The sequence below is a fragment of the Quercus suber genome, unplaced genomic scaffold (genome assembly GCF_002906115.3).
Source record: "Quercus suber isolate HL8 unplaced genomic scaffold, Cork oak 2.0 scaffold_53, whole genome shotgun sequence".
NCBI lineage: Eukaryota > Viridiplantae > Streptophyta > Magnoliopsida > Fagales > Fagaceae > Quercus > Quercus suber.
In genome coordinates, this window is record NW_027069518.1 from 1,797,588 (window position 1) to 1,852,071 (window position 54,484).

Here is a 54,484-nt window from a genome sequence, read left to right on the forward strand (position 1 = left end):
TAATATATAATAAGCATGATATAGAGGATTCTATATTAATTTGAAGAAGGCAATAAGACTTATAGCAAAACAATGACTTTTCTATCACTAAGACCATTTCCCATCTTTATTGCAGCAGCTACTGCTACATCAGATGAAATCCCTACCAGAAACAAACATGCTCTCGCATTCACCATAGAATTTGAAAACCAAAAAGTCCAGCAAGTAGCAACTAAGAACTTTAGAAATTATGTGTTTAACCAATGTTTTTTTTTTTTTTTTTTTTTTGACAATGATTCAACAAACATAGATCTGCACAAAAGCATAAATCAATTCAAACTTTAGGGGCTGACCAAAAAAAGCACAAACCTAACAAAAATCTGTCAAACAAAAAAAAAAAAAAATTTAATCAACATAACAATCAAACAAAACAGAACTCAAAAAATTGAAAAAATAAATGGGAGATTAGGGGAAAAGGTAAACAAACCTTAAACCATGCGGCAAAAACAGTATTTAACAAAATCTTTGTTATCTTTCTATTTTTTTCTATTAAAAAAATGCAATAAATAATTCCATTGAAACCATAATTTCACTTTGAGAGAAATCATCAATAAATCTACACTCAATAGTAATCAACAAAACATAAAGGCAAACAAAAAAAGTGAAACCTAACAAAAATCTGCCGAACAAAAATAAAATCTAACCAATACAACAATCGAAGAAAACTTCACTCAATAAATTGAAAAAAAAATAAAAGGTAAATTAAGGTAACAGGTAGCCAAAAATAAAAAGAAGAACCCTATTAAGGGACATAAGTTATCCTACAATTGTATTATGACTATTTGATAATTTGGTAAGAGCTAAAACAATAATATAGAAAAATTAAATAACCACAATTTTCATCAATCAAATATTGTCAAAAGCATAAATGGATAACAAATGAAATCTAGGTCCACCACTTCATAAAATGGGAAATAATACGCACCAGCTTTTCCAACTTCAACACAAAATTATCAAAAGCATAGATTATTTTGTATGAGCAATACACACATAAGTAGTAGTTATTATTCTATAATGTAAATGCTACAAACTAACTAAATAAATTATGGAATATGTAAAAGCAGACCAAAATTTTTTGTTTAGTAGGTTGCTTTATCTCTTGAGATAAAGAATATACTTATATATATATATAACAATTAGAGTTAACTTGCACAATTGCTGATTTTTTCTTTCTTTTTTGAGGGAGAACAATGGCTGAACTTATGCTTCAGATATTACTCACACTTCATAAATTAAGATTTGAAAAACTACCAACAATATCCAAAAAATGTAATAATAATAGTTCTTCATATATTAAATCTTTCTTATAATACCTTTATAACCCTTGCACTATCAATGCTCTTCATAAGGATGAGCCCTCAAAAAAAAATAAAAAGAAAAAGAAAGCTTACCTCGAAGAACACTACCAAAATCATTACATTGGAAAGCAAAGGTCAGCAACTAGACCACTCAATTTCAAAAACAATTCAGCGAAAATCACAGATCTGAAGTGAATCAAGAAAAATGCGAAGCGCGTGACTAAATGTCATTGATAAAAGGCACAGATCTGAACAAAAAACAAACAAATGCACAAGAAAGGAGAATCATATTGACAAACAAACGCAGATCTAATGAAAAAGCAAAGCAACAAAATCGTAACAGCAAAAACAGGCTGAAAATTTTCAGATCTCATATAAAATCAATAAAAATGCTACTTCATACCACAGTGAAGTTCGAAAATCACAGATCTGAGAAATCAAATACACACATACTTGTACAAATTCATAGCAAATAAACAGCGAGCAAGAGTAAGAAGAAGAGAAGAATACCTGAATGCCATGCTCAAGGCAGTAAAGCTCCCAGCAAGCATTTCCGACCTGAATACCGGCCTGACCAATATGGATCAAAATGCACTCTCTCATTTTCGATTTGAAAAGAAAGAGAAGGAAATTCTACAACAAAGAAATTGAAGAAAAAGTTGACAGAAGCTTACGCTCTCACTGTAAAACAAAGGCATGGGGAGCTGTATTTCTAATTTGTGTACAGAAATACCCAAAGGCATGCATCATTGATACCGAGATATTCTTTTGAAATTCCATAGCATTCATTGAAGAAGAGGGGAGCTGTATATCGAAGGAGAGAAAGGATTTTGTGTTTTGAGAAAGGGAGGTGAATCTGAAAATATGTGTGCATGAAGAGCAGAATGTTTTATCCACCCAAAAAAAAAAAAAAAAAAGAGCACAACATTAATAGAATAAAATTGGTGTACACATGGCACACAATTAGAGTTTTAATTGGTGTGTACACGTGGCACATAATTAGAGTTCTAATTTGAATTTTAATTTCACACCTTCTCTGCTTCACCTATTATTATGTGAGAATAAATTGGGTCAGGAGCTGGCGTAAAAGGTGTGTTTTACGCCAACCAATCCTAACCCGCCACATTATTTATTTTTATTTTTATTTTTTTTAAGAAAAATGATTAAGCCTCTCTTTCTTTTCTCCAAACCCACATATTTCAGCAGTTGAAATACCTCAAAACCATCCCATCAACTGAAGCCACATCCGAGATTCACAAACAATCAACTCTCCAGCTGGAGCTTGAAGTCCAGCAATGGTTCTAATCCTTTAGCAACCTGGTCAAGGCCCAAAGGGATTACATCCAGTCCCTTGCAGGCGGGCTCCGACTTAGCCTCTTTCAAATCAGCAAAAATCCACTATCCAGAACTTCTCTGGAATCCAAAATTTACTCACTTTGTGAAGAATGGCACATTGTCGGAGCTTCAAAGCTCAACACAAGTCACCAACCCTCGGCTTCTCTCTCTTTCTCTATTTCTCTTTATCTTTTTATTTTTTTACTGTTGTTCACACGTTTCTCTTTTTATTGCCTGCTTGTTTGTGGGTTTGGGGATTTGGTTTCTTTTTGGGGGTTTAATGATTTGGAAAAAGGAGGGATTTTGATTTGGGTTTGGGGGTGTTAGAAAGAAAGGATATTTGTTTTGAGTTTTGGGTGTTCAAAAGGTTAGATTTTTGGCTTGGGTGTGGCTATGTTTTTGCAGTGAGATTTTGCGGCTGTAGACGACTAAATTTCTTGATTCGAAATAAATTAAACAAGTAAAATAGTTGCACAAATGCGAATTTGTATTGATGATTGTGGTATAATTCTCTGTAATTACAAAAGAGTTATCCTCTGATTCGATCTCCTTGCAAGACTTATTGATTTGGATTTGTGGTAATGTGATTGTGACTTGAACACAAAATATCCTTCAATTTGGTTGAGGGATGGATCGAAGATCTTCGAAACGGAATTACAATGAATCTCTGGCTATGAGCTTGTTAGAAATCCTTTGTTCTTCACGTTCTTCGTGTTCTTCATGTTCTTGGATTTGTGGTGGAAGTTCTTCTGGGTTTTAGAGGCTTGAATCCATAGAGCTTCACTGATTTGTGATTTGTTGATGTTTTCGGACACTTTAGGCTTGATTCCCGCAAACTTTTGGATCTAGTCGGATGATTTGGATGATTTCTCTTCGAATGTTCTTCGTGTTCGAAGTTGAAGTTCTTGAAGTTCTTGGAGGCTTTAGAGCTTGGTTCCAACAGAGTTTCTGGACTTCTGAGTGCTTCAAATGGTTTTGGTGTCCTCCTAAATGGCTTAGGAAGGCTTCTATTTATAGGAGTTTTGGGATAGGTAAGCGACACGTGGCGGAGTCTGATTAGTGACATGTGGCAGAGCTTGATTAGTCCGCTTACGTCATCGCTTGCACGTGCTGGACTGATTGTGTCATCGCTTACACGTGCGAGACTGCTTATGTCATCGCTTACACGTGCGCTGATGTGTGATTGGTTTTTGCATGACACTTGGCAAATTTCTATTGGTTTCTGAGTAGTGATAGCAAAACCTAGCAGCAATATGTGGCGCTTTATAATTGGCTGTATTTTGTGGACTTGGTAGTGTGACGTGTCAGCTTGTGATAGGTCGGGAATTTTCCTTCTCTACAGCGGCTTCGGGTTTTCTATGGCTGGATGTGTGCGTGTTGTGTTGGCAGTGGTGTTGGTGGCTTGTGTTGAGCTTTGAAGCTCCGGCCATGGGGGTCATGGGTTAGATTCAGAGATGGAGAGATCGGGTGAGGAGAGAAGAGAAAGAGAGGGGGAGATGCTTAAGGCTTAATCATTTTTGCTCAAAAAAAAAAAAAAAAAAAAAAAAAAAAAAAAAGTGAAATTAATCTAATTAAGCCCCACCACTTATATTAAAATTACAATGTTTGTTGTGTAGCCTTGTTAAATTAAAAATTTCTCACCAATAAATTGTTTCATAACTTGGTAGGTACTTAGATAAGAAAAGTTTAGCTACAAAATTAATTGTAATCTTAGGTTACAATCTTACTCAATAAAATAAAATTACTATATATTTTGAAAATTAATTATTGAATTATATATTCTTTACGATATTAATATCACATTCAAATTTTGTGTCAGGTGGATTTTATTTACTATATGATCTATAAGTTTATATTTTATGCATAATTTTAAAACTATAAAAACTTGTAATTTAAATAATTTATTGATGGCATAGTTATTATTAACTTTAATCTTTTAGAAATTTTCAAGTATGAAGGATATAAGAAAAAAATTTAATCCAATGATAAATTTGTCAAAATCACCTCTAATAAAAATATTGAATAAGATTGTAATAAAACTATAACAAGTTTTATAACTAAATTTTGTGCCTTGCTAACCATCTTAGAAGACACATTGGTTTTTGCTAGACAATTTCGTTTTGATAGTTCTTTTATTTTTGCACTTTTATTTTTGCACAACCCAAAATTTAGTCTCATGTGGATATGGTCTATCGGATTGGTCCTTTTAATTGTCCAGCAGTTCATTAGCTTTTGTGAAGTGAGTGACTTTTAATATTTCTTTGAACTTTGGTAATACCTATTGGTTTATTCTGCGGTTTCCAAAGTTGTAATGGGCTTGACTTTTTTCCTTATTAGTTCAATTTGTATAAATAAGGGCCATTTAGTCAGAGTTCTTGTTTCTTTAAAAAAGAGACTTAAGAGTCCATGTTCGNTGCACTTTTATTTTTGCACAACCCAAAATTTAGTCTCATGTGGATATGGTCTATCGGATTGGTCCTTATTAATTGTCCAGCAGTTCATTTAGCTTTTGTGAAGTGAGTGACTTTTAATATTTCTTTGAACTTTGGTAATACCTATTGGTTTATTTCGGTTTCCAAAGTTGTAATGGGCTTGACTTTTTTCCTTATTAGTTCAATTTGTATAAATAAGGGCCATTTAGTCAGAGTTCTTGTTTCTTTAAAAAGAGAGACTTAAGAGTCCATGTTCTTGGATCATAAAGTCCAACTTGATTTTACAAATCATAAATCTAGCTTGCTTGTGGGTCTTTCAGCCCATTTAATTTTGCAGGATCTTTAGCTCGGCTTAAGCCTTTTATGATTAATTCGGTTTTAAAACCCAATAACATAATGTGGACATGTGGCCCATTTGTAAATGGGTTAATTTCACATTTTACCTTTTTGGTTTTTTCCCCGTCATTTTGAAAGCCATTTACTTGAAAATGTTGTAAAAATATTATACACATAACATTTCCCTTTATATATTTAACTTACCCATTTTAGCCTTGCTCCGAGAGGCAATAGATTCATTGTAGGTTTTTTAGGAGCTAGTAAGCTACCATGCCCATCCAACTAAAATCAATAAGTAAAAATAGTTTGTTACTATTGGTAGTTAAAAAAGTGATATCAATTGTGGGGGATTTTAATAGAATTTTTATTTTCTTTTACATAGTTTTATTAAGAATCCGTAAGACTTTTGCTAATTTAACTATGGTGAAAAATGTTATGAAAATTAGCCCATTATATACTATTTTTTTATGCAAATGGTAATTAATCTCTAATCATTTTTTTTTTTTAGAATCAAATTAATCTCTAATCTAAATATAGAAAGGGTTTGTAATTTTGTATGTTAAAGTTACCCTTCCTCTTTTCTTTTTTGATGAGAGTAAAGTTACTCTTTCACTATTAATATTTCAAATGCAAATGCTGTAGTAACGTTTTTAGCATATTTGCTCTTTTGGCATTTTCAGCATATTTGAATTTGTTAGAGGCATGGTTTTAAATCTCACAAGATTTCACTATCTTAAAATATTGGTAAAAAAAATACTCCGTCGAGATATTGAGATATATCAGCCTAGTTATATATATAAAAAATTAATATAAAATATATTTAAAAATTCTGAAATATACCTCCTGCCTTGGGAGTTCTCTCTCTCGTCTGCACGAGGATTTTCCCTCCCTTAGGTTCCCAAGGGTCTGCATTTTCCTTTTATTCCTCTTTGTAGCAAATTTCTACTTGTTTGCGACAAATGGCCGAAGATGTGATCAATAGCCTGGGAAAAATAAAGCTTACTACGGAGGAAGAAGAAGATATAACTATCTCGGATAAAGGTCAGAAGGAAGAAATGGAGAGCTGCGCTCAAAGTTTGATAGGAAAGTTCCTCACTTGCAAGTCTTTCAATAAGAGGGCGGCTCAAAATACGTTGAGGAAAGCGTGGGGAGTGGATGAAGGAATGCAGATAGCTGAAGTGCCCACCCGCCCAACCCGCCCGTACCCGACCGGCGTTCACCCGATCCAACAGCTCCGGCGGTCGGCCGCGGGTCCCGATCTCCAAAACCCGACGACCGGCGGGTCGGTTTCGAGTCCCATCGTTCAAAACCCGTGAAACCCAACCCGCCCGAAGACACCAAATTCTGGCGATTTTTCCGGCGATTCCGACGAGTTTTCAGCTTGATTTGGCAGATTTCGGTGACCAAAACAGGTAGATCCGGCATAGATACTGCAGATCCAGAGATTTCCGGCACGATTTGGGAGAAAAATAGTCGGATTTGATGAAATCTTCATCGGAACTTGGCCGAATCGGGCGAGATCTCGCCGATTTTGGCTGTTTTTTGTGTTTTCCGTCGGGTTTCGGCCTCACTCGAAACCGATGGCACCCACCGGCGAACCGACCCGCGAAAACCGACCCTCTTAACGGGTCGGTTACGGGTTGAGAATCTGCAACCCGATCGTCTACGGGTCGGTTTGCGAGTTGGGCACAAACCCGACCCGCCCGACCCGTGGACACCCCTAGTTTATATAGAAAAGGAAATTGCAGGGAATTTCACTATAGAGATGATAATGGATGAATTTTATTCCATGAAAAATCGTCGTCAAGCATGATTTGATCCGGTTGATGACCTGACCTGACCTGAATAATGATGCGTGGTTTTTAATGGGAGATTTACTGAGGCTTAGTCCATGGAGCGAAGGCTTGGGTAGACAACAAATTTTTGGCCCGTTTTAGTAGCCCATTGTGAATCCTGTGCGCAGGATATAAAAGCCTTTTTTTTGTGATTAAGGTTTTATCTTGTTGTTGTTTTTGAGAAAGAAAAACATTGTAGCAGCACATTGTAATTTTCTTTGATAATAGTGAAATTCCTGCAACTCTGTGGACGTAGGCAAATTGCCGAACCACGTAAATACTGTCTTGTGCATATGATTGTTTTTCTTTTGGCGTTTAGTATATTTATGTTACAACCCGGCCCCCCCCATGTATTTATTCCTGGCTACGCCCCTGAGCGGGGATGATAGCAAAAAATGTGACGTTCGATACAGTGGGTATATGGGTGCAAATATGGGGGGCTCCTCTTGATATGGTTTGCCCTCAAGTGGCAGGGGAAGTAGGAGGTAGACTAGAAAAGGTGGAGGAGGTTAAGCGGCGATGGAGGAACGATATGCAGAATTTGTTCATGAAGGTTAAAGTGGTCATTCCAATTTCTCAGCCTATTCGACGAGGGGGCTTTTTGTTGGGATCGGATGGACAGTGTACTTGGGCAATGTTCAAGTATGAAAGGTTGCCAATTTTCTGCCATTATTGTGGTTTGTTGGGTCACGGCCTCAAGCATTGCGCCAGTTATTTTACTGCTACAAAAATGGAGAGGAAGTGGTATGCCAATATGGGGATTGGCTGAAACCAAGTGGAGGTCGGCCTTGGTCACCGCCCAAACGAGAACCGGAATGTCATGGAAAGTCTCAGAGTGTGCAGGTAACAGTGGACGACAATGTCCAAACTGAAGAGCAGAGTGGTACGACGGCGGTGAATATGTAATGCAGTGCAAATTCAAACAAGTAAGACGGAAGGGAGGAAGGTAAGTCTGAGATTCTTGGAACATCCATAGGGCATGAAACATGGGATAAAGGCAATCCTGAGATGTTTGGGATGAACTCGGATAGTGGAGATAAAATTTCCAAGAAGCATGGGCCTACTGATATGGATATGGAGGTGTTGGATATAGGTTGGGAGGATGACAGCTATCCTAGTTTAATTTTAAAGGATCAGGATAACGTGGTTGATTCAAATTTGAAGAGGAATAATGAGGTGTCGAGTGTTTGAAAAACTCATGTTTGTATCGCATACAAAATATATGCAGTGAAAAATTAACGGATTTACTTCATTTGCAATTAATAACATGTACTACGTATATTTCAGAATATCAAGAAAGTGTACCTTGGTGCGGTGAAATTCAAAATCAAATATTAGAAGTACTTGGGAATATTCTTAATCTTCACTCCAATTCTACTTATGCCCAAAAAGTGTGGTCTCTCAATCAATTTATATGTGTATGATCAAGGGAGAATAAGAGAGTATCCAACACTCACATACAAACCATTTCATTCTTTTACAAAATTCTGTATGTTTCTCTCCTTATAGCTGATTATCTAATTGGGCTAACCTATTGGGTCATTTTAATTGGGTTTTAGTATGTGGCTTGGAGTGAGACTAAAATGGAACAAATAAGACACTAGCTCCAATGGGTCTTGGACTTTTCTGCCAACTCTTGACAAGTCTAAAATTACCGTTAATTATATTTAATACCACTATATAATTATAATTGTACTCTAGGCCTTATTAATAAATTATATCCCAAGACTTTATTATACATGCAACACTTTCATAAAATATTTGTAGTAATATAAAGTCATGAATATAGACTGCTACTTTGAAGATTCCTATATCTTAATCCTTGAGTACCCGGTTTAATCCTTTAAATTATTCATCATATATTTATGAAATCCAATTTCATAAATATATAATTTAGTAATTCCTTACTAAAGTGGTTAGGCCTAACATTCTGAATAACCAAACCTATTAAATTTATCTCAATGGAATATTTTATATCTCCGTTAAGAGATTATAAATTCCATCTTGAAAATATATGTTCCATCAACACTAAATGAATGCCCAATATACTGAAGTTTCGATCGTGACTTTAGATCTCACTCCTGATATATCAATATAACCTATACTTCATGATCAGGTCCATTATTTTCTCAGGATTAAGAGTTCATGTAAATAGAAGTCGTGAGATTTATTATTCATTTGACAGTCATTAGGAGAATAATAAATCTCACAGCGGTCCAGCTTAATATGTCTTAACTCTTAAAACATATCAACATATCAACTAGAAGTCTCCACTTCCATGATCAAGACAAATCATCTCAGTTGATATGTTATAATCTTCGCAGATGAAATGCTTAATTTCATTACCGACTACAAACTAAAATTCTGAGTTTACAAAGAACTTGTGATTTATATCTTTTGTGACTAAATTACATACAATGCATCTCATGAGCTATATGATAATGTCCAAATATTCATGTTACCATTATTTTAGATAATAATAAAACAATTTTATTAATTACAACATTAAGTCATACATAATATCATATAATAGGATTTAAGAGCATTAATCCTAACACTGAGTCCTAGTGCTGAGCATGTGGAGATTCAAACTAGGCATGGGCCGAGAGACTTAAAGAATAGGCCCACTTGAAAGAGGCTAGCCCGTATGTTATGTGGGTCGAGTGCTTCACAACAACATGAGGAATCTATCTTGGGAAAGAGATATGTGTAGGAAAAGAAAGAGGAGATAGGAATGGATTCAGAAAAATAATTAAGGAAGCATGAGAAGGTGGAGGAAAATTCACAAAAAATACAGCGGTAGGGGTGATGAATCACCCTTGCCAAGCAAAATAAGGCTTTTAATTTGGAATTGCCAAGGGCTTGGGAACCCTTAGACAATTTGTAGCCTTTGTAATATTGTGAGGGATCAAGCACCCACAGTGTTTTTTTTTTAATGGAAACATGATTGGATAAAGATGGATTTAATAATCATTGTAGGGAGTTACCATTTAGAAACAAACTCATTGTCAAGAAACCAAATTCAGGGTAAGGTTTAGCTTTGGTGTGAAAACCTGAAGTGCATCTTGAGGTGATTAATTATACTAAGAATCATATTCTAGCTAAAGTAGTGGAAGAGGATGGCATGGAATGGTTCCTGACTTGCTTCTATGGCTGGCCTGAGGCCAGTTAAGAGACTAAATCATAGGCACTTCTATCTTACCTCTCTACACTGGTGAATGGTCCTTAGTGTTGTATTGGTGACATCAATGCAATTTTATATGCAGCAGAAAAACAAAGCTCTTATCCATCACAGTATAAGTAGATGGAGGAGTTTGGGCAAGCATTGGACTCGTGTGGGTTAGCTGACTTAGGTTTTCAGGGCTATCCATTTACATGGAATAACAAAAGGCTAGGTATTACAAATACTAGGCAGCGGTTGGATTGAGCCGTAGCTAATGTGGATTGGAAGGGGACATTTCAAGATTGCACCATTACTCATCTGGTGTCACATTCTTCTGATCATCTACCACTTCTTATGCAAACCAGACCTAACAGAGGAAGCTAAGGTTATAGGGCACGTGGATTTAAAATTGAAGAATCATGGCTACTGTGGGATGATTGTGAGAGAACTGTTGAAAAAGCATGGAATTTAGGAAGGGCGACAGAATCGGCTATAGCTAATACACAAGAAAAAATAAGGGGTTGTGGTACAAATCTACATGCATGGGGCTCTTCGAAAACCCACCCAAATACTGAATGTCGCGCCTTAAACCCAAAGGGTCAAAAGCATGAGAAACCAAGCCTTCGTGAGACTATATGGGGAAAAAATTAATTCTTTTTCTTCCCATTTGATAAAGTAAATAAATATATTAATCTTTCCACAATACAAGTCAGAGCTCTATGATACATTTACAAGCAATACAAACTACAAATCATGTGTCTCCAAATGTATTTAACAATCCAACGCTCCAAATAAAATAAACACAAAATCACAATCCTCTCAAAGGTATACAACCTCAACAACAATCTAGGCCTACCACATTCAAGGCTAACAAACCTCAAGAACCCAATCTCTAGTAGCATTAGGTATGGCCTCGATAAATGTAGAAAGTTGAGTCACCAACCAATCATAGCATAAATCTCTCAATTAGCATAATGCTCCAATCACCACCAATAAAACAAGCTCCATGCCCGAGGTATAACAAATTTATCTGAAAAACTGTTGGAGAATGGGATGAGCTAAAGCCCAGTAAGTAGCATAATTAATGGGGGTGGGGGGAATGCAAGTTTCATGATGGTAACCAATTTGTAAAGTATGTTATAATCTGGGAAAATTCTAATTGAATACTGGAAGATCATTTCCATAATAGTATGACAAGAATGATTAAATAATTAAACACAGTTTCTCAAAGTAAATATCTTGAAACTATATACCATAATTTGTGAGCACTAATAATATAATTCCAATGTCATAAAATCTAACATATGGTAATTTATCTCAAAGATACCACACTACCACATAGACTAGGGGATCCACCCATCCACAACCAGCATTATTTTGTCCTTTCTGGTATGTAGACTCTTGGCCCCATGGACAGCAGCCTCACCAATACCCTCAAGGTTTTTCTCTCCTCCCATGGGTAGCAGAGAGAGCGCGTCAAATAGGACCTCTCTTGCATGTGGTCTCTTGGCCCCATCGGTAGTAGCCTCACCCACACACAATCAAGGAATTTCTTCCCCCCATGGGCAACAGGGAAGAACGCGTCATCCAAAGTGAAAGGGCACTGACCTAGATTTGATTCCATTGTCACAAAGACTACAGAAACCAAATTAGGTGATCACCGGGAAATCACACATGGCATGGTGTTAAAACCACATAAACTCACAAGTTACATTACTTTGAAACACATAGTTCATATCCAGGTAGTTTCAGAAAACCTTAAATAATCTAACTTCTACAAAGTTTGTAAGGTTTTCAACTTCATTCTTGTCAAAAATGTTACATTACTTTGAAACACATAGTTCATATCCAGGTAGTTTCAGAAAACCTTAAATAATCTAACTTCTACAAAGTTTGTAAGGTTTTCAACTTCATTCTTGTCAAAAAGATTTTCTATCAATTTCCCAAGTACTAAGACAAGATAAGCATCTTAAATTTTCCAATACACCATAAAATCCAAGATTTTCTTATCAAGATTAAATAAAGGATGCTCATTTTTCCATATCAACAATTTATGCATTTCCCCAAATGCAATACCAAATATAATGCATTTTCATATATATATATATATATTAAGGTTACGACACAATAGCTTTTAGGAAAGTATAATTTCCATAGGTAGTATCCAAAAGCATGTCTAACCCAAAAACATTTATATAAGATGGTTATTTTTCAAAATCCCATTAAAAAACTACTTACCTCAGAAAGCCGACTGATTTTACCTGAACCAGGCATCACAAAATCAACCAATCCCGTCACTGGGTCCATCACCAAGAATCTCAAAATCTAGAAACATAAGGATCAAGTCTATTAATAACAAGGCCTATTGCAAAGTTTATCATTACATTTGTCTCCAAAATTGAAAAGGATCCCCTAAATCAAATCAAATACACTAAAGCCTAGCTTGCCCAACCTAAGACAAGTACCCATTCTCAAACGAGAACCAAACAAGCATACAAACTCATAGTGTCACAGCACAAAACCAAAGCATTTTAATTCTCCCCTACAAGCAATGTGCACATAAAACACATCAATTCGAAATAGGGGTAGCATAACTCATGAGTTTCCCTTATGAGCACTAAACGATTAAACCAAACCATTACTAAAATTTACCAAGTAAAACTCATGTCGAAGAAAGCACATGAATTTACAAGCCAATCCATTCAACAAGGATTTGAAGTAAATTCCACAAAATCTCAGCGTTTTCATTGCACTTTCAGATTCAATACATAGCAGGCCAGCCATTTTGTAAAAATCGTTTGGTCAATGAAAAGTTATCCGATTAATACAAAAATTTAAGGGAACATTCGCCCATATGTATACAATGTACCACAGAAAATTCAGTACAAAAAGATTTTTCTATAATTTATTAAAAATCATGTATTGTGGCTGACTCAAATCTGTCAAAGACAGATTTACAGTCCCAAAAGGAAAATCATTATAATTATTATACTAGCCATAACGCTTTGAGACTTGAATCAAGTAAAAGGTATGTGTATTAGCTTTCATTACAGCCATCTCAGGCTTCCAGATTTAATCTATGGTAGTTATTATGAACTTTTAACTACAATGTGTGCAAAGTTTCTACAGAAAACAAATTAAGTATGGCAAAATGGTCTTTTTGAACACAAAACTTCATATCCCCTTTCAAGAAATATCATATGTTCATCCTCAACAAACCCTTTTATCATTGGTACTATACATAAACACCAGAATTTTAAGAAATTAACACAACAAGCGACCACAAAACAAAGTTTAGCAAAACTCATACAAAACCATAGATTGTTCAAAACTAAAAGAAACATCTCACACAACCCATATCAAAATATTATCCCCACCCAAGAGATTGACTCTACACAAGCTTAAGACTATAACCAAAACAACAAAGAAGTGGATCAAAGAAAATTTCACCTTTACACCACTATTTCAACAACTCCAGGAGAACACTTGCTGCCTCCATTAAAATGGAGCAGTGCTAGTGTGGTTTAGGTTGCTTTAAGTGGTGATAATGGGTGGTGGTGAGTAGAGGAAGCTTGCAATGGGTCAGCCATGGGGTGGAGAAAACAAGAAGAGAAGAAGAAGCTAGAGAAGAACACAAGAAGAGGGAGAGAACATGTGGATCCAAGGAGGGGGCCGTGCTGATTGTGGACCATTGACTACAAATATCTTGAGGAGACATTTACCACTCTACCCTTAGGTTTTAGCACTTCCTTAATTTTCACCAAGCTCATTACCACAAATCACAAAAATGCCATTATATGCTTTAGATATTCATAAGACCTTTGCAATTATAATTAACCACCTTAAAGAAAAATAAAATTCATTTGAAATATTATTCACATCTGAGATTTGCTTAAGAAAAATGCTTGGGGTGTTACATTGAAGAAATTAAGAAGATGCAAAAACAGGTTGAGAGATTAAATGCAGATGCACCAACTGAAGAAAGCAAAGCTGAATTTTTGGAAGTGAGCAGAAAGTTAGTTGACCTACTAGCAAAATAGGAGATATATTGGCACCAACGCTCCAAAGTTTCTTGGTTAAGGCATGGGGACAAAAACACTAGATTGTTTCACTCAAAGGCTTCCCAAAGAAAAAGAGGAAACTTTATCCAAGGCATAAGGGACTAGGAGCAAAAATGGGTTGAAGATAGAGGATATTGCTAGAGTGGCAACTGATTATTTTGAGGCCATTTTTACTTCAGGCGGATGTGATCAGATCGATGAATGTCTTGATACAATTCAACACAAGATGATGGAGGATATGCAAGAAGTATTGTCCAATGAATATTGTGTGGAAGAAATCAAAGTAGTGTTGTTCCAAACGAGACCAACAAAGGCTCCTGGACCTAATGGCATGAATGCTCTCTTTTATCAAAAATTTTGGCATATTGTAGGTGATGATGTGATTGCTGTTGTATTGGATTTTTGGAACTCTGGTAATATGCTACCTTAAATATAATTATACTTATATTGTACTTATTCCTAAAATTAAGTTTCTTGAGAGGATTTTTGATTATAAACCCATCAGTCTATGTAATATTATTTATAAAATTATATCTAAGGTTTTGGCAAATAGGCTAAAGCTCATTCTTCCTCGTCTAATCCCTTCCAATCAAAGCACTTTTGTACCTAGGAGACTGATTACTGATAATTTCCTAGTAGCATATGAAACTCTACATTCCATGCATTGTAGGAGAATGGGCTGAAAGGGATCATGGCTCTGAAACTGAATATCAGTAAAGTATATGATCGAGTGGAATGGCCTTTCTTGAAGGGTATTATGTCAAGGTTGGGTCTACCTGAAGGGTGGATTGATAGAGTAATGAGCTATGTGACAACTCTTAGCTTTTCCGTAAGTATTAATGAAAAAGCTTATGGTAATATCCTACCCTTTAAGGGGCTTTGGCAAGGAGATCATTTGTCACCTTATTTGTTTCTGTTATGTGCAGAATGATTTTCTTCACTGCTAGCCAGGGCAGAAGGTAAGGGGCGACTTCTTGGAGTATCTATATGCAGCAAGGCGTCTAGCATTTCCCATTTGTTATTTGCTAATGATTCATTGTTATTCTGTCGAGCTAATCAGGAGGAAGTGCAGGTTATTTTTGAAGTTCTACAGACATATGCAGCATCATTGGGCCAATGTATAAACTTTAAGAAATCCTCTATCTACTTTAGCAACAATACTGGGAGGGAACAAAGGAATAGGATTAAAATGACATTGGGCACAAGGGAGGTAGTGTAGTTCGAGTCTTATCTGGGGCTACCAACATTGGTGGGCGGATCTAAATATTAAATATTTTCTTTTTTAAAGGATAGAGTTTGAAAGAAAATCCAAGGATGGAAGGGGCAATTATTGTTTAGAGCTGGCAAAGAAATACTTATTAAGGCAATGGCCTAATCCATCCATACTTACACGATGGGGGTTTTCCAGCTACCAGTAAAGCTTTGTAATGAACTAAATGCCATGTGTGCTAGATTTTGGTAGGGTCAAGTTGGAAATGAAAGGAAGATCAATTGGAAGAGCTGGGATGTACTATCTCAACCGAAAAGAGAGGGTGGTATGGGGTTCTAGGATATAAGGGCTTTTAATCTAGCCATGTTGGCTAAGCAAGGTTGGAGATTGCCAAAGATCACGGGTCGTTGTTGTATGGGTGCTTCAAAAATAGGTACTTTCCTAGGAGTACATTCTTGGAAGCCTCTAATGTAACTAATAGCTCTTATGTTTGGAAAAGTTTAATTGCAACCTAACCAATTTTGAAAAAGGATGTTATTGGAGGTTAGGTGATGGAACATCTATTCATGTTACTCAAGATCGATGGATTCCACATTCCCAACAAATAAAGTCTTACAACCACCAATGGAGGAGGAATGGGAGTGGCGTGTCTCTAAATTCATTGATTGGACTGTACATGAATGGGATTGAGGTGTGCTTGTTGCTAAATTCCACAGGAATGATGTGGAAGCTATACTCTGAATTCCATTGAGTAGAAACATGTCCCTGATTGTAATACGGTTGCCTAACAAAAATGGGGTGTACTTGGTGAAATCTGGCTACCATTTGGCTAGAATGATATGAAGAGAAATGGGGGGATAGGAGGAGAGTTCGAGGGAGAGGCATAAGAACCGGATTTGACTGAAATTGTGAAACTTCCATTTACCAAACAAGATTAAGATATTTTCTTGGAGGGCATGTCAAAATATACTACCAATAAGAGAGAATCTGATGCGAAGGAAAATCAGTGAGGATGGCTTGTGCGAACTTTGTCGTCAAGAGAGTGAATTGGTGCTTCATGTCTTGTGGGGATGCGGTATGGCTCAAGATGTATGGCTGGATGTAGGGTTTGTCTAAAGAAATGTTCAAGAACTCAAGGGGACATTCTGCAGTTGTTTGAAGAATTATTGGATAGACTATCTACGGACGAGTTTGAGTTGTTCTTATTGTAGTGTAGGATGATATGGAATCAATGTAATTTTGTCAAGCATGGTGGTGTAATACAGGACCCATCCTGGCTGAATAAGAGGGCAGAGGACTTCATAGAATAATACAGAGAAGCTCAAGAGTAGCTAGTAGACCCAATTATTTCTTGTTCAGCGCAGCAGCAAGCTTCGTGGCTGCCACCTCCAGATTTTGCTTACAAGATCAATTTTGATGCAGTTGTCTTTGCAGGGATTAATGCTTCAGGTGTTGGTGTGATAATTCGAAATAATCTAGGAGAGGTTATGGCAGCTTTTTCGGTGAGAGAACCACCAATAAAGGATAGCGAGGAAGCTGAAGTTCATGCGTGCAGAAGGGTGATGGAGTTTGCAAGGGAAGCTGGATTTCAGGACCCTATTTTGGAAGGTGATAATGTGACAGTCATGCAGTCACTAAGGTCTTCACGAGCTATTTATTCTAGGTTGGGCTACATTTATAAGGATATCCAATGTATGTCAAGGGGATTTAGAACTCTATCTGTTAGCTGTGTTAAGAGAAGTGCTAATTATGCAGCACATTCTCTAGCAAAATATGCTAGACAAATAGTGGAAGAGCTAGTATGGTTGGAGGACCCCCCCTACCCCCCCACTGGGGCCCCACCTGCTCAAGATGCTTTGTATGTAGACAGTGTATGTTTATGAATGGATGAGATGGGTTTGTGTTCAAAAAAAAAAATTGAAATATATGTTTAACACAAGTGATTATATCGATATTATTAAAATATATATATGTAAAGGGGGAAATTTTTAAAGCTATAACTTATCATGGAAAATCTTGCATATCAAATTACAAAAATATCAATTATCATGAAAAATCTCAACTGGGCCTTGGTGAGATCTGAATCTCCTTGGGTGAAAGAAAGATGATAAGTTGTCCTTTTAGAAAAAGAAACAAATTGGGCCTCATTAAGTGCCCAACATTTTATTGGGCTTTGTGAAATGGATGAGTTTTAATATCAGTTTGGACTTGGTTATGTTAAATTACCAATTGTTCTAAAAGCTTAATCTATTGGGATATGGTAAATTTAATTATTTAACCACATAATTCTAATACTCCCCCTCACGTGTAGGCCGAAACTACCTTTTAATAGGTGAGGCCAAAATGTAGGAATTTAAATAAGAGATAAAGTGGAGCAAACAGAGATCGAACTCTGGACCTCTCTCTCTAATACCATATTAACTGATTATCCCAATAGTTTAAGCTTTTGAAATAATTAGTAATTTAATAGGTCATATCTATTGTTTTTTTTTTTTTTTTTTTGGGTTTCTAGAGTTGTTACGAGCTTGGGTTTTTCCTTATGGTAGCTTATTTGTGTAAACAAAGGCCATTTAGTTAGAGCCCAAACTATATGAACCATTGTAAAAAAATCCAAGACTTTTATGGGTCATTTGATCAAAGTAAAAGATGGTATTAACCCAATAAGAGGACCCCAATTATTTAGTAGTTTGAGGTAGCTTAGATAGATCAATCCAGCTTGTCCATGGGTGTTTTAGCCCATTTAGTTTTGTGGGTAATTTATATATATATATATATATATATTTATATATATTTAGCTCACCCATTTTAGCCTTTGCTCCAAGCCTCCAAGAGCCAAGAGAATAAAGAGATTCACTACAGTTTTTTTTGGGAGTTTGTGTGACGTGTCCAAAAACATTATAAGCTGGAAAGTGAAAAAAATAAAAAATAAATAAATAAATAAAAGTTATATTAAGGATTAACTCAAATGTTGCCGTTTATCCTCAAATGAGATTGAGACTTTGATTTGTAGATTTTTTTGGGGTCAAAGAGGAGACAATAGGAAGATTCATTGGGTGAAGTGGTAAGAATTGTGTAAACAAAAGACTCTGAGAGGTATGGGTTTTAAAGACCTCTCAATGTTTAATGAAGCACTTTTGGCCAAACAAACATGGAGACTCCTTCATGACACTCAATCACTTTCCTACCGAGTATTCAAAGCTAAATTCTTCCCAAACTCTACAATGATGGAAGCCAAAAATCCAAACAATGCATCGTATACTTGGAAGAGTATACTCAAAGGAAGGGAAGTTATTAAATGTGGGGCAGCTTGGAGAATTGGGGAGAATTGGGTTGGGGAGTTCAGTCCATGGTTGGAGAGATAATTGACTTCCTATAAAGAATATACCCAGGATTATTTCTCCGATGATTGAAGGTAGTGAAACTATCATGGTAAGGAATTTCATTGACTCGGTCTGCAAAATATGGAAGGAGGATGCAATTGATAATGTTTTTTTTTATGATTTTGAAACTTCAATCATAAAGAACATCCCCCTTTGCCATTCCATCCAACATGATGTCTTAATCTGGCCTTTCAATCCGGATGCGGAGTACTCTATCAAGTCTGGTTATAGATTCTTACAGGAAGCTAGTCTCTTACAACAACCTGGTTTGTCAATCACTAATTCCATGAAGCCGTTGTGGAAAAAAATTTGGAGCCTTGATGTACCGAGTAAGGTTAAAAACCTAGTGTGGAGTGCATGAAATAATTCAATCCCTACCAAAGCAAACATGGTTCAACACAAAATCATCACTGACAATATGTGTGATGTTTGTAAGTAGCACCAGGAGGATATTGTGCACGCCCTTTATCGATGTCCGGTGCTGGAAACCATCTAGAGCAAGACCCCAATGTGGAACCATTGTGCACTCAAGCAAAACACATCTTTCATTGATATTATTGATTTTATTTTTGCAGGTAATAAGGATCTTGTGCTCTTCACCTTGGTTATTTGGAATATGTGGAATCGTTGAAACAACCTTCGACTAGGCAAGCCAACTATCTCGCTCAAAAAAGTGCTAGATAACTCTCGGGAAAGACAATTTGATTCCCTTTCTAGTCTTTCGGCAATCCCACTCCAAAGGAACAAGCAACCTGCCACCTAGTCTCCCCTTGGAGCTAACTACTACAAGATAAATTTCGATGGTACCACTTTTGCTAGAGACAATATTGCTGGCCTGGGGGTTATCATCTGCAACAATGAGGGCCTTGTCATGGCGTCACTATCCCAGCAAATACCTCTACCATCCATGGTCGTCGTGGTTGAAGTCTTGGCAGCATGAAGAGCCCTTGAGTTAGCCTTAGAACTGGGTTTTGACAATATCATAATTGAAGGAGACTCGGAGATTCTGTTTAAAGTTTTGAAGAATGGATGCAACAACTTGGCTCCTTATGGGCATCTAACACAAGACATTTTATGCCTTAGCTCACATTTTTCAGTTTTTAATTTATCTCTTATACTATGACTAGGTAATAAAGTAGCTCATTCATTAACGAGGAAAGCAAAACTCCTCCCTCAAATGATTGTCTAGATGGAAGATATACCACCAAACCTAATAATTGTATTACAGGCTGATTTCGTTGGCCCCCCTTAATAATATGTGATGAAGGCAAAAACTAATCTCGTCAGTATGCTCCTCGTCAGTGTCAATAAATGATCTCTGTTACTTGTTATTAAGAAAAGAAAGGCAAGGGAGGGTTTCGCTGGCGTAAGGCCATGAGAATACTTTGATGCTAAAGTTAGATTATAAGTTCTCAAAAGAAGTTTTTCACAATTCTCTCGCAATGTTTCATGTGTCCTTACCTCAGTTCTATTTCCCTTTTTATAGTTTGCTTCGGGTTGGTGTAGTTATGTCTATTAATGCTGCTCTGAGCGTTTTTCTCCTGAGAGGAATGTGGCATTAATTGACAATGATGATTCCATTTAAGGTGTAATGGGTGACTGTTGTACCATTATTGCTTTTGTAACTGTTCCAGCGTCGTCATTGTCTGTCAACTGTCCTGTTGGCATTTATTTGCACTTTCAATGTACGCAGACTTGTCTTCATACATACTGACAAGGTCTTGCCCTTGAGCCCGACTCTGTCTTGGACGTAGCTATGCTTGTCTATCTCCTAGACATCCTAATCTTGATACTTATCAATACGCATTGAATTTCTTCTCCAAAAAAAAAAAAAAAAAACTAGTAAAAATTTGACAACTCAACTGTTTTGAAATTTTTTATTACTATAACATTACTGAAATAGAAAGTAATAGTTGATGATATTTTTTTTACCCATTTATTTAAAGGGTCATATTAATGGGTTCCTACAATTGTTAATAATAAAAATTTTTAAAAATATTTTCTAAACTAATGCCTTTATGCAATAGTTAATTGTGAGGCCTAAGAATCTGGCGACCTCAGCCCATTTTATATTAAGCCCAAGGCCCACGCCGAGGATGAAGAATTGTCCGAGGATGAGCGTAGAAAGCCCAAGTTGCCAAGAAATATCGCCAAGGACGATCCTGTCCTCGGCCATCCGAGACCACAAAAACTAAGGGCAACACGCCACCAAAAGCAGCCTCCCCAAGCACCCAAAAAAAAAGATAAGTATGATGGGTCATCCAGGGAAGCATGGTAAAGGAGCAATTCAAGGAGAAACTGTCACCTACACATTAAATGCGCACGACTGACGTTCTGGCCGTATTAATGGAGAAATGACCTCTGAACAGTGCTGCCTTAGTTGCTGCAACTTACAAGAGGTTTGGTAAGGTGGCTGATGAGACGGGTAGTCAGAGAGAGGCATGGATGATCAACAAGTGGAAGAAAGAGATCGTTTGAGGAGGACTATATAATAAGGAAAAACAGACCAAAAGGGGAGGGGGCGACCATGCTCATTCAATAATTATTACAAAGCTCCTCGGATTGTGCCGAGGACAAACTTTCTTAGATAATCTCAATTCATCTATGTTTGATTGTGTAGACACCCCATTTTACAACTTGCATTTAACCAACCGGTAAATCTTCAAATTTGTGATACAAAACAAATCTTGATGTTCTAACGATCATAATGGTATGTCATGGGTTTTGATCGGACCACCTGATCAAAAGTTATCATACAAACAATTTTCAATGATCATGGTTCACTTACATAATGGGCCTGATCACGTCCTATTTTAAACACTTAATTTTGATTGGTTCTCACAAGAATTAATTTAAAATTAATTAAGTGTAATTTTTGATTGGATTTCGTTTTATTTCATTTAATATATATATATATATATATATATGTTTTTACGGCATCTTATCTGCTCTTTTAAAAAAAAAAATTGCTGGAAACCATCTAGAGCAAGACCCCAATGTGGAACCATTGTGCACTCAAGCAAAACACATCTTTCATTGATATTATTGATTTTATTTTTGCAGGTAATAAGGATCTTGTGCTCTTCACCTTGGTTATTTGGAATATGTGGAATCGTTGAAACAACCTTCGACTAGGCAAACCAACTATCCCGCTCAAAAAAGTGCTGGATAACTCTCGAGAAAGACAATTTAATTCCCTTTCTAGTCTTTCGGCAATCCCACTCCAAAGGAACAAGCAACCTGCCACCTAGTCTCCCCTTGGAGCTAACTGCTACAAGATAAATTTCGATGGTGCCACTTTTGCTAGAGACAGTATTGCTGGCCTGGGGGTTATCATCTGCAACAATGAGGGCCTTGTCATAGCGTCACTATCCCAGCAAATACCTCTACCATCCATGGTCGTCGTGGTTGAAGTCTTGGCAGCATGAAGAGCCCTTGAGTTAGCCTTAGAACTGGGTTTTGACAATATCATAATTAAAGGAGACTCGGAGATTCTGTTTAAAGTTTTGAAGAATGGATGCAACAACTTGGCTCCTTATGCGCATCTAACACAAGACATTTTATGCCTTAGCTCACATTTTTCAGTTTTTTATTTATCTCTTATACTATGACTAGGTAATAAAGTAGCTCATTCATTAACGAGGAAAGCAAAACTCCTCCCTCAAATGATTGTCTAGATGGAAGATATACCACCAAACCTAATAATTGTATTACAGGCTGATTTCATTGGCCCCCCTTAATAATATGTGATGAAGGCAAAAACTAATCTCGTCAGTATGCTCCTCGTCAGTGTCAATAAATGATCTCTGTTACTTGTTATTAAGAATAGAAAGGCAAGGGAGGGTTTCGCTGGCGTAAGGCCATGAGAATACTTTGATGCTAAAGTTAGATTATATGTTCTCAAAAGAAGTTTTTCACAATTCTCTCTCAATGTTTCATGTGTCCTTACCTCAGTTCTATTTCCCTTTTTATAGTTTGCTTCGGGTTGGTGTAGTTATGTCTATTAATGCTGCTCTGAGCGTTTTTCTCCTGAGAGGAATATGGCATTAATTGACAATGATGATTCCATTTAAGGTGTAATGGGTGACTGTTGTACCATTATTGCTTTTGTAACTGTTCCAGCGTCGTCATTGTTTGTCAACTGTCTTGTTGGCATTTATTTGCGCTTTCAATGTACGCAGACCTGTCTTCATACATACTGACGAGGTCTTGCCCTTGAGCCCGACTCTGTCTTGGACGTAGCTATGCTTGTCTATCTCCTAGACATCCTAATCTTGATACTCATTAATACGCATTGAATTTCTTCTCCCAAAAAAAAAAAAAAAAATTTAGCACATATTTGTTTACAATTTCTACAAATTACCATGTTTATATGACATATTGTTTGTATTTGTTTGACATGACATGACATTGGCCACCTTAACCTAGGAGACCGGTTTTACCGGGCGAGATGGGTGCTTAATCCCTTCCCATCTCGTAAATTAGCCTCCGAACCAAGATCAAGGGTTATAGACTATGCTCTTGTAATTTTACATTTTTTAGATTGTAACTAGGGAATAAAGCAATGTAATTTACTTTTTTAGATTGTATCTAGGACAAAAAAGCATTGTAAATTTTTGTTACAAATTTGGTGTAAATTGCAATATACATTAATACAAAAGAAGTATTATTTTTTATTAAAGGTTTTCTTATTTTCCCTTTTAAATTAAATAAGTGGCGACTCCATGTATAACCCTCGATCTAGGGGGGAGGACATTTTACAGATTGTCATGAACATCATATTGACCGTTGTCCATGCACTAAAGTCTAGTTCTTTATCCCACTCTCTACAAATTCATTATATTGGGCTAGTTGGATCTGAGTCCACTCATCCATCAGAAGAAGTACTTAAATCCAGTCTCTACAATTGGCGCCATTTGTGGGAAGAACTTGTGCGTTAGTGAGTGCAATGGTCAATCATGGTAGGATCGAGCTCCCATCAGCAAGGGTCCTTGAAGAGGGTCATTTTAGCAGTCCCCTCAAGTATACGCTTCGAGGTACTGACCACACGGAGAGGATTGCTAAATGGGGCACAGTCCTAGGGGCTTCTGACATTAAGTGTACACCTCATGCCTTTAACAAGGGGCTAGTTCACGCAGGTCTAGTAGCCCAGAAGGAATATATGGATATCCTGGAAACTTTTGATGCGGTTAAACGGAACCTTAGTCAAGCTGGGTCCTCGAACCTCCTACTTCGGGAAGATCAACGCCGTTGGCAACATTCTTTGATGATTGCACAACCAGCGGTATAGAGCACATGGTTACAACCCTAATTGTTCCCACGTTGTTAGCTTATTTAAGGTTAGCGGCTGAGTGCTGCTGTCGATTTCGTTAAAGACAAGAAGACAATTTTTCGTTACTATCTACAACACCAATTCCAAGTCCTCTTGGAGGGAAAAACAACAATACACTCACTCATGAAATAATTTTTGCAGATAAATGAAAGATTCAGAAAGTAAAGCAAGTAAAAAGTGCAGATTTTTTATTAAATAAAGGAAAAGTACATCATACACCAAATGACTTAGGCAGGCTTGCCCTAAAGCTAACTATAGAAACAGAGGCTTAGGCAGGCTTGTTCTAAAGCCAACTATAAAAACAGAGGCTTAGGCAGGTTTGTCCTAAAGCTAACTAAAAAAAAAAAAAAGAGGCTGAGGCAGGCTTGTTTTAAGGCTACCAACAGTAACCGAGCCAGTATGGATGGTGCCGGCGATGAGAAAGGAGAAGAAGCGGAAGCACCTGACGGCCCCATCCCAAGATGTTCCCTTGATTCTCTCCCCGTTTCATGATAATTAAGCATTGGAAGCGGCAACACCTGGGCATCAACCGTTTCGGAATCTTGCAAACCTCCATCTGCGAGCAAACCGGACGCGAATCACTACCAGCTTGAAAGGCAGGCAAAGACGCATACTAGAGAAAAATGTTATATTTCTCACGAACCTTTCTCCTAACTGCAAAATGCCCTATCATCATGGTGAGACCCAAATTTTGTCGCACCGAAAGTCTGATGCAATTCACGCCCACTTCGGCTCTCGGTTGAAAGGTAGGAACACCTTTGGCCTCCGCTTCCTTTGCCTTAACTGCGTCGTCCAGGATCTGGGCGGCATTCTTGGTTCCTGAGAGGGGCTTGGCTTCCTTGCCCTCACCCTTATCCAGGGCCACCTCATTTCCCTAGGCCTTGATCACAATCTTGGTAAAGTTCTTGAAAATGCCTAGAGGGTTGAGAACTTAAAGTTCCTGTTGAACTCGAGGACTTGTAAAATGTGAGAGAACGACTCCCCCAGAGCGCCTTATATAGAAGGCGGAGGCTAGTGGAAATTAATCCGCATGGAATTCGAAGGAAGAATTACAAGCGATATTAATCCTGACCAATTTCCAAGGAAGCCACCAGCCGCTGGATCTGCGTTAATCCACAAAGATATTAATGAGGGCATGCCTCGCATATCGAAACATCAGGTACACAACTCGAACAGCCAAGAGACACCTCGTAACCAAAAGTGGCAAAAGAACTGGCACGCTGGGGCTACTGTCACACGTGAGAGTGGAAGGCCAAGCCGCCTTTGTCTAAGTCAATGTTGGGCTAAAGGCCCAGTCTGAGGAAGAACCCCCCTTGGCAAAGCAAGGCCAAGACCGTTATCACTCCAGAAGCAAACTTTCCAACGTTGAGGACAAGTTCCTTCACTCCAAGCAGTAATGATGAAGTACTAGATAGAACCAAGGTCTTACATGGTCCTTGGACTCAAACCTATAGGGAAACTAGCTACTTCACAAAATTAAGTACTAGACAGAACTAAGGTCTTGCATGGTCCTCGGATTCAAACCTATGGAGAAACTAGTTACTTTATAAAACTAAGTACTAGAAAGAACCAAGGTCTTGCATGGTCCTCGGACTCAAGCTTATGGGGAAACTAGTTACTTCACAAGACTAAGTACTAGACAGAACCAAGGTTTTGCATGGTCCTCAGACTCAAACCTATGGGAAAACTAGATACTTCACAAAATTAAGTACTAGATAGAACCAAGGTCTTGCATGGTCCTCGGACTCAAACCTATGGGGAAACTAGCTACTTCACAAAATTAAGTACTAGACAGAACCAAGGTCTTGCATGGTCCTTAGACTCAAACCTAAGGGAAAACTAACTACTTCACAAAATTAAGTACTAGACAGAACCAAGGTCTTACATGGTTCTCAGACTCAAATCTATGGGGAAACTAGCTACTTCACAAAATTAAGTACTAGATAGAACCAAGGTCTTGCATGGTCCTCGGACTCAAGCCTATAGGGAAACTAGTTACTTCACAAGACTAAATACTAGACAGAACCAAGGTCTTGCATGGTTCTCGGACTCAACCCTATGGGGAAACAAGTTACTTCACAAAATTAAGTACTAGACAGAACCAAGGTCTTGCATGGTCCTCGGACACAAACCTATGGAAAAACTAGATACTTCACAAAATTAAGTACTAGACAGAACCAAGGTGGTCCTCAGACTCAAGCCTAGGGGGAAACTAGTTACTTCACAAGACTAAGTACTAGACAGAACCAAGGTCTTGCATGGTCCTCGGACTCAAACCTGTGGGGAAACTAGTTACTTTTAACAAAACGGAGCGTGAGCATTCACCTAAGTTGCAAGCGTCGCCAGAGGGGAGTCTAGTGCCTCGGACACTTGCCCCAGCCTACTTCGATAAAGATGCAAAATGAAAGCGAGCCCATGAGCATCACTTAAAGCACTTTAATTGCTGAAACACTCTCTTAGGCTCGGCAAGTTTATGAAAGGCGTATGTTTGTATAAAGTGTACGTTGTGAACCAGAATCCTTTGTGATTCATCTAAAGGGAAAACAAGTTGCATTGCTGTGACTGTTCAGTTTTCGGTTAAAACCTGAGGCAAAATTTACATCATGGGTCCATCATTTTCAATTATCCAAGTACTACTGGCACACCACTAGGATTAACCGAGCATTGAGTAAAGCATTAAAGCATGATAAATAAAGAGAAATGTCATTCAAAGAAATAAGCGCAGACAATTGGATACATTACACAAAAAATAGTTTCATTACAATATCACTATGGCAAATAATAATAATAATAATAATAAATAAATAAATAAATAAAATAAAAAGAAGACTATAATGGCCCCAATCGACAAAATAGGATAGCCCATCGAGATGGCCTATTTCTTCAGCTTGACAGAGAGCTTGTCCTTGGGGGTCCACCGGGAGGTTTTGTCTGATTCCTTGGGATCCTGGCTCGGAGGGGCAACTTTGGAGGACTCTTTCTCGGTAAGAGGAGCCTAGGAGTTAGCAAGTGTGGCTTGGGAGTCAGCAGGAGGCTTTTCCACATCTTGGGGCGCTTCTTGATTATTGGTTTCTTCTTTCTCTAACGTCCCTTGGTGCTCAATCTCCTCGGCAGGCTTATCGGTTGAAATTGGATCCTTGGCAGCACTAGCCTGGCCTTCCTCTGTCGCTTTAGAGGCAGTGCCAGCTTTAAAGTTGGCGGAGGTAGCCTCACGAATGGCAGGGGGGTAGTACACTCTCTCGGCCCTTCTGAGCTTAAACGAGGCCTTAATCCCAGCTTGGTTGAGGGCCTCATTCCAAGTCTGGAGCAGTAGCGTATGCATACCTTGGGTACTTGAGCCTTGAGATTAGCCTCGGTCTCAGCCACTCCCGCAGTAAAAGCCTCCTTCTCCGCTCGCTCTTTAGAGCTTTCAGCCTCTGTCCTCGCAAACTCAGTCTCTACTTTAGCCCTCACGGCCTCGTCCCTGGCCCACTCGGTGACATTTCTGGCCCCTTCTGCCTCAACCAGTTTTTTCTTCAGGTCGACAATATGCTCATTGGCAATCTGCATCTGACCCTCAACTTCTAGCAGGCACCTGTCTAGTCCTTGGCCTATTTTTTAGCTCCAGCTAGGTTGGATACCGCGCTGTCTCTAGCCCTCGTCGCCTCCTTTAGCTCCTCCCTTACCTTCTTGAGATCAGCCTCAGAGTTCTTAAGGGTATTCGTGGCATCCAAGTACTTGTCGCGCTCCTAGTCTAAGATCCTACTCTGGTTATTAGCCTCCTCCTTCAACCTAAAAATGGCCTGGATAGCCTGCCAATCGAAACAAACACACAGTAAGTTGGGAAATAAGGAACAAAACCCAATGAAGGCACAAGTGTCAAAGGTCTTACCATACCCAAGTATCTCTTGAGACTAAGGACAACCTCCTGCCTCCTCAAGCTCCCTAGCTCGGCCATATCGGTGGGGAGTAGCAAGAACCTCTCTAGGGCATTGGCCACGTAAACACCTTGCCCCCTCGGAAGTCCCTAAGGGAGGTGTCATCCGTCAAGGGCTCCCCATGAAGCATGGCAGCAGGCAACCAGGCCTGGGGCTCGAATTGCCGGGCGACCACCTTTTCTTGGCCCTAGTGCCCAATCCTCAATTGCTTAGAGGGTCGTCGGGCTTCATCCTTCTCTTGGGAAGAGCAAGATCTCCCTCCGTCCATTAGATCTTTGCCTTTGGATGGCCTCTTCTTCTTCGGATTGGCGGACTCAAACTGAGGAGTCAGGGTCAGCTAAACGGAGGACGACCTAGTCTGCACGGGCTGAAGCTTGGGTAGAGAAGGAGGAAGCTTAGATTGTTGCATCCCTAGCTCATCTTTCCCCGGCTGGCCTTCGATCAGATCGAACAGGCTACAATGATTTTGCGAAGTCGAGGATCTTTGGCTTTGATCACGTACTTCGGAGCTGCGAACAACTTTTGAATCGGATCGTACCCGAGGATCTTGTGAGCAACTCTAACTTGATTATTGGCTTCGTTCACAAAGATCTTCGCCCTTAGTATGGTCTTCAAGTCTTCCTTGTTGACCAAATGGAAGTGTCGTCCGAAAGCGTGTGGGTGCAAAAAAGAAATCACGTTCATATTAGGAACCAAACAATGCAAACTACAATAACACAAAAGATCAAGTCCTCTCCTACTCTAGGCACCCCACGTGGTGTCCCTTCCTCTGTTGGACAATGAAGGTCGTTATGCCATTCCCCGAACACTATGAGAAAGTCCTTATTTAGCCCCTTACTAGACTCGGGGAGGCACTGAATAAGCCGAACCTTATCCTCTCTCATTGTCATGTAATAGTACTTACCCTTTAGGTGCTAGAGGTTGTGATGGGTTAACCTCAACCCCATCTTCTCGTTTAAGGCATCCACGCAACCCAGGATCCTGAACACATTAGTGGCGCACTGGGTAGGGGCTAATCGGAAGTGCCTAAGATAGTCCCTCATCACTGGCCCCATAGGGATTCTTATACCACCTTCAAGGAAGGCGATTATGGGAATTACTACTTCACCCACCTCCCTCCTGATATACCAATCCCCCTCTTCATAGTACCTCAGACCCACGTTACTAGGTATCCTATAATCGGCGATGAATTTCTCCATCACCTCCTCAAACACAACCAACTTCTTAAACCTACCCATTCTAAGGAACGGCTGAGAGAATCAAGGAAGAGCAAAAGGAAGAGAGGAATATGGGGAAAAGAAAATCAGAAGGGGAAAAACATGAGATGAAGTAAGAAGAAAACTTACAAAAATGAGGAAAGGCTCCTAGGACAGGCTTTTTATGTTACGAAGAGACGCAAGTTGAGTTGGAGACTTGACCGGATTCAGAGTGTGTGCGCAAGAACTCTTGAATGCAAAAGTAAAGAGACAAGTCGGTTCAAATGGGTATTTATACCCTCAATCAAAAACAACTGTACGAGGTTTCCCGCCCATAAAGGCAAAAAATTTCCACCGTTAGATTACCATCACACCGTTGAACGTGAGGAGTATAGAGCCACCAGAATTTAATATGGGTGCGCGCCGTATATCGAGGCGCCAGAAACGTGCATTGGACAGGTGAAAAGACTCTAGTGCTGACGTAGGACAAGATTGGACAAGCCATGACAAAGGCCTGAGGACATCAAAATCCTCCTCCCTGTCCAAGGGTCCGGATAGTAGGATTTTGAGGGGTTATTGTGGGGCCTAAGAATCTGGCAACCCCAGTCCATTTTATATTAAGCCCAAGGCCCACGCCAAGGATGAAGAATCGTCTGAGAATGAGCGTAGAAAGCCCAAGTTGCCAAGAAATATCGCCGAGGACGATCTTGTCCTCGGCCGACCGAGACCATAGAAACTAAGGGCAACACGCCACCAAAGGCAGCCTCCCCAAGCACCCCAAGAAAAAGACAAGTATGATGGGTCATCAAGAGAAGTATGGTGGAGGAGCAATTCAATGAGAAACTGTCACATCCATATTAAATACGCACGACTGACGTTCTGGCCGCATTAATGGAGAAATGACCTCTAAACAATGCTGCTTTAGTTGCTGCAACTCACAGGAGATTTGGTAAGGTGGCTAATGAGACGGGTAGTCAGAGAGATGATCAACAAGTGGAAGAAAGAGATCGTTGAGGAGTACTATATAATAGGGAAAAACAGACCAAAAGGGGGGGGGGGCGACCATGCTCATTCAATAATTATTACAAAACTCCTCGGATTGTGCCGAGGAAAAACTTTATTAGATAATCTTAGTTCATCTATGTTTGATTATCATGAACATCATATTGACCGTTGTCCATGCACTAAAGTCTAGTTCTTTGTCCCACTCTCTACAAATTCATTATATTAGGCTAGTTGGATCTGAGTCCACTCGTCCATCAGAAAAAGTGCTTAGATCTAGTCCCTACATTAACTTTTACCTTTCTTAAGCTGTGAAAAATACACATGAAAAAAACAAAAAAACAAAACAAAACAAAAAGTGGAAAACTATGCATAAGGTTTGCACAGTAAAGTAACCCTTTCAGGCTTTCACTATTGATAGTTCAAAGGCGCTGGTTGAAACAGCGTTTTCAGGATATTCGAATAGGAAGGCGTATTCTCTTTTGGCGTTTTTATACGAACAATGGCAGACAAGAAATGGTTGGTAGCCTTTTTTCTCAAACAGTCTACTTTCCTTATTAAACATCCTTTAATCTACTTGAACCCAAAAGACCCTTTTCAATTCTAAAAGCAAATTTCACTGTTTCATACATTACCAACAAATTGGGAGCTTTGTTTTTTAATCAAATGGTTCACTTTCTGGGCACATTTCGCCCTTCTCCGACTCTGTCATGTTTTGCTCATTACAGACACCATATCTCACTCAAAAGCTCTCAACTTTCAGTTCCCAGAAATGGGTTCTCTCCCTTCAGACGAATTATTCAGGCTTCTCTTCAATCTAGTAAGTTCGACCCTTGTATTTTTTTCTTCTTGTCTTGCTTTTTCTAGCTGTTATATACTATCAAATGGCTATTATATTTAATGGGTATGTTTGACTTTTACGCATTGAAAGGACTATAGGTAGAGGGGAAGACTTAAATAACATTAGTTGTAGTAGAAAATGGCATGTCAAATGAGGAGGTATAGAGAGAATGACTTTTGGTAGAATAGAATGACAGAAAAGTAAACATATGGCTGACCCGATTAGTCTATTGAGGATTCATAGCCAACCCCGAAATTTTAAGACGAAGGCTTGGTTGCTGTTGATGTTTCTTTATGCATTGAAGTGTGTCTAAATAGAACATCGTTTTTTGGGCGTTTGGATTTTTGAGCAGTTGTGTTTTGTTTTTTGGATATGAATGAAACATTTTGGTTTGATATAGAACATTATTTATCGTTTTAGTGTTAACTTGGTTGAGATGGCTGTTTCGAAAGAGCTTTTCTATGCATTTGTTATGGCATGATTGTGATCAATGAGTTCCATGGATGATAATTTTGTTTGTTGGTGTTGTTGACTTTTAGTTGTGCACAAGCTTTGATCTTTATGCAGCTAAGTTTTATTTTCACCTATTCTAGCTATCTATTAAAAATCAATGATCACTTGTATTTCTTTTGCTTTGGATTATGGTTCAAACTAGCTTAAATGGGTGTTATCTTTTCTGGTTGTAAATGATTTATGTCCAATGAGGTATATAGCTAGATAAACCATTTGTCCCCCCTTTTTATTGATGACATGGAACCTCACCAAGGTAGGGCCCTTTGGACCCACTCCTAGGGAGTAAACCATGGATACACAACCTCGCCTCCCAGAACCATTTATTAGGTAATTCAGGAGAACTCCTAGTGGGTATCGAACCTAGGATGTCTTGTTTTATAGCTCATCCCAAGCCTCCAACCACCAGGTTGCACCCTGACGGGTTGTTCCCTTTCCTATGTTATCGTTGTAATTTTTCTGATATGTAATCATTGTAATTCTTTTATCAATAAAATTGTAATGACCTATAAAAATAAAACTATGTGCAATAGTATGCATCTATTCTAATGTTTCTTTTAGGAAATTAGGTAGCTACAACACCAGAACCCTACAGGGTTTTGGAGATTATCTACTTTCAATTAGTGTTTTTGCAAATCTTATGTTGAAGGGCTTAAGAATAATGTTGCTGACATGCTTGATCATTTTGTTTCCGTGATGCTGTTTTGATATGTGTCTTATCTGTTGAGTCATTTATATACCTTACATTAGATTTGGGTTGTGTTTTGTGCACTAGCAAATCCTTGCTCTATGAAGTTGCCAAGAAATCAAATTAAAAGGAGAAATATATTTGAAGTTGTACATTTTCTTAGAAGCTCACAAATTGATAGAGTTTCCAAGGTTTCCTTTAATTCTATATTTTGTTTAACATACAGAGCCACAAAATTGATAATATGAGGTTGAGATTTTTTTTTCTTCACATTTTTTATCAACCAATTTGAAGATGACTGGATTTCATTGCAACAACTCTTAAGTAACTGTCATACTCTCAATTATATAAATGTGGATAATTGGCTGGAAATATTTTTGATTGAGGATATGTGCTACATTTCACTTTTTGGGAAAAATATCAATAGCCTCCACTTGGAGGCTTATGATAATAACTTCAATTGTTTGTGGCTTTAGATGAGTTAAACAGTGACTTTGTATTGTATTACAGATTCTACAAATGGGGATGCTGGATTGCAATTAACTGCTGACCAATCTGAAATCATATTTATTGGGACGGGAACCAGTGAAGGGATTCCACGTGTGAGCTGCCTGACAAATCCTTTAAAGACATGTCCGGTATGGCTGCAGAACTGTTTGCTTAGGACAATCTGCAATACTATCACCTGAAGCTTGCTTTGATTGCTTAAAGTTCTTACCAAATACATATATGATTGTTTGGATAACTGGAATGCTTTTTTATTTTGGCAGGTATGCTCAAAAGCTGTGGAACCGGGTAATAAAAATAGAAGACTTAACACAAGCATCCTTATTCGTTATGCTGGGTCCTCTGGAAGTAGTAACATTCTCATAGATGCTGGAAAGTAAGTGAAAGATTCTTATTGTAACTAAGTTTATATCACTACAAGGCTAATGAGTTCTAACTCAAACAGCACCTCCTCCTCTTATTGGAGTAAGGTAGAGGATGAGATTATGGATTTAAGACCCACCGGGTGCATGTGTAAATTTCCAACTAAGAAAAAAAACTTGATGTTACTACAAGATATAATTTTCTTTTCATTTACCTTTGCTTTAATCTTATGTTGTGGTTGTGGAGAATGTCAGTGCTGCACTCCATTGCAAAGTTCCATATTTTATCATCTTTATTTTTCGTGTTTGCTAGCTTAGTGTTGAAATGTATGGGTCCCTTCCCTTGCTGTCCAGGTTACTTCAACACCACAGGCCTTGCCCGGTGGTACTGGTTGCCTGTATTTGGCAAAGGTCCAGCTATCATTCTAGATTCTCATTAGCAGTCTAATAAAATTGGTTTTTTGGGAGTTTCACCTATATCAGGTTGTCTTATTAAAGTCTTTGCTAACTTTCAAAATGGGAGGGGGTGGGGAATGTCTTTTTCCTCATTGCTGAATTTCATGCTGAGAAAGTCCACTGAGCTCTAAATCAACTAGCACCTCCTCCCCTTATTATAAGTTCAAGGTGGAGGGTGAGAAAAGAGAATTTCTACCATATTTGATGAGCACTGTTTGCTAGTTACACTTTTAACCTACCAGATACCTTTTTGGTGAGATTTCTTTTCTCAACTCTGATGTGCAGGTTTTTCTATCACAGTGCTCTCCGATGGTTTCCTGCCTTTGGGTTAGTCATCCTCTCTGCCTAAATTTTTTCAGCTACATCTTATTTAGACCATAAAGATGGCAAAATCATCCATCATGCTTAATGGCTTAGTTTACTCAAGGCTGGATGACTTCATCAGGAAGATGATCTAGATACTTTGTTCATTTTAGGAAATTTAACCAAAAAAAATTTAGACTGTAAAGATGGCAAATTTTTATATACTAATAACACACTTATATTGACATCATAACTTCTACTCAAGTGACAATCGAATGTCCCTTAAAATTTGTAGTATTCAACAGAGTTTTGTGCTTTTCTATATCATTTTGTTTATTTAGGTTTTCTTAAGACTTGTTTAATATTTTTCTTTTAAAAATTGACTTCTACATGTTACATTGGTGACCTATCTTGTCTTTACATCTGCTTCAGACTTGGTTGTAATAATTAACTGGTGAAGTATTCAAGTACATGGGTTTCTTGTATTGTAATTTAGGTATTCCCATGTGTACATGATAAATTTGCATTCTTACGTTTAGAGCACATTTAAACACTTAAACTTTTGTAATTGCATACGTTGAGGAATTAGAAATTGTTGAGAGCTCTTATTATTACTCATTAGACAACCTTTGACACTTTAGACAAAATAGAAATTGTGATTAGAGATTCATGAATATAATCAGTTTGGCCTAAATGGTCATGAAAACATGGATCAATTCCTAAACTGGCATTGGATCATGATTGAAAATAAAAAATACTTCAGAAAATAAGAATAATGTGAATTTTGCAAATAATTATGCATAATATGTTTTGTAGGATGTGACAGGTTGTTGACTCTAATTGTGACCAAAATTGACTACCAACTTTGACATTTGTTAATAGTCCTGCCTTGTACTATCTGAAAAGCAATGATATTTTTTTTTACTTGCACAGTTGCATGTCCTTTGAGCGTCGTAGTGAAAGTTATTCCATAGATTGTTAAACTGGAAGTGCTCTTGCATATTCTCTTATATTACACATGTCTATTGTCAGGTGTTTGCCTCTTCGTAACTAGCTGCATTTTGTCAGGATAAGAACAATTGATGCAGTTATTATTACCCATTCTCATGCTGATGCAATTGGAGGTCTCTGACAGCGCTTTCTAATGTTATTTAATGAATAATTACCAATATCGTGATAATGCATCAAGTTCTTTTTTCTCCTTTCCTTTTTATATCTCCATCTTCTTTAAATTAGAAAATCATATCAATCCATCACTGAATGCCCTCTCCCTCCAGGTCTTGACGATCTTCGTGACTGGACAAACAATGTCCAGCCCAGCATTCCAATTTATGTGGCCCAACGTGATTTTGAGGTTCAACCTCCAGCTTTGTCTTTCTTTCATTAGTCTCAAAATTACATTAATTTTAATAGTTCTGTTTATCAAAGTTAATTCCTCAGGTGATGAAAAATAATTGCAGGTGATGAAAAAGACACATTATTACATAGTGGATACAAGTGTCATTTTACCTGGTGCTGCAGTTTCAGAGTTGCAATTCAACATCATGCAGGAGGAGCCATTTGTTGTATGTGATTTAAAGGTCAGAATATATTAGTGGTTTGCTTATTAATGAATGAAGATTTTCTTTTGAGTCCCAAATTCATGTTTAGGGACATGTTTGACAATTGAAATTTCTAATCCATGTTTAATACTATGTACTGGCAGACAGAGTCAAGAGATTGCTTTTTATGTCTTATCTGCCATTATAAAAATGTAGGGAAAAAAAATTATGAGTTCATTAAAAATTTTGTCTCATGCAATGCTAGTCCTATGGAGTGAAGGATTAAATGGTAACTTAAAAAGTGGATGTGTGTGGCTAGTTGGGTCGTGTGAGCTGAGTTAGGTGTATATAGGGTTGAATTTGTTGAAGTAAAAATTCTTTCCATAGCATTCCAAGAGAAATAGTCTGTCTATTATTTCTGTCACTTCTAAACATTACTCCAAACATAAAATGAAATGTATCAAAGTTTGTCCTCATCCTAACTAGCTTACAGCTGAAAGTACTTATTTTTAACAACATTCCTGACTGAAGGATGTGATATATTCACTTTGAGATGGCAGTGGATCCAACATCATTACACTGATACCTATTTGTTTTATCTTTCTTAATGTTGTATTTCAGATTACCCCTTTACCAGTATGGCATGGTCATGGTTATCGTTCCCTAGGTTTTCGTTTCGGTAATATTTGTTACATTAGGTAATGCTTCTAAGTCAGAGATACGGTTTTATTTTGACTCTAGTTTGGTGCTAATCTTTTATTCAAGTTTGCAGTGATGTTAGCGAGATACCTGAAGAAACTTATCCACTTCTGAAGGACTGTGAAATCCTGATTCTGGTCTCTCTCTCTCTCTCTCTCTCTCACGCACACACACATGCATACAGACAACAAGCACAAAAACATTTGTTTTATACTCATGAATAGTCATTTTTAGAAATCCATAATGAAAATTCTCATTTGGTTTATTTTTCTAACGACTTCTTCAGGATGCTTTAAGGCCAGATCGGTCTTCTTCGACTCATTTTGGTCTTCCAAGGGTAAACTCTTTTATCTCTTTTGCTACAAAATTGTATTAGCAATTCTTAAGATTGTATGTACTCTTTCTTCAGGCTTTGGAGGAGGTACGGAAAATCCAACCAAAGAGAACACTTTTCACTGGTATGTTTAGCCTCCTCTTCTAGCATAACGCTTTAACTGCCCTAGGAATTCCAATCTCCTTTCTAGTTAGTTTATAGACCACCTTCATCTTGATGCATCATTCTAACCAGAAAGGTTGAACATCTAGGATTAATGTCAAAAGGGTTCAAATTATTTATATCATATATTCTTTTAAGCCCATCCTATAATTGTTCTCAGTTATAGAATTAACATTTGAAATTATAGATAGTAATCTGCTTCTTTTCTGCACTTGGCACTTTTGAAGGTATGATGCATCTGATGGATCATGAAAAAGTGAATGATTATCTTATGAAACTGAAGGAGACAGAGGGTCTTGATATGCAACTAAGCTATGATGGACTTCGTGTACCAGTAATGCTCTAGCTTCTAGCCTTTGCGTCTAACCTTTTGATATCCTGTACTTTTATGTGGCCATTCTTTCTTAACAAAAGCAATTAGATCATAGATATGAACTTCAAATGTCAATTGGTGTCTCAAGAGATCAGTTTATATGAATTTTGTTCTGGAATTGATTTTTGCGCCTCATAGTTCTTACGCAGTTTACTTGTGCTGTGAATTGTAATTTGTTAAGATGATAATTATTTGAATCATAATAAAACCATTATTGCTTCCCCAAAAGTTTTGTGGCTAAAAGACTGTTGTAATAAAACCAAAATTTCTTGTTTCTGATCCCCATCACTTTTTTCTTTTTCCAATAATTTCAACTAACCATCACTCTTTCATTAAATCATGTAGCCACAGCCAAAAAATTTTATAAAATTTTATTTTGGAGACATGTTGAGTGGCAAAATATTTGCTGCTACTTGCATTATGTGGAAGATGGGCTCTGATTTTATAATAATATGATAAAATAAAAGGTATAGTAGACTCTCTTGTACACTTCTTGTGAGTTAGATTATCCTTTATTTTTAATTAAAATCTACAACTTATAAAATAGAAAAGGAAAAGAAATGTGGTGAGCCAATCATTTTGGTTTCAGCTTCATCTATTTCATTATAGATTGGATTCCAGTACCATGGTCCATTCATGCTATTTTATACTAGTAGACAAACTCATTCTGATTTCTTTATGGATGTTTGCCTACCTGCTTGTACGTGACAAAGCTTAAATACAACTGGTGGAAATGCTTTGATGGTGATCCCTGTCAATTTCTCCCTCTACTTTAATGCATACTCGAAGACATAAGATTATATAGCAAAAGTGTTATCCCAATCATTTTGCCAATTTGGCCCAACTGCCCTTAAGAAAGCTTTGCAAAATGTTTTGAAAGACAGAGATTGTGGATTGAGTAGTTGTAGTCTATGACACTGACTAAACTCATAAACTCATCTGGGTTCCATCAAATTTTCTTGTGGCAATAATTCTAGCTTTAAAACGATGATAGCATTTTCTAAGTGGAAATTGCAGGATTTCCATGTGCTTTCAACTTCAAATGTTTTTGTTAGATGCCACGCTTAGTCGTGATTAGCATTTTGAAGCAGGATGCAATAAATGTTGTAGGTATAATTAGGTGGGAAAGATAGGAGAGGACAGTTGAATGGATGATTGGAATGTAATGATTAAATTGAAATCCAATACAAAAAGACTTGGAATTTCCCTGAATTTCATGTCGAATTTCTCTATCTGCAGGATACAATGATTTCGATCTGACACACTTTGCATTGTGCAAGATTATGTAACTGTGACATAGCAAAATTTTGAGGTCATAGTAAGCATGAGCCGCCACTATAGTTGAAAACTCAACATGCCGAATTCACATCAATAAGTCTAATGACTCAACAAATTTTATAATCTTTTTTTTTTCATAACCATTGAGAGATGATATGTGATTGGTTTATAACAAAAATGATATCAATAATAGATTCCAATCTAAATGTGATTTTGTATCAATTACAATTTATAATCGTAACAAGTTATGTGGCCCACAATCTAAAATTCCTTCTTAATGTTTTTCATGCTAATGTGGCGAAATCAAGCATTATGTACTTTTTAGACTGTGGCCACATAAAACTAGAAGGATTTTTTTTTTTTTTTTTTTTTTTGAGAAGAAAAACTAGAAGGAATTTGATGGGATCTTTGAGGCTAAATTGTGATGCTAGAGGTTGGAGAGGAAAATTTGGTGTTTGCTCATGCTAAAAAGGTGAACACCAATGTACTTGTCCAAGCAGAAGTTGAAGATATATCGTCGGCAATCACTTTGGCGAGCAAAGCTGGTGTAAGGAATGTGATTGTTGAAAGTGACTCTCACTTATGTACATATTGATGCCTTGAAGGCTCCAAAGGATAGGATCTCTTTGGAGATTGATTAATTTTGTCTCTAAAGCTCTTCAATCTATTGGTCCTTTGATTCTGTTGTATTTTAGGTTAATAGAGCAGCAAATAGGGGTGCCCATGAATTAGCAAGGTGGTCTTTAAGGGAATTTGCATATTGTTTTTTTCTGGTTTGGCTCTTGGTCCTCCCAATTTTGCTGAAATTATTTCATTGGACTCCAAGGCTTAAGTCAGTATCTGGTTTATTTTTCTTTTTCTAATAAAATTTTTACTTACATAAAAAAAGAAGAAGGAATTTTAGGTTATGTTTATTAACCTTTTTTGTTTTCTATTTTCAAAAACTTGTTTTTGGAAATATAAAGAAAAAAAACAATTTTCTTGTATTTTTGAGATCAAAAACATGTTTGGTAAGTTGAAATTAAAAAGATAGTTTTTTGAAGAAAAAAATAGAAAATTATTAAAATATATTGTTAATAAGATTTGAACTCTAATGCTAACTCGTTAAATAAGACAGATTCATTAAATTAAATGTGTGTTTTCATTGACTTTTGAAAATTAGAAACTGAAAACAGTTTTTTGCATTCAGTTTCCTTCACAAATTGAGTTTTGTGAATGGTTTTTGTTTTATGTCCATTTTGGGTTTCCAAACAAATTTTTTAGTCTAAAAATAGAAAATTATTTTTGGAAATAAAAAATAAGGCGAAAAAACAATTACCAAACATATCCTTAGGTTTTAATGGCTACTTTTCCAAATTATAGAAAGAAAAGGTAGGGGAAATATTAAATTATGTTTGGTAACAATTTTTGTATTATATTTTCAAAAACTTGTTTTTGGGAATATAAAGAAAAAATATATATATTTGTATTTTTAAAATCAAAAACATGTTTGGTTAGTTGAAATTAAAAAAATAGTTTTTTCAAAAAAAAAAATACTATAATAAGTTATTACTAGAATTTGAACTCTAATGTTAACTTATTAAATGAGACGGATTTATTAAATTAAATTGGTGTTTTTATTGACTTTTGAAAAATATAAACTGAAAACAGTCTTTTGCATATTTTCAGTTTCCTTTGCAAATTAAGTTTTGAGAATGATTTTTATTTTCTGTCCATTTTGGGTTGCTAAACAAGTTTTTTAGTTTCAAAAATAGAAAATTGTTTTTGAAAACAAAAAATAGGGGAAAAAACAGTTACCAAACATACTTTTAATATTTAGAACATTTCCTAAGTTTTTATATAAAAATTGAGTTATTTTAGAACCATAACTTTTGCCTTATAGATTGAGATTTTATTTGGAAACAGCTTATCTAATTTTTTACTGAAATTTTTTTTATTAAAAGTATGCTAAAGTATACTTATCTCTTGAAATATATTGAAAAAAGTAAGAAAAAAATTTAAAAAAAAAATTAAAAAGCTTTTTATAAAAGCTAAAAACTAAAAATTAAAAATTGAGCATATAAGTTGATACCAAATAAATTCTGACTATCTGTTACTTTCATATAAACTCAAACTCACTGCTTATAATCACAATTAACTATTAAAAAAAACAAATGAAGATAGCATGATAAAGGATGAAGTCATTGATAAAATTTTCCACCTGAAAATCAAAAAGAAAAAAATATATTAATCAGTAAAGTTAAAAAGTCAATTTTATACACAAATCTTGTTCAATCTCACAAATTTTTTATTTATTTTTATTGGCAAGCGTTATTGTCTAAGTAGATACCACACACTTGGGGTTAATGTAATAATAAAAAAATAAAAAAAATACTTCTAAAAAAAAGAGGAGGAAAAAGTAGGTATTGACAGGTGTTAAAAGGAATTTTGCCGCCTCTTCTGAAAACCAACTCCATGTCAGATTCACAGAGAAAATAGAACTCTAGAGAGAGAGAGAGAGAGAGAGGTCAAGTCACGCACTTTGCATGAGTCTGTCCAATCAGGTCCAATCATGAGTGGCCACGTGGGCTTGTCGGGTCAAGGACGGGTGCTCGAGTGGTCGTTTTCACGGGTGTGGAATTGCAGACGGTGAAAGGCAGTAACAGTAGCATGAGGAGATTATTCTACCATGCTCCTCAGGTCCACTATCATTTATACACTCTCAGTCCAAAACCGTCTCTACATAATTAAACATCAAATCATAGGACTCTTGGGATTAAGATGGTTGAGAGCCGGCCGACTTTATACATTTTGAAACATGAATGATAAAACATTAAATTTTAGTGTTTTTTTTTTAATTAAATTTTAATATTATCCATTTTATACTTATCTCATTTTTTTTTTTGATATGTAAAATTGTTGATTTGAATTTTGTATTTAAGTTTTTTTTAATACTTTTTTACAAGTTGTCAAAGAAATTAAATGTCAATGTTTATTTGACACACTCATAACGATTTTTTTTTTCTTTAGAACTATTTAGGGTTTTAATTTATTGGAATTCTATTGGCTTAATAATTTGGGAGTTGAGAAAAAAAAAATGCAAGACTAACATATATGTTTTCCTTTTAAAAAATCAATGGTCATTTTACAATTTTGAGATTTTTTTTTTCGTACAAATTTTGGGGACCTTAAATCCCTTAATAAATTTTTGAGACAAATGAAGGCCTTAGACCTAGATCTTGAAGGACCCTAGTTGAGTGTAAAATGTAAAGAGTTAATTTCTAATCTCAACTATTGGATATAAGTGAGTTCTAGTTAGTTCAACTGGTAAAATCTCTGAAAATTAAATAAAAAATCTGGAGACGGCATAAGTTGAAATTATCTTTAAAAAAAAAACTATTGGATACAAATTTAAGTAGGCAATTTAAATAAGGTGTAAACAGAAAATAAAAAGTTTGAAAATTTTTGTGAAAATTTGGACGTATTATACAATGCAATAGCCATCCATGACTTTTATGCAACTCTCATTTTTTTCTTCTTCTTCAGAATTCGGCTGCATGAAGAATGATAGAGCTGATATACACCATTGATGGGCTGTGTTATTTGACAAATTTTTTTTTTGTGTGGGTCCCTTTAGTATCTCAAATCATGAATGTGGGACCCAGCTCTTTGGGTATATGCACACTCGTGATCTCTCTCTCACAACATAATGTTCTCGCATATGATAGCGATACGAGATTATTCTCTTGCTCTTTCAAAATTTCAGCAAATTTCATAGTAATTGGGGTCTGAGGAATTATACCCCTCACGTGAGAATGTAAGATTGAAGCACCTAAGAATCAAGTACAGTCACAGGCAATAATAATATCCACAAAGTAACCTTGAGAGATACTTTGAAATTGATAAAAAGGGAAAAAAAAAATTTATAAGGATCTCAAAATCAAAACATTTTGTCTTTATTGGGTCAGTTGAGCTGGGACAACTAGGTCATCATTTTGTAGTTTACCTTCTAAAGAATCTAAACATGTAATGCATTGTAAAGAATGCATAAATTCAAACATGTAAAAATGAGTGTCACTTGAGTAGTTTTTATTCGTTTTTTTTTTTTATAAAGAAAACAAATTAATTCGATTCTTGTGTGAAAATAATCAAATGTCATTATGGTTTCTAACCACAAGTGGGGCCAAGTTCATTGTTTGCAATCTTATTGGAAGTGTTCTCAAAGTTTGAGGTTGAAAGTTCAAGATAGTTAAAGTTAAGTTGGGAGTTTAGATCCATTTCAAAATTATAATGGAGTTGGGATTTTTATTAAGGATAAGATTTAAAATAAAAATGCTAATTAGAATACTTAAAAGGTACTTAATTAAGAATAAGGTTGCTATCTAGTGCTTCAATAAATTAAATAGGATACGAGACCAACATGTTTTTATTGTGTGATTCATGTTGTGTCCTTGTCACATTTACTGCATTGGAGCACTAGATGCAACCTAATCTCATTAGTTAAACAAAAAAATTAATTGAAATATAAAATAATTTAATTTATTTTTTTGGGCTTGATATTAGGGTTGATATTTAATATAATAATTTTTATTCTTAAGGAAATCCATAATCTAAGGTAACTATAAACATATATTTCAAACAAGTAAAAGATATAAATAAAATTAATCAAAATATAGTCACTAATAGATAAAGTTAAGATATTAATCTTAATATAAAATATTTATAAAAAAAAAAACTCATTTGATTAGTCAAAACTAAAATGAAAAATAAACTATTTTAGAATTATTAAAAGCATAAAATATATAAAAAATTTTAAAAATTTCTATGTATAGCTTGATTTTTAAAAAGACTGTATGAGGTTTTATTTTTTAAATGAACTTACCAAAATGATGTTTATTCTTTGTGCCCTAGCTTTCATTTCCAATTATTCAAAAGGTGGATTTAGTGCAAAAAAAAAAAAAAAAAAAAGTACATAGCATCATGGAAGAATTAAAAAAAAAAAAAAAAACAGCAAATACAATTATTTGACACATCATGATGGGGTGTTCTGATAATATACTATTTTATAATTTTAAGGCTATATACATTGGAGATTTAGTGTACTTGAATATATCAGGGAATTAGAAAATATTTTCAATACATAAATTTTGATTTCTTATTAATATTTTGAAAGAAAAAAAAAAAAAAAACTTGGGATCAATTTTCTTTTGGGGGGGGGGGGGGGGGTGCCCCTCCAGTGCCCTGAGTTGTATCACACAAATAAGTTTGATAAGAAAAAAGTGATTTAGCAAATCCTACTTTAAATTTTGTGGCATGCATGATGACAAGAAAGGTACTGAATACAAAACTAGACCTCTCAACCAATTAAGCAGCCTAAACCAACCTGGCCTCAACCATGGGTTCTAGTGATGTGGAAGTTGATAAGCGACATAAAATTAAGTAGAGCTACGGTATATTCTTAATGAATTGTTAATTTGATAACCATACAATTACTGCTTCTCTTCTCTTATAGAGAACTAGTTTTTTCTTGTATAAAAAACCCAAATGGTCTTTTGCATGTTCATGATTAGCCTAAGAATTTCACACAAGTAGCAAATATTTTCAGAATAAAAAATTATTGGCCCCCTAAACGCTTGTAGAAAATCGCGTAACTAGGGTTTCATAGGAGTTGCCTTTGTTTTTGTATCTCATAGATTGAATTCCAAATTTGACTAGCTACATGCATGGTGTCAAAATTTTTTTGGCCTTGTACATTGACCAAAAGGAGGACTTGTGTACTTAAAACTCAAGGCAGACTCGCTTATTGGACTTAGCCGCCTGGGGCTTGGTCAAGAGTCAGCCATGGCCTAACTCAAGACCTTTAAAGAGTTGCAACCATGAATAATATCCATCCATGGTCAACATCAATTCAATTACTTGTTGATCATTTAACATAAAAAAAAAATGGCCAACATCAATTATTTATAGGTGTTGATTTTTATGATGGTGATAAAAGCAAAAGTTGTACCATGATAAAATTATTGGCTTATTCAATAGATTGGTAGTATTAAATATAAAAAGCTTTAAGAATAAACAGCAAAACCACTGTGAAAGAGATTTTCCTATTGGCTGACTGATTACAAGAAACAGGAAATAAACTGTGGCAAATTGCAAGTAAAGTTTCTAATTATAACAAAAGAAAGAGTTGCATGATTAAAGGTCTTGGATTTGATGAACTGATGCTTATATGACTACCGTTACCTTTCAAAGCAATTAAGTTCTAAGAAATTTATATTGCAGCTAGGATGGTTTTAGATGAAAAAAAACTCAGAATATATAGTTTACAAGATTTTGATATTTCGCATGAAGAGCAACATATACATATTAGTGATAGTAAGCTAAGAAATGAAAGAGATGTAATAATGACAATCATTTTGAGATGCTTTCTTATTTGAATATAAATAGGTCGGCAAAATTGTAGGGGTCCTCACACCGACAGATTCCCACACGCACAGAAGCAAACAAACTTCCATGCATCTTGCCTCTCCTGTGAAGAACACATCTTCAAAAACTCAAAGTCCTTCCCTGAAATTTTTTTGCATATATATGCGCAAACCCAAAAAGCATATATAATTGATCCACGGGTTCTTATAGGAAAAGTAAAAGAATTTTTATGATTAACTAAGCTTGCTATACATTGTATCCTTATCATATAATAGGTTTAAATCTTATATCACATATCTAGCTAGAAAAGCTTGCATATCTGCACATTGCTAGAAGACTTAACATGCCTTGTAACCTAAAGTATGTGCATTGAAGAAACAAGTCCATTAGTTAATGGTATGGAAATGGGGCCAGATGGTAGATGAGGACAGAAAGAAAAAAGTAAAAAAAAAATTAAAATTAAAAAACAAAAGTAATGAAAAGTATAGGAATGAAACTGAAGGAAGAAAACAAAAATGGATGCATGTGTATGGAAGCTAAAGATAATAATAGCAATATAGCAGAAAAGATAGGTGCTTTCAGCTCCATCAATCTTATTGAAACATTTCTTCATGACTGTAATATAAGAATAACAAACCTTGAGGGCTTATTAAGAAAGCTTTTTTTTGCATACCTACCACCAAGTAAAATTATGAGTCTAGATCGGCCGACCTGTATTTGATATTAATGTATGTTTATATTTTAATGTAATTGTTACCTAATAGAATATAATATATTGTATTATCAAAGTTATTATATTCGGTTGATTTTTCACCACTCTACATTGACCAATGGATCTTTTAGCTCCCATGTCTTATTCAAGGATATAATTAGAACATCGACATTGGAGTACAGAATGAAGAGGCATGTCACGTGCGGTATCATCAAATGTACTAAATAAAATGGATTGTTTTCACAATCACAAGAACTCCTATGCATTCTGTAAACCCACCTGGCTAAACTTCAAAAGTTTTACCTATTTATCAGTGCCATATATATATATATATAGAGAGAGAGAGAGAGAGAGAGAGAGTGGAAAGAACAATATATGATAGCATCCTTTTGGTAAATTTTTCTCTTCCAATAATTGAGATGAGCTTTTGTTCTGGGTTTACCATGCATGCAGGCCTTAATTATTACAAAGCTCACTAGGATAAAATTCATTTGTTGATCACACTAATTAATTTAATGTTGATATATATTGGTTCAATCACATAGATAAATCAATGGTTCTAAATTTATGCCAAATGGTGCCTAATGGCATAACAATGAAAATGTTACATATATCACAAAGATATGATATATTAATTTATTTTCCTCTCACGCATACTGTTTCTCATTAGTTTAAAATTTAATTTTTTTAATTATTATTTTGTTGAAACTTAATTATTTTAATATTATTACAAGGCAAAGATGAGCTGGGAGAGCACATTGAGACTACTGTCGAGCATAATCCCATTTCAAAAACTAAATCATTGAAGAATAAAACAAGAAAATGACAAAAGAGAAAGGATTTATTTTTCATATTCCCATTTTTTAAACCTTCTCTTTTGTGTGGGAACACAAACTTCTCGAAAACATGAACAAACAGAAAGGCAGTGTAGCTCCATTGTATCCACATTATTTATATCATGCACAAGTTCATTCATGTAATAAACTATCCGCAATCTCCTATTAGACATATATATACTTCTATCAGTTCTATGTTTGTGTATAAACAAAAAAAATTCCAAGTGCTACACTAAAAATAAGTGCATTGTTCCACACTAATATTTTAACAATATTTTCTTCGTATGTTATTTAATCAAACAGCGCAGTAACTATATGTAATAGTTTAGCACCTGCTCACATGCAATTCTCATCTTTGATATCTATTTTTTAACACAGTATTGTATGTTATACAAATTTTTTTTCACAAACAATTAGCATAACAAGTGATTGAAGCAAAAAATTATTAAGCACTCTCGGAGTACAACGACGTGATGCTATTTTCTTTCATATTCAAAAGAAACTCTTATTATAAATTTAATTAATGAAATCTACTATAAATATAAGATGAGTGAGCACTATATCACTATATTTCAAGAGTATTTAATAATTACTTGATTGGATCACGATCATATGGGTTTAAGAGTGACATTACTTTTATTAACACTAATTATAATATATCACCTTAACAATTGTAAAAACTTTTATATTTCAAGACTTATTATTTTTAATACGTTTCATTTTCAATGCTAACAAGGAAACATTATATTACAATAGCTGAGTCAATCAGCTGAGTCAATCAACTGAAAAAAAATAAAATAAAATAGAGTCAATTAATACAATCTGTAGTTAGCTTGCTTGACATTGGAGTCGAGTATGTTTATCTTCTTCTCTTAACGTGATGACTCTTTGAAGTCTGTTCTGGAATTTTAGTCTTGGACCCTAATTATTACTATTATGTTTTTATAAATTTCAGTCTTATACTACTATAGTAACAATGATAAGGACAACAAAGTAAAAAGAAAAATTATTTTGTTTAAACTTCATTGTTTGCGGAAGATACGTTGATTATGAGGAAGTTAAGAAAGAGCCTTGTAGCCTTGGGGATTCATAATCAAATCAATTAATGTTCTTTTTACTAGGTTTTTAATTTGATGAGCCATGCAAAAGTGTCAGAATTTTCAGCTTTCCGTATGAGTTGCAGCAAGTGATAAATTATACATATATATGAAGTGAAACAAAAAAAAGAAAAAAAAAAAAAAGAAAAGAAAAAAAACGTTATAGAAAAAAAAAATGGATAAAAAAGCTTTTAGCCGTGCTGGTTAGATATTAATCAATGAATCAATCATGTCACTGTAAATGTAGAAAGCTGGGAAGGGTCGACTACCCATGATGTAAATTATACAAATCAATCTCTCTCTCTCTCTCTATATATATAATGACACTTTCTTTTTACGTGGTTGCTTTTATTTTTCTTTCATTTTTTTTTTTGAGTTTACTGCTTGCTTTTGTGAGAGATGATGGGAAAGGTGGGAGAGAGAGAGTGAGAGCGCTTAAACAAAAGGTTTTAGCAGAAAATTAAAAACTTTGTTAAAGGCAAATATACAATAAAGAAAAAGACAGGTTATTTTTTTTCTTTCTGGGGGTACTGGGAAAGAGAACAGAGGAAAAGACAGAAAGTGCAACGTCAGAGTTAGCCGTAGGGTTCCCTTGGGTTGTGGTTCTAGGGTGTATGGGTGTGTGTGTGTTATTTTTTGTTTGTACAGCTCTCAGGATATACAGAAGGAAATCCCTTCTCATCCACATCTCTCTTCTCTCTCTCTCTCTATCTCTCTCTCTCTCTCTCTAAAAGTTTTAAGAACTAGGGTCTTTAGTTTTTGTTCATATTTGTGTGACTATTATTGGATTTTTCTTGGTGTTATCAAGCTTGGATTTTGAACCATGAAAGAAAAAAGTGGCTAGAGGATCTGGTTGAGCTCTACTACTCTCTTTCTCTTTCTCTCTCTCTTCAGACACACATATAGTTTGTTAAGTTATAGCTTTTTTTTTTATATTAAAAAAAAAAAAAAACAAAACAAAAATTGTCTCTTGGGTTGGTGCCAAACAAGGAAGAAACTGTCAAGTAGTATAGTGGGAATTATGGGGTTCAAACACTGCACTTAGGAAATCAATTTTTTTTGCCTCTTTATTGGATTCTTTCTTTTTCTCTGTGTCTCTCTCTCTCACCAGTTTTCAGTTTTCACTTAGTTTAGCTGCTTGTTGTTTAGTTTTTGTCTTTAAAATCTTTAAAAGCTTTTGTCACACATGAAAAACCAAGATCTATGGCCCATGATGGAACCTTAAAATATCAAAAATTTAATGCCTAAGTGAGAAGATGATGAAGGGTTTGATGTTCCAAGTCCAACAACAACAGCAGCAGCTACAGCAGCAAGTTGTGGAGGAAAACATGTCTAATTTGACGTCTGCTTCTGGTGAAGCAAGTGTTTCTTCAGGCAACAGAACTGAAATAGGTACCAACTATTCTCAACAGTATTTTGCTCCTCCACCAACCCAAACTCAACCAGTAGTGAAAAAGAAGAGAAACCTCCCAGGCAACCCAGGTTTAGTCCAAATCCACACATGTTATTTTGATCATTGTTCTTTGGTTAATTTTCATTTTTATTATCTGGGGTTTGATTTTTCTTGGTGTGGAATTAGACCCAGAAGCAGAAGTGATAGCTTTGTCTCCAAAGACTCTTATGGCAACAAATAGATTTATCTGTGAGATCTGTAACAAAGGGTTTCAAAGAGATCAGAATCTTCAACTTCATAGAAGAGGGCATAATTTGCCTTGGAAGCTAAAGCAGAGAACAAGCAAAGAGATAAGGAAGAAGGTGTATGTGTGCCCAGAACCTAGTTGTGTGCACCATGACCCATCAAGGGCTCTTGGAGACTTGACTGGAATCAAAAAGCACTTTTGCAGAAAGCATGGTGAGAAGAAGTGGAAATGTGACAAGTGCTCAAAGAGGTATGCAGTTCAATCAGATTGGAAAGCTCACTCCAAAACTTGCGGCACTAGGGAGTACAGATGTGACTGTGGAACCCTTTTCTCAAGGTAATAACTAATTCCCAAATCATTTTAGGAAAAATATATATGAATTGCAAGAGTTCCATTTAAAAGCAACAACAACAGTCAGATGCGATCTCTCCTCATTAATGGAGGATGGGATTTCAATATCCCAGATTGTAAATAATAAATATACATTAATTTTTTTGGTTCCTAGATAATAAATTTACATTCTTTTATCTGATACACTGAAAAATTCATTACTATGCATCTAGCAGAGTCCTACTTTTACACCCTAGAGAGAGAGAGAGAGAGAGAGCTAGAGAGAGATAGAGACAGAAGAGGGTACTTAGTTTAGAAAATATTTAATGCACCAGCTAATGTGGACTATCTGCCCTTAGCTACCAGAAACCAAAAAAGAACAGAAGCAGCGAGAGAGAGAGAGAGAGAGAGAGAGAGCTGTAAAAGAGCCAGTGAGAAAGTCATATTCATATATACTTCTGCATTGTCTTAGCTCATATTGACATTTTGCTTTTGTTTTCTTGTGTGTGTGTGTGTTTGTTACTTTTGTTAATTTTCAGGAGGGACAGTTTTATAACTCACCGAGCATTCTGTGATGCATTAGCTGAAGAGAGTGCAAGAGCTATCACAACAAATAACCCACTTCTCTCTTCTCAACCTGGCTCTTCAACGCCTCACATTTTGAACCTCCCACAACACCAATATAATCACCAAGACCTCCATGCATTTACTTTGAAAAAAGAGCAACAAAGTTTCAATTTAAGGCCAGAGATACCACCATGGCTTTCTTTTCCTGGCCCACCGCCACCACAACCCCTTGACCTTTCATCATCCTCCTCATCAATCTTCTCCACAAGATTAGACCATCATAATCATCATCAAGAATTCACACAGTCCCATCAAGACTTTTCCCTCCACGAAACACCAAACCCTAACCCTAGTCTTGGACCCACTCTCCCTCCTTATCAGTCTGTACCATCCCCACACATGTCAGCCACTGCATTGCTTCAGAAGGCAGCTCAGATGGGTGCAACTATGAGCAGCAAGACTGGCAGCTCATCACAAGGCATGATGTTGAGGCCCACACACCAGGCTCACATGTCTGCAGCTTCTGATTCTAGCAACAACACAACTGGTAATAAGTTTGGATTGAATTTGTCTTCACATGAAGAGATGGGCACTACTGGTACTGGCTTTACCCATAGCTTGGCAGTTCCTTATGGGAATAAAGCTGCATGCTCTTCTGCTGCCTCTGCTGGAGCAAGTAGTACTACTGGTGTGGCCTCAGGAGTTGTTCATACTCCTTCTTTTCTTCATGACATGGTGAGTTCTCTCTCTTCTGCAACTGGCTTTGAGGGAACTTCTTTTGAGGATGCATTTGGTGGGATTCTGAATTCAAAGAAAACAACCACCACCAGCAACAACAACACTGGCCATTTTACTAGGAATGATGAAAGTGGTACCGGTGGTGGTGAAGGTTTGACTAGAGACTTTTTGGGTCTTAGAGCTCTCTCTCATGGTGACATTCTCAATATTGCTGGTCTTGGTCATTGTATAAACACTTCTAATGAGCACCAAAATCAACCCCAAAAACCATGGCAAGGTTAGCTCCTATGTTCTGGCTAGATATAAAACCTTTTTTTTTTTCTTCTATAATTTTGAATTTCTTCTGTCTCCACTTTTTTTGAGCTATCAATCTTCCCAAAGGGAAAGACATATCAAAATCTTAATATTACAATGCCATATGTTAGCTATTTTACGATTTTTGGTCTTTTTTTTTCTTTTTCTGTTTCTTTTTTAAACTTTAAAGCTTGTAATTCTTCATGTATGCTTTTAATATAATAAACAAATTCTGGAAGAGAATCCCTAGTTTATGTGTTTTATATTAAGAACAGTGATGCTAAGCAACTTGAAGGAGAAATGACTTTTTAATGGAAGACACTTCAAGAAAGAAAGCTACATTGTTTTTCTTATATAAAATATGAAATGGGTTCCTTGTACTTCTGAAACTGTATTTCAGATTGATGTTTTCTTATGTGGACCCATATTTTGTGCATCATGTGATCCAATGTGAAACACAAGATTGATTACTTTTTGACACAAGTGAAATCAAGAGTTGGATATACGTTTGTGATCTACAATGCCAAAAGAATGTTTTTTTTTTTTTTTTTTTTTAAAAAAAAAAAATACACTCTACCACAAAGGGTTGTATAAAATAGACATGTTCTATGACTAGTTCAATTCAAAAATGTTGGCAGTCGATATCTTCTTATTACAAGAATTTTCATTGCCAATGTTATTTCCAAATTCATAATATGCGTGATTGAGTGGTGGTAATGGATATCCTTTTCCTTCATGGTTTTCCTTCTACGATATAAAACGTTGAATAAAATGTCTTCTATTGCAAAGGCGAATTTTCCATTATAGTAAATAGTACTGTGCTCAATGCTCCCACTATTACTAGTTGATCACGGAGGTCCTATTGGCGGGCCACTCTTAAGGATGGAAATTTCAGATCTATCTATACAATAATTGGATCCAAGTCCAACATTAGAATTACAAAATGCATGACATGAAGATAAAATATTTCCACCGAAGCTCATTAGTGGAGTGGTATGAGCTCGGATTCTTCGCCATAAGTGCTTTGGTTCAAGTCTCACCAATAGATGGGATGGGGTGGGCAGGCTTAAACCTGAGTTTAAAATACCCTCGTGTTTAACCCGTGTGTAGTGATGCCAACAAAGCGTCGTAGGAGATGGCATCCTCTATCTTTCAACCTTTTATTTTGGTACCAAAAAAGACATGAGGAAAACAAAATATTACAAGTAGCCAAATTCATGAACCAAAACACCCCATCACCTCTCTCTCTCTCTCTCTCTAGGTTTTTTGAATAGGCCAATACATGTACATGTTTGTAATTTGCATAAAGTTTAAGGGATATACGAATGATGGGTACCAAAAAGCATTGGATTCTCTAGTGGAAAGATTCGTGAAATGTGCCTAGATATGCAAGTTAGCTTGTTTTAGATATGGCTGTTTATTCACAAAACAAAAAGAGATGCTGTTTGACCCCTTATGTGGGTGCAAGTGGGATTCAATCCCGAGGGAGGATCACTCAAGCTCATTGGCCTCTATACATTTAGACAATATTATCACAAAATTTACAGTAAGATGTGTGATGGATCTTTATATTTCCTTTTCACTCTTTAAAGTTGTATCTTCTTTTTTAGAGCTCATATATGGTGGAAAAAATGCTACCCATAAAAAATATTTTCAATTTGTTCACAATTTATTAGAGTGAGAGTTATAATTGGTACAATATCACTGTCATTTGATTCTATAATAATATTATTTTTATTGTACACGCTAAAATACAAGATGTTGCGCTACCTCTTAACTGTTATAAAATTTAATAAAAAAAATTAGAAAAAAATGAAAATTTTTACACTATAGCTAGACTTACTGAATAAATAAATAAATTGAATATCTTGAGCGTAAAAAATAAAGTAAAAACTGACAAAGACAACATATGGAAGCTGCAAGTTAGAGTCAAAATAATGGCAGGCATTTAGATTGTTTCTAATAGCCTGTGTAGAATACTATTTTTATAGAAAAGGTAAGGTGAAAAAGTTCACATGTATGGAAGTGACTTCTCAACAAAATTTTCACCAAAATGCCTCTTTTGAACTTTACTTAGAATGTAAGCTTTAAACCTTTATTATGGTCTTATAATTCTTATGGAATTATTCTAGTAAATAGAAATATTCAAATTAATTTTTTGTCATGATTTGTGTAAGGATATGAAGATTAATTTTACATCATAGTTGGAGTCAAATTGATAGATTATTAATAGGTTTACATTTTTCTTGAACATGATTTGGTCAATGTGAAGAATGTGTCTATGGAGGTGCATGTGCTCGTGCATATGTGTGGAGAGAGAGAGAGCGAGAGAGAGAGAGAGATTAAGTAACCAAATGTGAGTGTTATCACGTAAGGTATCATATATGTATGATTAGCCTATCATCAGGGAAAGTGGGTTCAGTGAGAACTTTATAAAATCAGATGTGCAATAAAGATATGCTTATTATCCCTAAGATTGCACACTACTGTTAGGTCAATGGGTTAGATTTATGGAGTAGCTTTGAAAGTAGTGATGGCACCTGTCAATCACTGCCTTTAAAAGGCAAAAAGATTAGTAAAATAAAAATTAGAGAGATTCCTCTGAATTTCCACTTCTCTTGATCTCATGCTTTTAAGTTTTTTAGTTCCCGACCAAAAAGAAAAGCTTTTAGTTATATAAAGAGAGAGAGATAGAGAATCAAAAAGAGAGAGAAAGCATATTCATTAATTCATGGGATTTGAGAGAATGTATGTTTATCATAATATCATTATTGATCCTCTCTCTCTCTCTTTCTTTCTCAAACAATTTAAGAGAGGATGTTTGATATTTAATATGGTCAATTTTTTCTCTCTAAGACCTTGGAAAGAATGCCATGTTTGTCATTATATTCATGTATTCTCACACTCTTTCATGATCTGAGAAGAATATGTAAACATTGAAGTTTGCCATTGCTTAATAAAAGCTAACAAACACACACACACAAAACTCACTTTCTCTCTTTCACTGTCTAGACAGGAAGGTGATTACAGAAAAGTGTAAGGTGGTGGGCTATATAGGCTTTAGCACACTGCCTAAACCCATGTAAGTTTTTTGATATTTGAAGCCTTTGTTGGGTGCTTTTTGTCTGGCAGATATACCCAAAAAAAAAAAAATGTGGTGGTATCCCCCAAAAGCTGGTGATCAAAGCTGAATATGTTCACAGAATGAATGAATAAGTTTGTTTGTTCTTTGTGAATTTCTATGCAAGGCATGGCTAAAGACGAGTTGACTTGTCATG

At 36.0% G+C, this 54,484-nt stretch overlaps 2 protein-coding genes and 1 long non-coding RNA gene across 3 annotated transcripts; 2 read left to right on the top strand and 1 right to left on the bottom strand.

Annotated features, from left to right (window-relative positions):
• Window positions 1-11,104: 11,104 nt before the first annotated feature.
• On the bottom strand, window positions 11,105-14,220 carry LOC111995100 (uncharacterized). Its single transcript, XR_002881124.2, has 3 exons — window positions 13,889-14,220; window positions 12,677-12,763; window positions 11,105-11,476 (listed from the first exon to the last, which is right to left on the bottom strand). It is a non-coding gene; the product is annotated as an uncharacterized LOC111995100 (long non-coding RNA).
• Window positions 14,221-31,078: 16,858 nt separating this feature from the next.
• On the top strand, window positions 31,079-37,447 carry LOC111995118 (putative hydrolase C777.06c). The gene is made up of 12 exons (XM_024027025.2): window positions 31,079-31,356; window positions 33,086-33,213; window positions 33,346-33,458; window positions 34,186-34,227; window positions 35,272-35,327; window positions 35,481-35,557; window positions 35,664-35,783; window positions 36,366-36,442; window positions 36,517-36,580; window positions 36,730-36,780; window positions 36,853-36,901; window positions 37,167-37,447. The coding sequence occupies exons 1-12, from the start codon at window positions 31,203-31,205 to the stop codon at window positions 37,283-37,285; spliced, it is 1,050 nt and encodes a 349-aa protein (XP_023882793.2). The 5' UTR covers window positions 31,079-31,202; the 3' UTR covers window positions 37,286-37,447.
• A 10,614-nt stretch (window positions 37,448-48,061) lies between these two features.
• Window positions 48,062-51,348, top strand: LOC111995117 (protein indeterminate-domain 7). Its single transcript, XM_024027024.2, has 3 exons — window positions 48,062-49,119; window positions 49,217-49,613; window positions 50,147-51,348. The coding sequence occupies exons 1-3, from the start codon at window positions 48,894-48,896 to the stop codon at window positions 51,192-51,194; spliced, it is 1,671 nt and encodes a 556-aa protein (XP_023882792.2). The 5' UTR covers window positions 48,062-48,893; the 3' UTR covers window positions 51,195-51,348.
• The last annotated feature ends 3,136 nt before the right edge of the window (window positions 51,349-54,484 follow it).

Bases quoted from the DNA above. Each gene is read 5' to 3' on its own strand.
- LOC111995118 (XM_024027025.2), top strand. From the start codon at position 31,203: ATGGTTCACTTTCTGGGCACATTTCGCCCTTCTCCGACTCTGTCATGT. The intron at 36,781-36,852 runs GTAAACTCTTTT...CTCTTTCTTCAG, and splicing joins CTCATTTTGGTCTTCCAAGG to GCTTTGGAGGAGGTACGGAA. The intron at 36,902-37,166 runs GTATGTTTAGCC...GCACTTTTGAAG, and splicing joins AAAGAGAACACTTTTCACTG to GTATGATGCATCTGATGGAT.
- LOC111995117 (XM_024027024.2), top strand. From the start codon at position 48,894: ATGATGAAGGGTTTGATGTTCCAAGTCCAACAACAACAGCAGCAGCTA. The intron at 49,120-49,216 runs GTTTAGTCCAAA...GTGTGGAATTAG, and splicing joins AAACCTCCCAGGCAACCCAG to ACCCAGAAGCAGAAGTGATA. The intron at 49,614-50,146 runs GTAATAACTAAT...GTTAATTTTCAG, and splicing joins TGTGGAACCCTTTTCTCAAG to GAGGGACAGTTTTATAACTC.